The sequence below is a fragment of the Aquarana catesbeiana genome, linkage group LG09 (assembly GCF_042186555.1).
Source record: "Aquarana catesbeiana isolate 2022-GZ linkage group LG09, ASM4218655v1, whole genome shotgun sequence".
Taxonomy (NCBI): domain Eukaryota; kingdom Metazoa; phylum Chordata; class Amphibia; order Anura; family Ranidae; genus Aquarana; species Aquarana catesbeiana.
In genome coordinates, this window is record NC_133332.1 from 85692833 (window position 1) to 85764921 (window position 72089).

A 72089-nucleotide genomic window follows, 5' to 3' on the forward strand; every position below is an offset into this window, starting at 1 on the left:
ACACCTCACATAACTACATAGTAAAATGGTCTAAGATGTTAAATCTTCCAATCTCACTGTTATGCCCGTACACACGGTCGGATTTTCCGATGGAAAATGTCCGATCGGAGCGTGTTGTCGGAAATTCCGACCGTGTGTGGGCGCCATCGGACATTTTCCATCGGATTTTCCGACACACAAAGTTGGACAGCAGGAGATAAAATTTTCCGACAACAAAATCCGATCGCGTCAATTCCGACCGTGTGTGGCCTGTTCCGACGCACAAAGTGCCACGCATGCTCAGAAGAAATTCAGAGACGGGACAGCTCGTTCTGGTAAACTTAGCGTTCGCAATGGATACAGCACTTTCGTCACGCTGCAATGTTAAAAATGGTTTAATACAGCGCACTCTCTTCTTTTTTATAATGTGACAAGAATTAAGTAGTTTTGCTGCTCATATTCACACACACTTCTCATAAACTTATTTTGTTACTATTTATCTGGATTCCCTCAATATATTTTGATTTCTCACATCTGACAACATTTTTTTTATATTTTATTTTTTTTTTGTCTTTAATGTAGATTTTTTTTTTTTGTTTCTCTTTTTTTTTTTTTTGGTGATTTTGATTTGTACTCCCGAAAATGTTTGTGTGTGTTTTTTGTGACAAGTTCCCACAACACCATTGATATGTTGTTCTATTTAATCTGTAGGAGATTGTTTGGTGTTGTTGTCCCTTGTTAATTTCACATTGTACTTTAGAAATGTACCTGAATCGTCACCAACAAACTGTCCTTTTTGGATGAAAACACACACAGGAGAGTAGAATTTACCTAAAAAATTTTATTAAGGGCTCACAACTAAACAAAGAGGGAGGCAACGCTGGAGAAACTGTAGAAGTGGGTGAAGCCTTGGACCCCCAGGGCAGACATCAATTATTTAAAAGCAAAATTGGTGGCCTGAGGAGTCCTTATCTAAGGGAGGGCAGTGTGGTCCAGAAGTCCCAGAGATCCGGAAAGCAGCAGATGACATCTGTGTCCCCAGGCTGTGGTCATACGAGACACTGCAGCTTCTGTCAGACCAGACTGAACCCAGGGTCATCACTCTTTGGTCTTCTTTCCACGCTTCCTTCCACGCTGTGGCTGTGGTGGTGGAGTTGTGGCAGCAGGAAGAGGAGGAGGAGGAGGAGGATCGTCGATTTCAATAACATCCGTCTTGGGTGTTAGTTCCCCACTCAACCCCTTACGTAGGACTTTATAAATCAGGTCCTCAGAGAGCTTGCGTTGACCCTCCTGCATGCCCTGCAATTTTGTGGCAGCCATGCAGGCAAAGGCCTCTTCAGGACTGGGGAAGGCTCTGAGGGACGCAGAAGCCTCCTGGATCAGCCTGTACGCTGAATCCTGCACGGGACTCGGAGTCGTCTTCCTGGCTCGTTTATGTGGCAGGCGGAGGGGAGGAACCTGAGACTCAGTCAGGCTGCGACTGGTCCCAGGCTTCTCTTGGCTGACACCTAGCCCCGCCTCCTCCTGGCTGCCACTAATCCCCGCCTCCTCCTGACTGCCACATTCCACAACCTCCTCCTGGCTGAGGTCTTCCTGTGTATGAAAAAGGGACATTGTGTGTGATTGATGACTAAAAATCTCAAACTATTTTCACCTCCTGACTGCTGCAAATTCAATGTTAACAAATATAACAGACTATCCTTCTGAGCCCAGCAGTTTTCATTCTTGTCCCAATTTTGGGTGCCCACTACTGTCTATTGATATGTAAAACACTTTTTTTTATCAGCAATTAGTGATTAATAATAACATCTAGTAAACATCATTTATTTTTGACCAGAAATCTGTAGAAGAATGCTATACCTGACTCCAGCTGGGCTCCTCCACTTCTTCCTGGCTGGAAGGCCCATGTTGGACATCGGAAGCCTCAGCTGGTATGGAAGGAAGCGTGGAAGGAAGAGTGGAGAGGGATTCCCTGACTTCAGTTTGGTCTGACAGAAATCGCAGTCTCTCGTAGTACCACAGCCTGGGGACATAAATGTCATCTGCTGCAGCTCCTACTCTCTGGGAATCTGTGACCTTCTTGCGCTCCCTAAGATATGTGCTCCTCAGGCCACCAATTTTGGCTTTTAAATAGGGGATGGTTGCCGTGGGGACCACCGGCGTCACCAACTCCAGCAGTTTCTCCAGCGCTGCCTGCCTTTTCTGTTTGTGGCTATAATGGGGGTGTCTCACTTGCCACAGACAGGGCAGCTCCCTGTACTTGTCTATGAACAGGGGCAGGAAATTGTGGTCGTTGAACCCATCCATTTTCTCTGCAATACACAACACAATATAAACCCTAATGTCAGGCCAAACTCCCCTAATCTTGTTACAATATAGGCTTCCATTTCGAAGCAGTATAGGCCCAAGTTTAGATCCTACCTTCGTTAGCACGATCGGCGTCTCCGATGCTCCTTCCTCCGCTCACAGATCGTACGTAAGACAAATGTGTGTTACACTTTATACACACTGCGCATGCGTATAACTCCGCCCGCCCTTGACGTTCTTTCTAGTCTATTCCCCACCCCTTTTCGTTTGGCGCAGTGGGGGAAGAGCACATGGCGGATAGACAGCACGATCGTGATAATTGGAGCAACGAGGAGGAGGAGGAGGAGGAGGAAAGGCCGGAGCCTGAAACGTCCCGATCCAGAAGGAGATTAAAGGACTCAAATATGTCCTTTGGGGAGATGTTGGAGATGGTGGACATCCTGAAGAAGGCCGACTATGATGGAAAGTATGGGCCTTACCCCAACCCCAATGTCCGAAAGGCCAAGATCATGGCGAAAGTGGTCAGGAGTCTGCACCGGAAATTCGGGGTACGACGATCGAAAGATCAGCTCAGGAAGCGGTGGTCGGACCTGAAATTACGAGAACATGAGCAGTACAGAAAGATCCGGAGAGTGCTGCAAAAAAGTAAGTAGTTGTGCTGTGTTCCTATTCTTTATGTTTATTACGTTCGTGCTGCTCCATGTGCTTTTAGGAACTGTTGTACAGTTTAAAATGGCAACTTTCATGTTCATGGGCACATTATTCGTTCGGATCACACATTTTTCTTTCGGACTATAAAATACCATTGTTTAGCCCGTATGCATTTGGCCAGCATTTTGAGGCCCTATACTTGTCTTCAAAGAATTGGGTTGTGTAGATGGCTTTGTTACTAGAATGAAATGCAAACTAGATTGTGTGTAAGGAGAGGACAATGAGCAGCTGTTTTCACATCTGGACACTGGAGCACTAGTGTGGGACCCCAGAACACCATTTTTATTAGGGGGCCACACAGGTGCTCCAGTGTATACTATAGGGGGGCTACATCTGTGAAGCTTGTACCAAACAGGTAAAGTATTGCAGCTTGACAAAGGCCAATAAAAAATATACATCTTGGAACTCGGCTAAAATAGACAATTGTACCCCACTTCCAAGCAATGTTTCCTATTTCTAGTTCGGCCATCAAATATCTGTGTGCTAATTCTACCATTTTTGTTTTACATAGGGGAGAAAAGACTCGGAGGACACCCCTCATCCCAGGAGACCACAGACCCCCCACCTCGGGAAGAAGGGGTAATACCAACAACCCAAGAAGAAGAGCAGGAGGAAGAAGAAGATGTGGTGGAGATTGGCACCACAACAGGTGAGTGTCTGCGACCACAGGCTCAGGTAAACGAGATGGATGGTGGCAGATTTTTGAGACCTTTTTTTTTTTCTTTATCTCTTTTTAGGTGATCGTGATGTGAGGGATAGAAAATGCTTTACTTCTGAAAGTGCCCAGATCCTGATCGGGGAGATCATGGGGTGTAATGCCGAACTGCAAAACATCCAGCAAAAAATCCATGATGTTATTATAAAAAATAACATCATTGATGTTTTGGGGGGAATTTAAACCCCACAAAATCACTTGTTTTATTGTGGTCCAATCTTTTAAAATTTTTTGCAATGTTTTGAAAAGCCAAATTTGGAGGATGCACACAGTGTGCCAACATGTGCTATCTGCCATCACGGGAGATCAATGGACGCGTTTTGGGGGTGCAACCCCTTCCTCAATTATAAAGTAGCATTGAGGAAGGGCTTGCTCCCCCAAAACACGTCCCTTGATCCCCCCTGATGGCAGATAGCACATGTTGACATTCGTAAATTTGTGTGCATCTTCCAAATTTGGCTTTTCCAGGGGTGATTCCCCCCCATCTGAACGCTATATCAAACCCAGTTCCTAAATACTGATGTCTGATATAGCCTTCAGCTTTTACATAATGTGAATTTTGTAATTTCCAGTTTTTTGGCTTTCGTGTTGGTTTTACACAGGCCTGTTTTATCTGAAATGGATATTTCGATTTTTGATAATGCTACTGCAAAAATTGTTAAACAACAAACATGTTGGTTTGTTTTAAAAACCTTTGGTAAATGCACATGTGATTGTACAGGTATAAAAAAGTGGCTTACTCAAGAATGTGTGGATTATTGTCTCAACACTACAACACTTTTGGGGTGATGTAATAGATGCTTTATGCAAAAGTGGGGGTTATTTCCTAAGGGCAAATACACTTTGCACTACAAGTGCAGGTTCAGTGCAGTTGCAAGTGCACTTGGAGTGAAATGTGTTTTTGCATTTAGGAAATACCAGCCAACAGTGCTTTGTATAATAAGGTTACACAATCACGACATTTTCTGGACTCCACACATTTCTGTCAGGGTCAGCTAAAACAAACACAAGCAGTAAATGTCCACAAAGAATTTTTTTTTTTTTTTTTATTTGAAAAAGGCTTCACATATTGTATGGCATATTGATAGCCCCCCTACCCGCAAAGAACTCCAGGTATCGTAACCGGACATCACGGGCACTCAGGGAGGGCAAGCCAGGATGGCCACTTTCAAGCGCCGTCAGTGTTGTTGGATGTAGGATTCCGGCTTCAGGCCCAACTGAGCCAGCATAGTTGGCAGAATGTTTTCTTAAAAAATTATGGAGAACACAGCATGCCAGTATTATATGGTTCAGTTTATACTCCGCCATATGGATGGGTGTCAGAAATAGTCGGAACCGGCTGGCCAGGATTCCAAATGTGTTCTCCACCACTCTTCGGGCTCTGGCCAGCCGGTAATTAAAAACCCTCTGTTCCGGGGTGAGGGTCCTCATCGGGAATGGCCGCATCAGGTGGTCCCCCAGCGCAAACGCTTCATCAGCAACGAACACAAATGGGAGACCTTCCACATTGTCCTCTGGAGTTGGCAAGTCCAAGCTGCCATTCTGGAGACGCCTGTAGAACTCCGTCTGGGCGATCACTCCACCATCGGACATCCGGCCATTCTTCCCCACGTCCACATACAAGAAGTCGTAATTAGCCGACACCACCGCCAACATCACTATACTAAACCCCTTGTAATTATAATAGTATGACCCCGAGTTGGGTGGTGGGACGATGTGGACGTGTTTCCCATCAATTGCCCCTCCGCAGTTAGGAAAGTCCCACCGCTGGGCAAAGTGGGAGGCCACAGTCTGCCATTCCTGTGGCGTGGAAGGAAACTGTTGAGGAAAAAAACAATAAACATTACTATTTTTTCACAGAAACATGGCAAGCAGATTAGACACAAACATTATGGGGCAACCTCCAGATAGCATTTATTAAGGGGAATTTAACAACGCCAAAGTATAAGGTACACCTATCATATTCCCCCTCCACCCCTCTCATGGGCCATTTCTAACATTATAGGGGGGGGAACTCTTGGACAGGTAACCCTCTTCACTTCATTGAGAGATGAATGCCTAAATACAGGGTATTACTTGGAACAGCCCCTCCTTAGTTACACTATTGGCAGCCCACTGGACAGGTAAGAAGTGTCATAATACAAAGATATAAATACACACTGTACACATTTGAGGACATTTGAACATTCTGCTATTACAAAAACTTGAAACAGTACCATTTGAAAGTATACAGGCAGGCCCTTGCACTACATGCTTTGGGGAATTCATTCATAAATCAGAGCACTAAAGAGGTGGGTATAGTGTGTATGGGTTTGGCAAAGTCAGCAGATAGATGATTGAGGATAGAGAATTGGGATCAGCTGACTTAGCAGTTGGGGGAGGGAGGGTTACTAAAAATTATTTGGGGACACCACAAAAAAAAGCCTCTAGCACTCTGCCTGAATTTAAATAAAAAATAACATTACCAAACATTTTAGGGGGTGTTTGGGGTAAAGCACTACTATGGAGCAGATAAAATACATTGTTAAGTGACTACATGAGGTGAATATAGGGCCAAGAGACACCATGCTGGGGAGGTTATTGAAGGGCAAATATGTATGAAGGACTGAAAATAATAATTACATAAAAATCCAGCATGCATGAGGACAAAGGGGACATTCACAGCATATTACAATCATGGTAATTAGGGAATGAGGAAAGAAATACAATATATTATCAAACATTAAAGACAATAAAATGTGATATAAAAGGATAAAAATCTTACCTTCATATACTCCTTCTGCAGGACCTGTATGATGGCAGAACAGGTCTCTGGGATAATGATCCCCAGAGCCTGGGGGGAGATGCCTGTCGAGAACTTCAAGTCCTGCAGACTTCTCCCTGTGGCCAAATACCGCAAGGTAGCGACCAACCTCTGCTCCGGAGTGATGGCTTGCCTCATGCAGGTATCCTGCCTGCTAATATAAGGGGTCAGCGAAGCCAACAAACGGTGAAACACGGGGTCCGTCATCCTGAGAAAGTTCCTGAAATCATCAGGATTATTCTCACGGATCTCACGGAGCAAAGGCATATGACAGAACTGGTCACGCTGAAGCAACCAATTCTTGGTCCATGAACTCCTCCCCACCCTGTTCATGGACTGGACTTGTGTCAAGGTCAGGACCCCAACACCAAGCCCCCGCACAGCATGAACTCTACGAGGAGTACGCATACGAAACATGGCTAGAAAACGGTCGGCTGCTCAGAAAGAAGTAACAGAACGCACTGAAGAACAGCAAGGCCTGTGAAGAGCGACCTGAAAAACAGCAACGAGCAGGCAAGATCACACAGAAAACTCCGATACGAACTGACTGCACGCACTGAAGAGCAGATACAAACCCACAAACACAAACTGAATGGCAGAAAACAATCTGAAAGCCACGAGTCTGAGAAAGCGCGAATCGTCTCTCACCAAACTTTTACTAACACGAGATTAGCAAAAGGAGCCCAAAGGGTGCCGCGCTTGGTTCTGAACCAGCCTTTTCTAGTCTCGTCGTACGTGGTGTACGTCACCGCGTTCTTGGCGATCGGAAATTCCGACAACTTTGTGCGACCGTGTGTAGGCAAAACAAGTTTGAGCCAACATCCGTCGGAAAAAATCCTAGGATTTTGTTGTCGGAATGTCCGAACAAAATCCGACCGTGTGTACGCCCTATTAGACTGGGGGAAAATTTGGGAATCATCTTCAAAAGTCTCAAGATGTGTAGCACATAGGGAAACCGCTATCAAGATAATATTCTTGTGGTACAGAACTCCTGATTTGCTACATGCCCAGAATTCTACCCTTTCTAAACTGTGCTGGAGATGCGGTCAGTCTGTTGGAACCCTCCTCCACATCTTTTGGGAATGCCACATCCTAGGCCCATATTGGAGCGAGGTTCAAAGATTATTACAAACGATCCTTTCTGCAACCATTCCATTAAATCCCATACATTTTCTTCTGGGTCTTCCTTTCCCGGATATTCCCAAATCATCACAGAAACTTGCATCATTCATATTATTAGCAGCAAAAAGAGCCAATCCTAGGCTCTGGCTCTCTACCTCCACCCCCACTTTACATCATACCCTCTCCATAATAGCATATATACACAGGATGGAGCAAAAGACTGCTAAGAGTGAAGGTAACTCCCTCCTATTTGACAGAATATGGAAGGCTTGGTATATTTCAATATTCTCCTCAGAACCTGCAGTTGTCACACCTTTTTAAAAGTCTGCTAGAAATACCCTTTGACCAAACTTTATATCCGATTGTGCAGTTGACACATTTTATTTTATTTTATTTTGTTCTTGACCCAAATCTAGATACGGTATGGACATTTTTTTGTTGAGATGATCCATTGATGGAAGCCGTTGACACTTGACTATACTGGTATCCCCATCAAGATGTATTATATTATCTTATTTTGTCTATTGTTTTGATATTGATAACTACTTCTTTGATGCTAACTTGGCTTGATCTCTGTACCTTATGAAACAATGTTTTATAATTGTTAAAATTTTTTGAAAAATAAACAAAAAAAAAAAAAATAAAGGCTGAAGTATATTGCTGTGTTTGAAGGAGTTAGCAGGTGAGCTGGTTAGTAAACAGTCGTCTTCCTGATACTAGGAAAATAGATATACAGTATCTCACAAAAGTGAGTACACCCCTCATATTTTTGTAAATATTTTCTTATATCTTTTCATGTGACAACACTGAAGAAATTATACTTTGCTACAATGTAAAGTAGTGAGTGTACAGCTTGAATAACAGTATAAATTTTCTGTCCCCTCAAATTAACTCAACACACATCCATTAATGTCTAAACCACGGGCAACAAAAGTGAGTACACCCCTAAGTGAAAATGTCCAAATTGGGCCCAATTAGCCATTTTCCCTCCCCGGTGTTATGTGATTTGTTAGTGTTACAAGGTTTCAGTTGTGAATGGGGAGCAGGTGTGTTGAATTTGGTGTTATCACTCTCACTCTCTCATACTGGTCACTGGAAGTTCAACATTGAACCTCATGGCAAAGAACTCTCTGAGGATCTGAAAAAAGAATTGTTGCTCTACATAAAGATGGCCTAGGCTATAAGAAGATTGCCAAGACCCTGAAACTGAGCTGTAGCACGGTGGCAAGACCATACAGTGGTTTTAACAGGACAGGTTCCACTCAGAACAGGCTTCACCATGGTTGGCCAAAGAAGTTGAGTGCACGTGCTCAGCGTCATATCCAGAGGGTGTCTTTGGGAAATAGACGTATGAGTGCTGCCAGCATTGCTGCAGAGGTTGAAGGGGTGGGGGAGTCAGCCTGTCAGTGATCAGACCATACGTCGCACACTGCATCAAATTGGTCTGCATGGCTGTCGTCCCAGAAGGAAGCCTCGTCTAAAGATGATGCACAAGAAAGCCTGCAAACCGTTTTCTAAAGACAAGCAGGCTAAGGACATGGATTACTGGAACCATGTCCTGTGGTCTGATAAGACCAAGATTAACGTTTTTGGTTCAGATGGTGTCAAGCATGTGTGGTGGCAACCAGGTGAGGAGTACAAAGACAAGTGTGTCTTGCCTTCAATCAAGCATGGTGGTGGGAGTGTCGTGGTCTGGGGCTGCACGAGTGTTGCCGGCACTGGGGAGCTACAGTTCTTTGAGGGAACCATGAATGCCAACATGTACTGTGACATATTGAAGCAGAGCATGATCCCCTACCTTCGGAGACTGGGCCGCAGGGCAGTATTCCAACATAACGACCCCAAACACACCTCCAAGACGACCACTGCCTTGCTAAAGAAGCTGAGGGTAAAGGTGAAGGACTGGCCAAGCATGTCTATAGATCCTAAACCCTGTGGGGCATCCTCAAACGGAAGATGGAGGAGAACAAGGTCTCTAACATCCACCAGCTCTGTGACGTCGTCATGGAGGAGTGGAAGAGGACTCCAGTGGCAACCTGTGAAGCTCTGGTAAACTCAATGCCCAAGAGGGTTAAGGCAGTGCTGGGAAATAATGGTGGCCCAAAGTGTCAATATTTTGTGTGGACAAAATATTGACACTTTGGGCCCAATTTGGACATTTTCACTTAGGGGTGTACTCACTTTTGTTGCCAGCGGTTTAGACATTAATAGCTGTGTGAGTTTTATTTTGAGGGGACAGCAAATTTACACTGTTATACAAGCTGTACACTCGCTACTTTACATAATGAATGCCGTTGTAAGACTCATCCACCTTACCAACCATTCAATGTCCTCCACCCCTCTCTGCCAATCCCTCCACTGGCTTCCACTCACCCAACAAATAAAATTCAAAGTACTAACAATAATTTACAAAGTCATCCATAACTCTGCCCCCAGCTACATCCCTAACCTAGTACCAAAATACCAACCAAGCCGCTCTCTTCGGTCCTCCCAAAACCTCCTGCTCTCTAGCTCCCTTGTCACCTCCTCCCATGCTCGCCTCCAGGATTTCTCCAGCGCTTCTCCCACCTTTTGGAACTCCCTACCCCAATCTGTCCGACTGTCCCCTAATCTATCCATCTTTAGATGATCCCTGAAAACCCTTCTCTTTAAAGAAGCCTATCCTGCTTCTAACTAACACTGTTTTACTTCCTCCATCAGCTCATCCCCCACAATTATTACCTTTTGTATCAACTGACCCTTCCTTTTTAGATTGTAAGCTCTAATGAGCAGGGCCCTCTGATTCCTCTTGTGCCAAATTTTAATGTAACTGTAATGTCTGCCATTATTTTGTTAAGCGCTGTTGCAAACTGTTGGCGCTATATAAAACCTGTATAATAATTGTAGCAAAGTGTAATTTCTTCAGTGTTGTCACATGTAAAAATATAATAAAATATTTACAAAAATGTGAGAGGTGTACTCACTTTTGTGAGATACTGTATGTTAGCCAGTGTATGAGCATTGGAGACAGTATACTGTATAAACCCATGGAGCATCAAGCTCATAACCTGGCTGATGAATCCAGGGTTAGGGCAGGCATATGCAATTAGCGGACCTCCAGCTATTGCAAAATTACAAGTCCCATCATTCCTCTGCCTTTGGGTGTCATGCTTGTGTCTGTCAGAGTCTTGCTATGCCTCATGGGACTTGTAGTTCTGCAACAGCTGGAGGTCCGCTAATTGCATATCCCTGGGTTAGGGGATCACTCTGCTGGGAGCAAACGGCATACACAGTCACTCCGTTTAGAAACCATGTAAACACTTACCCTAGCTTCACACCTATGCATTTTTTAGTGCCTTTTGCAGTTTGCAGAAATGCACTACAGTCCATTCAACATGGTTTCCTATGGTACAGGTTCACATCTATGCTTTTTTCAGCTGGTGCATTTTTGGAAAGGGTCAGGGACTTTTTGCGTGTAATAGACTTCAATGAAATCACACCAGAAATGCAAGTGTTGTGTTTGTGATGCGATTTTTGATATGTTTTGCCGTTTTTATTTTTCAGTTTAAAACACTGTATATAGGTGGTTGCTAAGGAGGGGGCTGGGAAGCTGGCCGCCCCATCTTTAACAACCGATTAGTCATCAGCTGTCAGCGGGCTTCCCCGAGACCCCTTATACGAGTGAGTGCCCCCCCTCCCCCTTCTGAACCATACCAGGCCACATGCCTTTAAGATGGGGGGGGTGGGTCCTTTTGGGCAGGGGGAGCTCTGCACTCCCCTACCCCAAAGCACCTTGCCCCCCATGTTGATGAGGACAAAGGCCTCTTCCCGACAACCCTGGCCGGTGGTTGTCGGGGTCTGCAGGCGGGGGACTTATCGGAATCTGGAAGCCCCCTTTACAAGGGGGCGCCCAGATCCCAACCCCCCATGTGAATGGCTATCGGGTACATCGTGCCCCTACCCATTCATCAAAAAACTGTAAAATGTTAACAAAATACAAGAGCCGGTTTTTGACGTGTCCTTTATTAAATAAGAAGCTATCTTCTCCCAGTGTCTTCTTCCTCGCCACCACTGTCTTCTTCCTCGCCACCGATGTCTTCTTCCCCGCATCTGCTATCCTTTACATCACCGCCGGTTACCTGCTAAAAGACAAAAGCCAGTCTTGTCCTTAAACTATATTCTTCCAGTGTGATATCCCCCCCCCCCGTTGTCCGGCACCTCTTATATAGCCATGGGGTATGGGCATCCAATGGCATTGCCTGGAGAGCCCGCCCCTTGTGACGTCATGTGACAGCTGATGAAGGACACAGCGGCCAGCTTCCCGGCTCCCTCCTTAGCAAACAGCTATATACAGTGCGTTTACAGTGCATTTCAAAAGAGAGGGAAAAAACGTAAAAAGCAAAATGCATGAAAACTGCATTCAAAAACGCATAAATATGCAAAACGCATTGCAAAACATGTCTGAAAAACACATTAAGTGCAGCCGCATAGATATATTTTTATATATATATTTATATTGTGTGTCATCTCCAGCTCACCAGACCCAGTCCTTGTTTATCTTCTAGCGCTTATCCACTGCCACTCCTGATTTTCTCCTTCTTAACATCTCCTATATGTGTACATTCTGCTTCTCTCTGGTACCTCCACTTATTCTCCTGATGCCGCCCAATTTCAAAAGGACTATGATTAGCTTTCCATCAACCAGAGGCAGAAGGACGTAGTACAGGAGATGGTCAGAAACTACAGACATAGTACAGGAGATGGTCAGAGACTGCAGACCTACTACAGGAGATGGTCAAAAAATGCAGACCTACTACAGGAGATGGTCAGAGACTGCAGACCTACTACAGGAGATGGTCAAAAAATGCAGACCTACTACAGGAGATGGTCAGAGACTGCAGACCTACTACAGGAGATGGTCAAAAAATGCAGACCTACTACAGGAGATGGTCAGAGACTGCAGATCTACTACAGGAGATGGTCAGAGACTGCAGACATAGTACAGGAGACCATCAGAGACTGTGGAAATACTACATGAGATGGTAAGAGACTGCAGAAATACTACAGTAGATGGTTAGAGACCGCAGACATACTACAGGAGATAAGACATGGCAAACATATTACTGGAGATCAAGAGAGACAATGATTATGTATGCCACAAATAAAAGCATTAAGAGCGATCAAAATACTAATTGCGGCGCTCTGTCCAAAGTCTCAACAATTGGCCGGTAATCATATAAGTTATTAAAGTCCACCATGTGAATATGTGCAAAGAAAGTCTCTTGGTGTACAATATCCTTGTGTTGGTTAAGTGTTGTTACATGCACCAATCATCAGATTGTCACCACTTTGTTCACATCAACATCAGTAGTTTGATTACCGAACATTCAATATTGTTCCCGGGGCGAGCGGTACGTTCCCTGTACGAGTGATTGACGACATTTAAACAAAGGTGTGTTTAAAAGAGAAGTATGGGTTTCTTTTTTTTTCCATATTCATACTTACCTAGGTGGATGCTGCATCTGTCCCCTGGCACCTCTGCACTGAGAACCAAGCGATTGAACACAGCCGATCACTCGGTTTTCAGAGCTCCATGAGCAGAGAGTTGTAGACTGTCACAGCTCTCTGCTCATCTCCCTCCGTGCTCATTGGAGCGCTGAACTGTGGAGGGGGCGGAGCGGGCCGTCTCTAGCTCTCAGCGGCTCGCTGAGAGGCTGAGACATGTGCCAGTCACAGGCACCTGGTGGATCCAGACTTCCATTGTCGGCATGACGCAGTGCCCGGACTGATTTCTGTGATGTCATCAGAGAGCGGACTTCAGGTCCCAGGAGTGCAAAATGAATTTCACTACTGTGATCCATAGGAGAAGCCCAGCCAAACGAGCTTTGGCTGGAGTTCTCCTTTAATTGATATCTCTGGTGAGTGCAAACCCTGCACTGGTGATTGGTGCATGTAACAACGCATGACCAATACGGGGATACAAGGATATTGTACACCAAGAGACTTTCTTTGCATGTATTTACAGGGTGGACTTTAATAACTTTATGTAGTCAAGGCATGATTACCGGCCAATTGTTGAGAATACACCTCCAAGACGACCACTGCCTTGCTAAAGAAGCTGAGGGAAAAGGTGCTAGACTGGCCAAGCATGTCTCCAGACCTAAACCCTAGCATCTGTGGGGCATCCTCAAATGGAAGGTGGAAGAGCACAAATTCTCTAACATCCACCAACTCTGTGATGTCGTCATGGAGGAGTGGAAGAGGACTCCAGTGGTAACCTGTGAAGCTCTGGTGAACTCCATGCACAAGAGGGTGAAGACAGTGCTGGAAAATGATGGTGGCCACACAAAATATTGACACTTTTGGCCCAATTTGGACATTTTCACTTAGGGGTGTACTCACTTTTGCTGCCAGTGGTTTAGACATTCAGGCCCCTTGCACACTGGAGCGGTTATCAGGCGGTATTGCGCTAAAAATACCGCCTGAAAACCGCCCCTAAACAGCCTCCGCTGTTTATTCAGTGTGAAAGCCCGAGGGCTTTCACACTGAATCGGTGCGCAGGCAGGGCGGTGAAAAAAGTCCTGCAAACCGCTTTTTTGGAGCGGTGAAGGAGCGGTGTATTCACCGCTCCTAAACCGCTCCTGCCCATTGAAATCAATGGGACAGCGCGGCTATAGCCGCGCTGTACGAGCGGATTTAACCCTTTTTCGGCCGCCAGCGGGGGTTAAAACCGAACCGATAGCGGCCGAATACCGCTGCAAGAACGACAGTACAGCAGCGCTAAAAATAGCGCTGTTGTACCGCCGACACCCCCACCGCCCCAGTGTGAAAGAGGCCTAATGGCTGTGTGTTGAGTTATTTTGAGGGGGTAGCAAAGGTACATTGTTATACAAGCTGTACACTCATTACTTTACATTGTAGCAAAGTGTCATTTCTTCAGTGTTGTCACATGAAAAGATATAATAAAATATTTACAAAAATGTGAGGGGTGTACTCACTTTTGTGAGATACTGTATATGTCAGCCACTGTATGAGCATTGGAGAAAGTATACTGTATAAACCCATGGAGCATCAAGCGCATAACCTGGAAACCTGGCTGGTGAATCAAGGGTTAAAGGGATCCCTGTGCTGGGAGCAAACAATGGCTGGGTGAGCTGACATAACAAGAGTCAGGAGGCATACACAGTTACTCTGTTTAGAAACCATGTAAACACTTGATGTGTGTCATCTCCAGCTCACCAGACCCAGTTCTTTTCATCTTCTAGTGCTGGTCCACACTGACACTCCGGGTTTCCTCCTTCTTAACACCTCTATATGTGTACATTCTGCTTCTCCCGGGTACCTCCACTTATTCTCCTGATGCTGCCCAGTTTCAAAAAGCACAACCACAATTAGCTTTCCATCATCCAGTGGCAGGAGGCATGGCCGGGCCTGATCCTCAAAGGCTGGCCACACCTCTTTCCCTTATTCCTGCCCAATAACTGCCTTTCGCCTCACAGAATGCTACGCTTCAGGGGAGTTACATAGGAGTGAGTGACCAATAGCTAAGCTGCCCCAGTGATCACTGCTGGGTGGGGTGGAGGTAGAGATCTGTACTCACATGGATGTGTTTACAGATAACAATCCTGTCTAGCCCAGCGCCTAATTTAGCAGTGGGGGGGCAGACGGGAGGGCAAGGGATAACCTAGGAGGGGCAGTAGTGACACCACTGCTGATGAAGCTGATCTAAAAGCGATTCTATCTCCTCATTTCTAGTTTTTAAAATGGAGCTATCTAGTCTCTTTTTAGAAATGGCATCAGGTTGGCAAACTCATTGCACAGAAACCACAGAGTAGGCCATGACTCTAGAAGAAGAAGGGTATTCCCTTTATCGCAGGGATAGAGAGGGTAAGAAAGGGGGAGGGGTATGCCTATATATGAAGAATAATGTACATGTAAATGTGAGAGATGACATCAATAAGGGAGCTAGGGAGGAGGTAGAATCCTTATGGGTAGCGCTCCAAAGGGATGAAGCTAAGTGAAAAATAATACTGGGAGTATGCTATAGGTCCCCTAACCTGAGGGAGAAGGGGGAGACGGACCTCCTATCACAATTTGGATTAGCAGCAAAGATGGGAAGTGTTATCATGATGGGGGATTTTAATTATCCAGACAGACTGTTCAGAGGGAACCATGCATTCGTCTAAAACTCGCAAAAAACCTAAATGCCTTGTAGGAAACTTTCATGGTCAGATGGTAGAAGCACCAACTAGAAACAAGGCGTTACTGGATCTATTGATTACCAACAATACAGACCTGATCACGGATGTGGAAATACGGGGCAATTTAGGAAACAGCTATCGCGGGCTTCAGTATAAATCACACAAATAGGAAACACAAGGGGAACACAAAGACAATGAATTTCAAAAGAGCCAACTTCCCCCCTTTCTATTCGATTTGAACAGGGATGGAGATTTGATGACTGGGTTGGTAGTGTTCCCCTACTACCCCAGTGTGAGGTTTGTAAATTCCGGGTGGTTATGCCACCATACCCGGTTTTTACACACTCAGGGTACATTAATTTTGTATCCATGTAGTTCTACAGTGCCGTTGCGCCAGTTCATTTGGGGTATGTTGCGGTTGTGGTGATCTCCGGTTCCTTGTTGGTCCTCTACCCGGGAGCTGCAATGCTCTCTATGTGCCTCCCCCTCCCCCTCCCCCCTCTCCGCCCACCGGGGGGCGGGGAGTGTTACGGGGTAGCGGGCGGATGCCTACAGAGCATCGGCGCCACGCACCCTGCCCTGTGTATGTGGCGTCATGATAGGGGCCAACGCACAGGGCACGTGATTTCCATCCCAGCTGTTCTGGCAGTGAATATGGGCTTCTGTGGAGGGCGGTGCTTACCGCCCTCTCCGGAGCCCCTTCCTGCCTATCACATGCCAGCGTGACGCTGGTAAGAGCCGGCGTGCACGTGTGCGGGGTACATATTAGCTGCCTCCCCTGTCACACTCTTGCTGATACACCTCCGAGTCATCACATTGCATTCAACACTTCCCTTTGTTTTCAGCCCTGCTCCAACACGTAAGTCACTTCCTAGGTCATCCACAATTGTCTGTCACCATGTTTTATTTTATTTATTTTTGTTATCACTGTTGCCACCTTTCACCTTTTCACGCAACATCAATAATGCTCACATAGTTCATACACTTAGTCAACCTACACCCCCCTCTTTTATATCACATTCCATTTATTTCACTATTTGTATTCATTTTTTTATCTTTATATTTATTTATTCATAATTTTTAATATTTTTTTATTATATATTTTTTTTTTTTTTTTTTTTTTTCATTCTTTCACATTTTTACTCATTCTCACTTTCACATTCTTTTTTTTGACCTTCTCATATCACTTCAGGTTGCCCTCTCAGGCCACCGCAATATTTCACCTGCACCAGCAATTTGTGCCTTGGGTCATCGGGAGGTTTTGTTGCGTGTGCCCTACCGTGCGCGGCTGCAATTACCTCAGTTCCCGGGGGAGGCTTTATTGGGACGTTGATCACATTGCCGCAACATTTTACCGTTTTGGACCCTATGTGAGTATTTAGGACGAGATAATCTGCCCTATTGCTACATTATTAATTAGAATTAGACTAATGTCACCACTTTTTTCTTTACACTCTGCAGATATATTTTAGCATCTGCCCCTGAGGAGTGTCTCTACACGAAACGCGTCGGGCACAAGTGATGCTACTTGTGTCTGTAATGGACACATTGAAATTCAGTCTGCAGCAGATTAATAATTCTGACATTTATTTATTTATCCATTTTGGTTATACTTGCTACACCCATACTCCTGCCGCTGGTGCTGTTTTTATGTCATATGTAATAATATAAATTTACCCTATGTTATGTACCTTTGAACTGCTTTGACTATACCATACTCATGCAAAACTTTTTTCCATGCCACACTTGTATGTTATGTGTGGGTGGAGTCTATACTAATTACTGTATTGAATGTATATGTGGTTACTTTATTGCCATATTCTTTACAACGTTTGTCATTAATAAAACAATTTTGCATTTATTTCAATTTTGCCTCCACAAAGTCATCTATCTCAATCAAAGTCCCACTTTCCCTTCTCTTTTTGCACTTAGCATAGGGATGGAGGCACACCGCATATGTGCCTCAATTAAAGTCCCAATTTTTCCCCCTTTTTCCCCCCCTTTCTATTCGACTTCCCTAAACTACAAACCTTGCTAGAAGGCATAAATTGGGTTAAAATCTTAGAAACAAAGAACACGGAGGAGAGATGGGGTTTGCCTTAAGAGCATATTAAATAAGGGCATTAGCCAGTGCATCCCATTGGGAAATTTTAAAAGAGCGAACAAAAGTCCTGAATGGCTTAACTCTAATGTAAAAATGCATATAAAAGCAAAGGAGAAGGCCATCAAAAAATACAAGGCTGAGGAATCATCATCACCTTTACCCTCGGCTTCTTTAGCAAGGCAGTGGTCGTCTTGGAGGTGTGTTTGGGGTCGTTATCATGTTGGAATATGAAGGGAGGGGTTCATACTCTGCTTCAGTATGTCACAGTACATGTTAGCATTCATGGTTCCCTCAATGAACTGTAGCTCCCCAGTGCTGGCAGCACTTATGCAGCCCAGACCATGACACTCCCACCACCATGCTTGACTGTAGGCAAGACACCCTTGTCTTTGTACTCCTCACCTGTTTGCCACCACACACGCTTGACACTATCTGAACCAAATAAGTTTATCTTCGTCTCATCAGACCACAGGATGTGGTTCCATTAATCCATGTTCTTAGTCTGCTTGTCTTCAGCAAACAGTTTGCGGGTTTCTTTTGCATTATATTTAGAAGAGGCTTCCTTCTGGGATGACAGCCATGCAGACCAATTTGATTCAGTGTATGGCGTATGGTCTGAGCACTGACAGGCTGACCCCCCACCCCTTCAACCTCTGCAGCAATGCTGGCAGCACTCATATGTCTATTTCCCAAAGACAACCTCTGGATATGACGCTGAACATGTGCACTCAACTTCTTTGGTCGACCATGGCGAGGCCTGTTCTGAGTTGAACTTATCCTGTTAAACCGCTGTATGGTCTTGGCCACCATGCTGCAGCTCTGTTTCAGGATCTTGGCAATCTTATAGTCTAGGCCATCTTTATGTAGAGCAATAATTCTTTTTTTTCGGATTCTTTAGAGAGTTCTTTGCCATGAGGTGCAATGTTGAACTTCCAGTGACCAGTATGAGAGAGTGAGAGCTATAGCACCAAATTTAACACATCTGCTCCCCATTCACACCTGAGATCTTGTAACACTAACGAGTCACATGACACAGGAGAGGGAAAATGGCTAATTGGGCCCAATTTGGACATTTTCACTTAGGGGTGTACTCACTTTTTTTGCCAGCAGTTTAGACATCAATGGCTGTGTGTTGAGTTATTTTGAGGGGCCAGCAAATTTACATTGTTATACAAGCTGTACACTCACTACTTTACATTGTAGCAAAGTGTCATTTCTTCAGTGTTGTCACATGAAAAGGTATATACAAAATATTTACAAAAATGTGAGGGGTGTACTCACTTTTGTGAGATACTAACTATATATATATATATATATATATATATATATATATATATATATATATAATGTAATGCAGGGGGTTTACCAGAGTCATTGTACTGGGTGGTGTGTTATTCCTTAAATAAGGGAATGGTCCCCTCTAGTGGCCACTACAGCTTTGGCACGAACCTCTCTATATTTAGTAACAAACAACTATGCATGATGGACTGTGTAGTTTAATAAGGAAGTGACTTTGTTTAAACCAGTCAAGGAACTACCTATCCACAATGCCTCACTTACCTACCCACAATGCCAAGTACAGAACAGCCTGCTGGGTAAGGGAATAAAAGGGACAGGCGTGGTATGTTTCTGCCTTTTGGTGGGACGCCATTAAAGTTCTGCCTGCTGGGAGCTGTGGGTGTGCAATTGGAAGACTGCGGCCTGTTGGCGCGGAGCGGAATTGTGTGACCTCTAAGGAATTCCGGAACACAGTATGCTGGATCAGCGTGTGGACAGATTGGAGGGCTCAAGGTAACTCGAAAGTTTCCTGCATTGCAGTCCCCAACCATCGGAAGGAGCAGATTGGAGTGGCGGCGCCAGCTTGTAGCGAGACTAAGATATCAGAAGCGGAGCAGTACAAGCATCTGGGCCTTGTGTGGTGAGCGGGCACTTGCCCAGAGTGATGTAATAATTTGTTACTGTGCAAATAGGTCCCAGACGTCTGGTGAGACCTGTAGTCCCACAGAAGCGATTTCACTTATTCATAGACTGTGTGCAGCGAAACCTCAGAGTTCATTTTCTCTGTACTACAGAGCTAATTTTGAGTTGCATGTTTCAGTAAGGAAGAAGTTCTACAGGTGCTTTATATAAAACATGCATTTATTTATATCACTTTATATATTTGCAGAAAATATATTTAAAACTATTAACTGAAGATTTTAATATTTCAATTGAAATGGTAAGTAAATTAAAAAAAAAATATTTTACTTATTTATCTATATAATAAATAAATTTATTTATTTAAATTTTTATTTTACATATATTTTTAGGACAAAACTCCATTACCCACAGGATCGTTGTCCGAAAATTATAATTTGATGACTCAAGAGGAAAGAGTAATTAATATTGTATATTTTTTCTAAATTTCCACACTTCTTTTTTCTCTCTGTCTATATTGCAAAATATGTATATACATTTATATTCATATATTCTATTATTGTGTATGTGAGTTAGGATATATATATATATATATATATATATATATATATATATATATATATATATATATATATATATATATATATAGACTGACACACAGAGAGAGATCATTATTTAGATGTATGTATATATTTGTAGCCAATAATAAATAAATACATATAATAACAAAAATGTGTATTAATGTGCATAACGAAGCCAAGGAAAGATGGAAAAATCTCCAAATGGCATCAAATTACAGATTAGACATTCTTATAATATGTCAAAAAAATGGTAGATTTTATTTCCATCATTTACACTTTCAAAATTACAGAAAACAAAAAAATGGCATCAGCAAAACTTTGGCCACCCTGCAGAATTTATAGCATGCACTGCCCCCTTTGCAAAGCTGAGACCTGCCAGTGTCATGGATTATTCTCAATCATTGTCTGGGAAGACCAGGTGATGTCAATCACAAAGGTTTTAAATGGCCAGACTCATCTGACCTTGCCCCAACAATCAGCACTATGGGTTCTTCTAAGCAGTTGTTTAGAAAACTGAAACTGAAAATAGTTGACGCTCACAAAGCTGGAGAAGGCTATAAGAAGATAGCAAAGCGTTTTCAGATGTCAATATCCTCTGTTCGGAATGTAATTAAGAAATGGCAGTCATCAGGAACAGTGGAAGTTAAAGCAAGATCTGGAAGACCAAGAAAATTATCAGACAGAACAGCTCGCAGGATTGTGAGAAAAGCAATTCAAAACCCACGTTTGCACGATCCCTCCAGAAAGATCTGGCAGACCCTGGAGTTGTGGTACACTATTCCACTATAAAGAGATACTTGTACAAATATGGTCTTCATGGAAGAGTCATCAGAAGAAAACCTCTTCTACGTCCTCAACACAAAAATCAGCGTTTGAACTTTGCAAATGAACATATAGACAAGCCTGAGGCATTTTGGAAACAAGTTCTGTGGACCGATGAGGTTAAAATAGAACTTTTTGGCCGGAATGAGCAAAGGTTTGGAGAAGAAAGGGCACAGAATTTAATGAAAAGAACCTCTGTCCTACTGTTAAGCATGGGGGTGGATCAATCATGCTTTGGGGTTGTATTGCAGCCAGTGGCACGGAGAACATTTCACGAGTAGAAGGAAAAATGGATTCAATAAAATTTCAGCAAATTTTGGATGGTAACTTGATGCCATCTGTGAAAAAGCTGAAGTTAAAGAGAGGATGGTACCTACAAATGGATAATGATCCTAAACACACCTCAAAATCCACAGGGGATTAAGAGGATCAAGAGGCGTAAACTGAAGGTTTTGCCATAGCCTTCACAATCTCCTGACCTCAACATTATTGGATAGACCTTAAAAGAGCAGTGCGTGACAGACAGCCCAGAAATCTCAAAGAACTGGAAGACTTTTGTAAGGAAGAATGGGCAAAGATACCTCAAACAAGAATCGAAAGACTCTTGGCTGGCGTCAAAAAGCGTTTACAAGCTGTGATACTTGCCAAAGGGGGCAGTACAAGATATTAACTCTGCAGGGTGCCCAAACTTTTGCAGATGCCATTTTTTTGTTTTCTGTAATTTTGAAAGTGTAAATGATGGAAATAAAATCTAACTTTTTTTGACATATTATAAGAATGTCTAATCTGTAATTTGATGCCATTTGGAGATTTTTCCATCTTTCCTTGGCTTCGTTATGCACATTAATACACATTTTTACCTGGGGTGCCCAAACTTTCGATCCCCACTGTATATATATAAAAATATATAAAAAAAAAAAAATATATATATATATATATATATATATATAAAATCGATATGTCATCTTTTTTATCTTTATTTTTTAAATTATTTATTTATTTTTATTTTTTTAATATATATATAAAAAATATATAAATTAATGTATATATATATATATATATATATATATATATATATATATATATATATATATATATATATATATATATATATATATATATATTATTTAATTTTATTTATTTTTGTATGTTTTTATATTTAGAGAAATATTATAATAAAGCAACTTTTGGCGAGGTATCCTGCGCCTGAAACAGATCGTGCCTTTCCAAGGAATCTGACCATGCCCTCTTCAAGTATTGGTTCTTCGGACTCACAATCGCAAGATACACCTGATGACAGAATAGGCAAAATACACTGGTGTATGTGTCAGTGCTGTATAAAAATGCCAACCCAAGTAGAATCCATGTGTTGTCAAGAGGTCGAAGAGGTCAAAGGCTGTATCCCTGAGGGAAAAAAATGCATAACGGAAGCAGATATGTTCTGTTCTCAAATTTCGACTGAGCAACATGTAATGCCCCGTACACACGGTCGGACTTTGTTCGGACATTCCGACAACAAAATCCTAGGATTTTTTCCGACGAATGTTGGCTCAAACTTGTCTTGCATACACACGGTCACACAAAGTTATCGGAAAATCCGATCGTTCTGAACGCGGTGACATAAAACACATACGTTGGGACTATAAACGGGGCAGTGGCCAATAGCTTTCATCTCTTTATTTATTCTGAGCATGCGTGGCACTTTGTCCGTCGGATTTGTGTACACACAATCGGAATTTCCGACAACGGATTTTGTTGTCGGAAAATTTTATATCCTGTTCTCAAACTTTGTGTGTCGGAAAATCCGATGGAAAATGTGTGATGGAGCCTACACACAGTCGGAATTTCCGACAACAAGGTCCTATCACACATTTTCCGTCGGAAAATCCGACCGTGTGTACAGGGCATTAGACTGATGTTTACAATGATGCATCTCGAGGGCCTACCTGTTGGAGATGCAGACAATAACTGGTAATATCATTATTTTAACAATTATTTAGAGTTGTCATTGAAGAAAAAAAATTATCCTTGTGATTATAATAATTTTAGATAGATATGTAGTTATTTTAATATATATATTTTTTTTAAACAGGCGATTGAGGAAAACTGTGTACCGTGCTTTCATAGCTTGGATCTTTGGATTTTTAGGGAGGGGGAACAGAAGGGTGATACCATCATGTGCAGTGAAAATAGTCAGAGAAGTTTTTCCTGATCCTAATGGCTGATATGTAGGTTTCCTTTATTCTGACGACTATGATGCATCAGAGATGACATTTCATTAAAGCTGTACTTGAAATTATTATTATCCCAAGAAATTGTTTTTTTTTATATTGTAGATTTTGGTTTATTATTATTTTTTTTAATTATAGTTGAATAAAAATTTAATTCATAATAAAAACACAAATGTTAGTCCTTTTTTTAATGTACTTTAATATAGTTAAAAGAAAAAAAAATAATATATTAAACATTATATCATAAAAACAAAGTTACCAAAAATTACAATAGATTTTTTTCAATATTTTAGATAATTATAGAATTTAAAGAGATTTTATACATACGACCATTTATGGTTTATTTATCAACTGTTGGAAAGCGTGTCATATGTTCTTTCACTGCAATCCTTGTTTCTGGTCTTTTCAAGTGGAGCTATATTTTTGGGCATTTTCAGGTTTTTTGGTTTCCACAAATTAGTTATGGTGCCTTCTACCATGGAAATCACGTTAGAAAGCATTATTTTTGCATGTTCATTATCCATTTTCTGGAAAACATTTCGCACAATCCATTTTTTTCTGCCTCTTGGAAACTCCAAGTTTTTACGTTCTACCAAAACTTCCTCACCGCTAGCATCTTTTTTTTTTTTTGTCAGAGCAGGTTTACATATCACAATATGATTGTGGCTTAATGCCACCAATTTTGTTCTGGCATCCATTGAATCAAATCGATAATTAATTTGTTTAGGACGATATTTTAGAATCATACTGTGATACGTTTCTATAGCACCAGTCTGACCAAAAAAAGTAAGATGTTTCATGTCCTTTTCCAATTTGGGATCCAAAACAATTGTGGACAATGCATGAAATGCAGGTGTCTGTTGGATTAACCAGGGAACATTCGGAGCATCCACATCAATCTCATCATGCAAGCATTTGTGCTCTATATCGACAATTTTCAATACATGAATATTTACTATATGATGTAGTACAGATTGCCAAAGTTCTTTAAAAACGTCCTTGTTTCCTTGGCAAGCTCTACTACACCAATAGAAATGGTTTAGTATGGATCCAATCCATGGCAAAATTAGACTATACAATTTTTTTTTTTTTACATTTGCACCAATTTTCTTTTTAAATTTTTCACATAATGCCAAATGTCAAATTCATGATTTATATTTTCATATTTTTCAGTTGTTAATAATTTTCATATGCCAGTGTGTCGATCTGTTCCCACAAATTGAATATCTAATTTTTGGTCAATTAATCTATCTAAACTTTTGGTAAATCCTAATTTCTCCATTGTGACAGATGAGGTTGTTTGTGACACCTGCACCGACTCAAAATCCGCAATTATTTTGGAAAAAAGATCCATGAAAGTGTAATGTCCTGTACACACGGTCGGATTTTCTGAAGGAAAAAGTGCGATCGGATTGTGTTGTCGGAAATTCCGATCGTGTGTGGGCTCCATCTGACTTTTTCCGTCGGAATTTCCGACACACAAAGTTTGAGAGCAGGCTATAAAATTTTCTGACAACAAAATCCAATCAGTTAAATTCCGATCGTGTGTACACAAATCCGACGCACAAAGTGCCACGCATGCTCAGAATAAATTAAGAAATGAAAACTATTGGCTACTGCCCCATTTATAGTCCTGATGTACGTGTTTTATGTCACCGCGTTCAGAACGATCGGATTTTCCGACAACTTTGTGCGACCGTGTGTATGCAAGACAAGTTTGAGCCAACATCCGTCAGAAAAAATCCATGGATTTTGTTGTCGGAATGTCCAATCAATGTCCGATCGTGTGTACAGGGCATTAGTGGAGTATTTGGCAGAAAAGCCAGGGCTGTCACATTGGCCATCCCCTACAAGAAACAATGGTTTTCCTGAGAATTCTTTTATCACGTTGCCATTGTTTTCTTGCCAACTATAGTCAATAGCTTTAAAAATGTATCGGTTTTGTGCTCTATTGTATGATGTTTGTCCAAATATCTCGATTCCGCATAGTTCGAACATTTCTCTAACTTTTGTATAGCTACCTCCACTTACACAAATGGCCCAAGACAGCAAAATGTTACCAGCTGGATAGTTTTTGATTTTTGGCTGGCTTTCCCATAGCTTCATATGATGTGCAGCAGAGAACGTCGAATAGACAGAAACCATAGTTCCAATTATTTGTTTGTTGATTTTTTTATTTTTGAAATACAGTCTGGATCTGGACACCGCATTTGAAACAGCAATTGGTCCAGGCTGCTTTAGAAAATAATACATTTTTTTTTCTTTTGCTAAATTTAGGGGACATGTCAGTGTTTCTTCTGTTTCTCTGTCTTTGACACTTTCGCAAATACTAATGTCATCTTTTTGTGGTGTATCACAATCAGACACATGGAAAATTGGGTCCTCATAATAGGCCAATTTTCTTTTTGGTCTGATTTCAGGACTGTCAACCTCTGACTGAAAAGGTGAATTGATCATTGTAGTTGTTTGCAAATTTGGTGTCAAGACAACTGAGGCTGATAGTGGCACCAGAGGAGTGTCATTAAACCTGCCCCGGAACTGCAGTATGAATAATCTAAAGTTATTGATCTTCCACTTGCTATTTTACAATAACTTTCTTGTGATTCCGGGAGAGTGACATCAAAAAGGGCTGTTTGTGTTTCTGCATCTTTCTTTATCACTTTAGTACATTGGTATGTACATGTTGTGCTGCAAACAGAAGATTTAGATGTTCCTGCCATCATGTAATTCAATTGTCGAATTTGGTTCAGTCTCGTGTTCCATTTATTTTCGGATGGTGTCTTTGTAGATGTTTCATTAAAAATTGTCGGGACTGCTTCGGCTTTTAATTTTCTTTTTTTTCCTTGCCCAATAAAACAATCACTGTTGAAGTGTGCAGAACACATTCGATACAAGTTCCCACGCAAGTCTTCTTTAATTAATTGAATGTATTCCTCAATCATTCCTGGCTCCATACCTGAAGTTTGAAGCCAAATTTTAATCGCTTGACTGTCCTTAGGAAATGTATAGTAATTGGTATTGGGAACCACTGTGGCTGCAAAATTGAGCAAAGCAGCTAGGCATTTCTATAGATTAAATAAGAGTAACATTAGTGGATGTAAAATAGATTATAACATTTATTCATTATTGATGATACTACAATGTATTAAATTTGTCCAAAAATATAAAAGAAAAAAAAAAAAAATTTATGGTAAAAATATATGTATTTGTAAATTTTTTAAATTATAAATAAATATAGATAAAATTGGAATAATAACAAATATTTTTCATACTACTTACATACATTTAGAATTTATATCTAATTAGGGAATAAAAAATAATTAAAGCTATCTAATTACATAATTAAAATATACAAGCTCAATAATGAAATAAAAACAATGACAAATTTTAATTTTAATTTTTATATATTTATTTAAATTTATAACATGAAAATTTTTATATTGAAAATAAGTCTATTTACAAATTAAAATTTAGATTAATTAGATTTTAACTTTAATATAAAATTCGAACATAATAAATTACTAAACAAACTTTATTGACAAATCCAATTTTTTTAGGGATAGAGAGTAGAGAGACATAAAAAGTGAAAATATAGATAGAGAGAATGAGAAAGGGAAATAATGAGAGAATGAGCCAGTGTGAGAGAGAACGAATGAGCGAGAGAGAGAGAAATAGACAGAATGAGAGAGAGACACACAGAATGAGAGAGAGACGCAAAGAGAGATAATTATATAGAGACACAATGAGGGAGAAAGAGACAGAATGAGAGAAAGAGAGGGGGAGAGAAAGAGGGAGAGAAAGCGAGAGAGAGGGGAAGAGAAGGAGGGAGAGAAAGAGAGAGAGGGGCAGAGAGAAAGAGGGAGAGAAAGAAGGAGAGAAAGAGAGAGAGAAAGAAGGAGAGAAAGAGAGAGAGGGGGAGAGAAAGAAGGAGAGAAAGAGAGAGAGGGGGAGAGAAAGAGGGAGAGAAAGAGAGAGGGGTAGAGAAAGAGGGAAAGAAAGAGAGAGGGAGAAAGAGCGTGAAAGAGAGAGGGAGAGAGAGGGATAGAGAAAGAGAGAGTAGGAGAGAGAAGGGGAGAGGAAGAGAGAGAAAGAGGGAGAGAGAGGGATAGAAAGAGAGAAAGAAAGGGGGAAATGAGAGAGGGGAATGAGAGAGAGGGAGAGAAAAAGATAGAGGGAGACAAAGAGAGAGAGGGGGAGAAAGTTAATGAGACAGAGGAGAGAGAGACAGAAAGAGAAAAAGAGAGACACACAGAAAGAGAGAGAGACAGAAAGAGAGAGAGAGAGGGAGAAAAAGAGAGAGAGAGTGAGAGAAAGAGAGAAAGGTAGAGAAAGATAGAGAGGTAGAGAAAGAGAGAGAGGGAGAGAAAGAGAGAGAGGGAGACAAAGAGAGAGGGATAGAAAGAGAAAGAGAGTGGAATGAGAGAGAGAGGGGGGGAGAGAAAGAGAGAGAGGGGGAGAGAAAGAGAGAGGGAGAGAGAGAGGGGTAGAGAAAGAAAGAGAGCGAGAGAAAGAGACGGAGAGAGAGGGATAGAAAGAAAGTGGAATGAGAGCGAGAGAGAGAAAGAGAGAGAGGGAGAGAACGAATGAGAGGGAGAGAAAGAGGGAGTGAGAGAAGGAGAGAAAGACGGAGGGAGACGGAGAGAGAGGGATAGAAAGAGAAAGACAGTGGAGGGAGTAAGAGAGAGAGGGAGAGAAAGAGAGAGGAAGAGAAAGAGAGATAGAAAGAGAGGGAGAGAAAGAGACGGAGAGAGAGAGGGAGAGAGAGGGATAGAAAGAGAGGAGAATGAGAGAGGGAGAGAGAGGGATAGAAAGAGAGGGGAATGAGAGAGGGAGAGAGAGGGATAGAAAGAGAGAAAGAGAGGGGAATGAGAGAGAGGGAGACACACACATTACAGCAAAAAATATATAAAAAAAACATACAACTTTTAACTAACAATATATTTTGAATTTGAAAAGAACAAATCCAATTGTCAAAGAGAGAGAGGGGGGATAAGAGAAAGGAATTAGAGACAGAGAGAATGCGAGAAAGAGAGAGAGGGAGAGAAGGAGAGAGAGGGAGAGAAAGAGAGAGAGAAAGAGGGAGACGGAGAGAGAGAGGGATAGAAAGAGAAAGAAAGGATACTGAGAGAGAAAGAGAGAGAGAGAGAGGGATAGAAAGAGAGGGGAATGAGAGAGGGAGAGAGAGGGAGAGCGAGGGAAAGAAAAACAGAAATAGAGGGGAATGAGAGAGGAATGAGAGAGATGGAGAGAAATAGAGAGAGGTAGAGAAAGAGAGAGAAAGAGAGAGAGAGGGGAATGAGAGAGATAGAGACATTACAACAACAAATGTATACAAAAACATAAAAACATTTTTACTAACAATATATTTTGAATTTGAAAAGAACAAATCCAATTGTCAGAGAGAGAGAGAGAGAGGGGGGGGGGGGGCAAGGAGAAGGGAATGAGAAAGAGACAGATAGAATGAGAGTCAGAGAGAAAGAGAGAGACAGAGAGAAATAGAGAGATGGAGAGAAAGAGAGAGAGAAAGAGAGAGAGGGAGAGAGAAAGAGAATGAGAGAGAGAGAAAATGAGAGAGAGGGAATGATAGAGAGAGGGAATGATAGAGAGAGGAATGATAGAGAGAGAGAGAGAGAGAGAGACACACACACATTTTACAGAAAAAAAAACATATAAAAATTAACAAAAGCAATATATTTTATTATGGTTTTGAAATGCTCAAATCCAATTGTTTGAGAAAGAAAAACGAGAGAGAGGGGAATGAGAGAAAGAGGGGAATGAGAGAAAGAGGGGAACAAGAGAGGGGGGTATAAAGGAGGAGGGAGGGGGGGGTAGTAAGGATGAGGGGGGGTAGTAAGGATGAGGGAGGGGAGGTATTAAGGATGAGGGAGTAGTAAGGATGAGGGAGGGGGGAGTAAGGATGAGGGAGGGGGGAGTTGGAGTAAGGATGAGGTAGGGGGGATGTGTTGTAAGGGGGAGGGGGGTTTAAGGATGGAGGGAGGGGGTTGTAAGGATGGGGGGGTAGGATGGAGAAGGGAGGGGGGTAGTAAGTAGGAGGGAAAAGAAGTGTATTACATAAATTTAACACATTTAAAAATTAATTAATACATGTTAATAGGATCATATTTTGGCATGGTTTTGAAAAATCAATTCCACTTGTTTTTTCAATCTATGGGACCTTAAAAAATTAATCAAAATAAAAAACAAATACATTTTACCATATACATGATGATGAAAGTGTATGGTCATACATGTGTGTGTATATATATATATATATATATACACACACATTATATATATATTACCCTCAAGTTGTAAAGCGCTACGTAAACTGTTGGCTCTATATAAATACTGTATAATAATAATATATATATATATATATTTATATATTATTTTACATTTAATGTATTACCTGAATTGGAAGCTGTAGATCAAAAAGATAAGCAGACCGAGAAGTCTGAAGACATTATGTGGGATTAAACGCTATAATCGAAGGAGCACGGTGATGTTAGAGGGACTGACAGACATAGGTGTCCGGGTCATTGTGTGCCCGGGATATTAAAAGTATATGGCATGTGTATAGATGGACACTGATACTGTTACAGACTGACACTGACACACTGATGGCAAAGAAGGTTTTGGTGATTGTCTAATGGTTTCATTTAGCTACCTCTGCCACGAACGGAGTGAGAATTATACTGTGTTGGGAAAGCCGGGAAAAAATAAAAAAGCAGAGAAAAGGTCTCCGGGTTTTTGCAGTAATACAGAGACTCATTTACACTTGAAAATACAGAGACTTGAGTACACTTGAAAATACTGAGACTCACTTACATTTGAAAACCTGTCTGTGTGCTGTGGGGTATTGAGATACGAAATAATGATGAACGCTTAGACTCGCCTGCATAGGTGGATGCGTATAGGCCTGCAATACTTACCCTGAGTCTAAAATGAAACACTGTGATAGTATGGTGTACTGATCGGGAAGTGGAGATTAAATTAGAGGTCACCTGTCCAAATCGCCCAAATTAAAACACCCGTGTTAACAAGAAATGAGAGGTAAATCAGTAAAAGGGCCCACAGCGAACCCTCCCAGGTTAAGTGCAAGCCCAGGAACCATTTAAAAATATTTGGTGCAAGACAAGTAAAGAAAGCCTGGGTAAACAAGTGGCGGCTAAAAATAAAACATCAGAAGGCAGCCAAACGACTGGATTGAGAAAACAGTTTGAAGATGCAGAGACCAGCTTAGCAGCTACCAACTAAGAGTGAAATGGCAGAAATGTTCGCAAGATTGGAAACATTTATAAAAGGAGGGATAGCAACCCTCCACGATGCTATGAATCATATAGTAAAAAGGGTGGAAGACACGGAAGTAAGGCTGGACATGCATGGAGAGGAGATTAAAAAACTCAAGGCACAATTAAATGAAATGCAGAAAGACCAGAGGAACATATTATACAAAATCGAAGACCAAGAGAACCGGAACAGAAGGAAGAACCTCAGGATTAGAGGTCTCCCGGAGATACAAAGGAGAAAAGGAGGAATTGCAAGAAAAAATAGACAAAATCTTTGGGCATATGATAAAGACATCGAGTGCAAGTAGTAAAATTAAGTTTGAAAGAATACATCAGATCAGAAAACCTGCAGAGATAGCAGGGGATGTCCCAAGAGATGTCATCGCTACATTTCACAACTTTCAAGATAAAGAACAGATTAGGGCATGTCTGAAAAACAACCAACCAGGGAAATATGGAGAGACAATCCTGCAGATCTTCCCAGACCTGGCAGCAGAGACCCTGGCCAGGAGAAGAACCCTGCAACCCCTGCTTGTCCAGCTTAACCAGTTGCCGACCGCCTAATGCAGATATACTGCGGCAGAATGGCACGGGCAGGCAAAATCACGTACCTGGTACGTGATTGCCTTGCCGCGGGCGGGGGGTCCTATCGGACCCCCCCCGGTGCCCATGGTGGTCGGCTTCTGACTGGGAGCATTCAGAGATGAGGGGGAGGCCATCCATTCGTGGCCCCCCCCTTGCGATCGCTCCCAGCCAATGAGATTCTTCCCCTGCCTCTGTATAGTACACAGAGGCAGAGGAAATGATGTCATCTCTCCTCGGCTTGGTATTTTCCGTTCCGGCGCCGAGGAGAGAAGACATCCGAGTGAGTGCACAACACACACTCACACAGTAGAACATGCCAGGCATACTTTACACCCCCCTTTAACCCCGATCCCCCCCTAATCACCCCTCCCCCCCCTGTCACACTGACACCAAGCAGTTTTTTTTTTTTTTCTGATTACTGCATGGTGTCAGTTTGTGACAGTTAGTGTGGTAGGGCAGTTAGTGTTAGCCCCTTTAGGTCTAGGGTACCCCCCTAACCCCCCCTAATAAAGTTTTAACCCCTTGATCACCCCCCGTCGCCAGTGTCACTAAGCGATCATTTTTCTGATCGCTGATCACTGGTGACACTAGTTAGGGAAGTAAATATTTAGGTTCACGTCAGCGTTTTATAGCGTCAGGGACCCCCATATACTACCTAATAAGTGTTTTAACCCCTTGATTGCCCCCTAGTTAACCCTTTCACCAGTGATCACTGTATAACTGTTATGGGTGACGCTGGTTAGTTAGTTTATTTTTTATAGTGTCAGGGCACCTGCCGTTTATTACCTAATAAGGTTTAGCCCCCTGATCGCCCGGCGGTGATATGCGTCGCCCCAGGCAGCGTCAGATTAGCGCCAGTACCGCTAACACCCACGCACGCAGCATACACCTCCCTTAGTGGTATAGTATCTGAACGGATCAATATCTGATCCGATCAGATCTATGCTAGCGTCCCCAGCAGTTTAGGGTTCCCAAAAATGCAGTGTAAGCGGGATCAGCCCAGATACCTGCTAGCACCTGCGTTTTGCACCTCCGCCCGGCCCAGCCCAGCCCACCCAAGTGCAGTATCGATCGATCACTGTCACTTACAAAACACTAAATGCATAACTGCAACATTCGCATAGTCAGGCCTGATCCCTGCGATCGCTAACAGTTTTTCTGGTAGCGTTTTGGTGAACTGGCAAGCACCAGCGGCCTAGTACACCCCGGTCGTAGTCAAACCAGCACTGCAGTAACACTTGGTGACGTGGCGAGTCCCATAAATGCAGTTCAAGCTGGTGAGGTGGCAAGCACAAGTAGTGTCCCGCTGTCACCAAGAAGAAGACAAACACAGACCCGTCGTGCCCATAGTGCCCTTCCTGCTGCATTCGCCAATCCTAATTGGGAACCCACCGCTTCTGCAGCACCTGTACTTCCCCCATTTATATCCCCAACCAAATGCAGTCGGCTGCATGAGAGGCATTTTCTTTATGTCCTCCCGAGTACCCCTACCCAACAAACCCCCCCAAAAAAGATGTTGTATCTGCAGCAAGCGCGGATATAGGCGTGACACCCGTTATTATTGTCCCTCCTGTCCTGTTAACCATGGTCTTTACATTGATGAATGTTTTAAACGCTACCATTCACTAGTTGAGTATTAGCGTAGGGTACAGCATTGCACAGACTAGGCACACTTTCACAGGGTCTCCCAAGATGCCATCGCATTTTGAGAGACCCGAACCTGGAACCGGTTACCGTTATAAAAGTTACAGTTACAAAAAAAAGTGTAAAAAAAAAAAAACACAAAAAAAATATATATAAAAAAAAAAAAATAGTTGTTTCATTGTTCTCTCTCTCTCTATTCTCTCTCTATTGTTCTGCTCTTTTTTACTGTATTCTATTCTGCAATATTTTATTGTTATTATGTTTTATCATGTTTGCTTTTCAGGTATGCAATTTTTTATACTTTACCGTTTACTGTGTTTTATTGTTAACCATTTTTTTGTCTTCAGGTACGCAATTCACGACTTTGAGTGGTTATACCAGAATGATGCCTGCAGGTTTAGGTATCATCTTGGTATCATTCTTTTCAGCCAGCAGTCGGCTTTCATGTAAAAGCAATCCTAGCGGCTAATTAGCCTCTAGACTGCTTTTACAAGCAGTGGGAGGGAATACCCCCCCCCCCACTGTCTTCCGTGTTTTTCTCCGGCTCTCCTGTCTCAACAGGGAACCTGAGAATGCAGCCGGTGATTCAGCCAGCTGACCATAGAGCTGATTAGAGACCAGAGTGGCTCCAAACATCTCTATGGCCTAAGAAACCGGAAGCTACGAGCATTTCATGACTTAGATTTCGCCGGATGTAAACAGCGCCATTGGGAAATTGGGAAAGCATTTTATCACACCGATCTTGGTGTGGTCAGATGCTTTGAGGGCAGAGGAGAGATCTAGGGTCTAAAAGACCCCAATTTTTTCAAAAAAGAGTACCTGTCACTACCTATTGTTTTAATAGGGGATATTTACATTCCCTGAGATATCAATAAAAATGATTAAAAAAAAATGAAAGGAACAGTTTAAAAATAAGATAAAAAAGCAAAAAAATAATAAAGGAAAAAAAAAAAGCACCCCTGTCCCCCCCCTGCTCTCATGCTAAGGCGAACGCAAGCGTCGGTCTGTCGTCAAACGTAAACAGCAATTGCACCATGCATGTGAGGTATCACCGCGAAGGTCAGATCGAGGGTAGTAATTTTAGCAGTAGACCTCCTCTGTAAATCTAAAGTGGTAACCTGTAAAGGCTTTTAAAGGCTTTTAAAAATGTATTTATTTTGTTGCCACTGCACGTTTGTGAGCAATTTTAAAGCCATGTCATGTTTGGTATCCATGTACTTGGCCTAAGATCATCTTTTTTATTTCATCAAACATTTGGGCAAAATAGTGTGTTTTAGTGCATTAAAATTTAAAAAAGTGTGTTTTTTCCCCAAAAAATGCATTTGAAAAATTGCTGCGCAAATACTGTGTGAAAAAAAAAAATGAAATACCCACCATTTTAATCTGTAGGGCATTTGCTTTAAAAAAATATATAATGTTTGGGGGTTCAAAGTAATTTTCTTGCAAAAAAATAATTTTTTCATGTAAACAAAAAGTGTCAGAAAGGGCTTTGTCTTCAAGTGGTTAGAAGAGTGGGTAATGTGTGACATAAGCTTCTAAATGTTGTGCATAAAATGCCAGGACAGGACAGCAATATATCATTTAGTGACAACTTTGTGCAAAAAAAAAAAAAATTTGTCTTTTTCCCGCAACTTGTGTCACAATATGAAATATTCCATGGACTCGACATGCCTCTCAGCAAATAGCTTGGGGTGTCTACTTTCCAAAATGGGGTCATTTGGGGGGGTTTGTACTGCCCTGCCATTTTAGCACCTCAAGAAATGACATAGGCAGTCATAAACTAAAAGCTGTGTAAATTACAGAAAATGTACCCTAGTTTGTAGACGCTATAACTTTTGCGCAAACCAATAAATATACGCTTATTGACATTTTTTTTACCAAAGACATGTGGCCGAATACATTTTGGCCTAAATGTATGAATAAAATTGAGTTTATTGGATTTTTTTTATAACAAAAAGTGGAAAATGTCATTTTTTTTTTTTAATTTTCGGTCTTTTTCCATTTATAGTGCAAAAAATAAAAACCGCAGAGGTAATCAAATAACATCAAAAGAAAGCTCTATTTGTGGGAAGAAATGGACGCAAATTTCGTTTGGGTACAGCATTGCATGACCGCGCAATTAGCAGTTAAAGCGACGCAGTGCCAAATTGGAAAAAGTGCTCTGGTCAGAAAGGGGATAAGTCCTTCCGGGGCTGAAGTGGTTAAAGCATTGGAAAAGATACTCAAGTGTCTGCTGCCTACACTGTCTGGTATTAAGCTCAATGGGACCCTAGACCCGGTTCTAGTGAAATTGAGGTAACAAAGGTGACGGTAACAGCCCGCTTTAAACCAGCAGCTCCATCGTGAGTTATTGCTACAACAGTATCTCACAAAAGTGAGTACACCCCTCACATTTTTGTTTAAATATTTTAAATATATAAATATTTTATTATATCTTTTCATGTGACAACACTGAAGAAATTGTATGGTCTTATGGCTGCACCAGCTTTAATGAGAAAGTGTGCCCCCCAAATATTTTTTTTGTGTATTGTATGGATTCTGACCAAATCCTTTTGGGATAGGAGCACCCTGCTCCCTCATTAAGTACCTCTCATTAGTGTCCACTTGTGTCATAGGTGGAGACCTCAGTATTCTCCCATTTAGAAGAGTGTAGCTCTCATGGTTCAGAGAAGCAGGATCTCTCAAATCTATAGATAGTGTAGGACCCCCTAATCATGGGGTACTTTGTCGCAGTAAGTGGGCTTAGCACCATATAGCAATATGGTGTGACCAAATCCCCATATTTTTGAAAATGTTTTTTTGAGACTGTTTAGGTGTTTTTAAACTAGTCTTGCTGGAGGTGAATGTCTTTTTGCATGTGTGCGCTGTAATATTTTTCTTCTATTGTATGGTCTTATGGCTGCACCAGCTTTAATGAGAAGTTGTGCCCCCCAAATATTTTGTTTGTGTATTGTATGGATTCTGACCAAATCCTTTTGAGATAGGAGCACCCTGCTCCTTCATTAAGTACCTCTCATTAGTGTCCACTTGTGTCATAGGTGGAGACCTCAATATTCTCCCATTTAGAAGAGTGTAGCTCTCATGGTTCAGAGAAGCAGGATCTCCCAAATCTATGGATAGTGTAGGACCCACTAATCATGGGGTACTTTGTCGCAGTAAGTGGGCTTAGCACCATATCGCAATATGGTGTGACCAAATCCCCATATTTTTGAAAATGTTTTTTTGAAACTGTTTTGGTGTTTTTAAACTAGCCTTGCTGGAGGTGAATGTCTTTTTGCATGTTTGCGCTGTAATATTTTTCTTCTAACACTGAAGAAATTACACTTTACTACAATGTTAAGTAATGAGTGTACAGCTTGTATAACAGTGTAAATTTGCTGTCCCCTCAAAATATCTCAATACACAGTCATTAATGTCTAAACCACTGGCAATAAAAGTGACTACAGCAAAAGTGAAAATATCCAAATTGGGCCCAAAGTGTCAATATTTTGTGTGGCCACCATTATTTTCCAGCACTACCTTAACACTCTTGGGCATGGAGTTCACCAGAGCTTCACAGGTTGGCACTGGAGTCCTCTTCCAGTCCTCCATGACGACATCATGGAGCTGGTGGATGTTAAAGACCTTGCATTCCTCCATCTTCCATTTGAGGATGTCCCAGAGATGCTCAATAGGGTTTAGGTCTGGAGACATGCTTGGCCAGTCCATCACCTTTACTCTCAGCTTCTTTAGCAAGGCAGTGGTCGTCTTGGAGGTGTGTTTGGGGTTGTTATTTTGTAATACTGCCCTGCCGCCCAATTTTTGAAGGGAGGGATCGTGCTCTGCTTCAGTATGTCACAGTACATGTTGGCATTCATGGTTCCGTCAATGAACTGTAGCTCCCAGTGCTGACAGCACTCATGCAGCCCCAGACTATGACACTTCCACACCATGCTTGACTGTAAGCAAGACACACTTGTCTTTGTACTCCTCACCTAGTTGCCACCACACACGCTTGACACCAACTGAACCAAATACGTTTATCTTGGTCTCATCTGACCACAGGACATGGTTCCAGTAATCCATGTCCTTAGTCTGCTTGTCTTCAGCAAACTGTTTGCAGGCTTTCTTGTGCATCATCTAAGAAAAGGCTTCCTTCTGGGATGACAGCCATGCAGACCAATTTGATGCAGTGTGCGGTGTATGGTCTGAGCACTGACAGCCTGACCCCACCACCCCTTCAACCTATGCAGCAATGCTGGCAGCACTCATACATCTATTTCCCAAAGACAACCTCTGGACATGACGGCGCTGAGCATGTGTACTCAACTTCTTTGGTTGACCATGGCAAGCTCTGTTCTGAGTGGCACCCGTCCTGTTAAACCGCTGTATGGTCTTGGCCACTGTGTTTCAGGGTCTTGGCAACCTTGTTATAGCCTAGGCCATCTTTATGTAGAGCAACAATTCTTTTTTTCAGATCCTTAGAGAGTTCTTTGCCATGAGGTGCCATGTTGAACTTCCAGTGACCAGTATGAGAGAGTGAGAGCAATAACATCAAATTTAACACACCTGCTCCCCATTCACACCTGAGACCTTGTAACACTAACGAGTCACATGACACCGGGGAGGGAAAATTGCTATTTGGGCCCAATTTGAACATTTTTACTTAGGGGTGTACTCACTTTTGTTGTCAGCGGTTTAAACATTAATGACTGTGTGTTGAGTTATTTTGAGAGAACATCAAATTTACATTGTTATACAAGCTGTACACTCACTACTTTACATTGTAGCAAAGTGTCATTTCTTTAGTGTTGTCACATGAAAAGATAGAATAAAATATTTACAAAAAAAGTGTACTCACTTTTGTGAGATACTGTATATTTGTTTAATTTTCTAATCAACTATTTTAAGTTCTTTGGTATAGTATTCGTTTAACAGTTCCATCATCTTTCTGGAACATTCTTGAAGATTTAGCTCCCAGCAGCTCTTAAGATCCATGTCAAGTGCCCAGATATTAGGAAATACCTGTACCCTCGAGCCTTTGGGATTCAGATCCTCTGCTATGTACCGCTCAAAATACTTAACATTCCAAAAAAGGCTGGCCTTACACTCAAATACCTGTAACAACTTCTGATAAACAATCTCCATTCCCACATCTGACCCCTTGGACAGAGAACATGCTTGTTTAATCCCCAACATAAAGCCCTCCCATTTGTTGCCTGCAAAGTCCGCCATTGTCTATAAATGTATATAAATAAAACATATGTTTTGTGAGACAATCATATGTCTATAATACCTAGTAGTAATATAGGTGAAAAAGGTGCACAACAACACATCATACAAGACGATAAGAAAGCTTTTAATTTCTGGGATAACAACAACGGCAACACAGTGTTCGAGGTAACCACTAAAGATAATGAGTTGGCTACCATGGAAGACAAAGAATTCTTGAAAACCATGAGTAAAGAGTTCTACCAAGATGATTCCAACAGTTCGATAGCACCTCTACCATTTTGTACCCCAAGAAAGAGACTAACAAACAAAAGAGAACACGCAGAATCATGGTTTGTTTCTTTAACCGGTTCAATACAGGGCATTTTCACCCCCTTCCTTCCCAGGACAATTTTTAGTTTTCAGCGCTGTCGCATTTTTAACGACAATTGCGCGGTCGTGCGATGGTGTACCCAGAAAAAATTGACGTCCTTTTGGTGGTATCTGATCACCTCTGCGGTTTTTATTTTTTGCGCTATAAACAAAAGAAGAGCGACAATTTTGAAAAAAACACAATATTTTTTACTTTTTGCTATAATAAATATCCCAATTTAAAAAAAAAAAAAAAATTTTTTTCCTCAGTTTCGGCCGATACGTATTTCTTCTACATATTTTTGGTAAAAAAAAAATCGCAATAAGCGTATATTGATTGGTTTGCGCAAAAGTTATAGTGTCTACAAAATACGGGATAGATTTATAGCATTTTAAAAAAATATATATTTATTTATTTTTTTTACTAGTAATAGCGGTGATCACGATTTTTTTTCATGACTGCGACATTATGGCGGACACATCGGACACTTTTGACACATTTTTGGGACCATTCACATTTATACAGCGATCAATGCTATAAAGTTGCATTGATTACTGTGTAAATGTGACAGGCAGGGAAGGGGTTAACCACTAGGGGGACACAAGGGGTTAAATATGTTTCCTAAGGGAGTGCTTCTAACTGTAGGGGGCGGGAACGTACAAGGGGAGGAGACCGATCAGTGTTCCGCTGTACTGGGAACACAGATCGGTCTCCTCTCAACTGACAGGACGTGGATCTGTGTGTTTACACACACAGATCCACGGTCCGGCCCGGTTAACGGGCAATCGCGGGTGCCCGGCAGTCATCACAGCCGCCGGGCACACGCAACGGGTCCCGAGCAACGCGGCGGGCGCGCGTGCGCCCCCTAGGCGGCCGGGCAGCCCAGGCCGTCATATGACATCCACCCAGGATGGGAGATCCCATCTGTGGACGTCATTTGTCTATGGCCGGATAGCGAAGTGGTTAAAGTGCAGTTTGAACCGGAAGCCTGAGATGAAAAAGCACTTTGTAGACTTTATGCAGAAGGCGTTTGAGAGAGATCATGATGAGCCTGCAACTCTTAAGGAAGGAGAAGATTGTTAATACCTACCATGCTTTGGTGTCTACCATCCTTGCAAGCCTGATTAGATTAGGGTGTAGACATGTGCAGGATGGAAAAATTTGTTTAGTTTTGTTTTGTTTCGTTATTTAACTAAATTAGTTTAGTTAAATTTGTTGCATTCGTTTTCGGGATTCATTTAGTTTCATATTCGAACTCGAAAAAAAATTTGACCGAATTTGAAAAAGTAAACTATATATAACCATTTTGCGAAACTCGAAATGTGTATAGAATGGAATCGAATTCCAATAGAAAAGATTAGAATAGAAAATAATATAAAAGAATAGCATAGAAAAACAATAGAACAGAATAGAAAAAAATATAATATATTCTATTCTAATCTTTTGGAATTTTGTATAGAATGAATTTGAATTTGAATAGAAAAGATTAGAATAAAATGGAAAGAATAGAAAAGAATAGCAAAGAAAAACAATAGAACAGAAAAAAATATTATATATATATATATATATATATATATATATATATATATATATATATATATATATTTTTTTTTTTTTTTTTTTTTATAAATATATATATACTCTATTCTATTCAAATTCATTCTATACGAAATTCAAAATTCGAATCTCGGAAGATGGTTATATATATATATATATATATATATATATATATAAAACCATCTTCCGAAATTCGAATTTCATATAAAATGAATTCGAATAGAATAGAGTAGAAAAGAATAGGCTAGAAAAACAATAGAATAGAATAAAAGATAATATATATATATTATCTTTTATTCTATTCTGTTCTATTGTTTTTCTAGTCTATTCTTTTCTATTTTCTATTCTAATCTTTTCTATTCAAATTCATTCTTTACGAAATTCGAATTTCAGAAACCATCTTCCGAAATTTGAATTTCGTATAGAATGAATTCAAATTGGAATAGAAAAGTTTAGAATAGAATAGAAAAGAATAGCATAGAAAGACAGTGGAACAGAATAGAAAAAAATATTATATATATAAATATATAAAACATCTTCCAAAATTCGAATTTCATATAGACTGAAATCAAATTTGAATGGAAAAGATTAGAATAGAAAATAATAGAAATGAATAGCATAGAAAAACAATACAACAGAATAGAAAAAAATATTATATATATAAAATATATATTATTCTATTGTTTTTCTAGATCATTCTTTTTTATTATTTTCTATTCTACTCTAATTCGATTTCATTCTATATGAAATTAGAATTTCGGAAAATGGTTTTATATATATATATATATATATATATATATATATATATATATATATATATATATATATAGCCATTTTCCGAAATTCTAATTTCGTATAGAACGATTTTGGATTTGAATAGAAAAGATTAGAATAGAATAGAAAATAATAGAAAAGAATAGAATAGGAAAACAATAGAACAGAACAGAATAAAATACAATATATGTTTTTCTAGTTTATTCTTTTCTATTATTTTCTATTCTATTCTAATCTTTTCTATTCAAATTCATTCTGTACAATATATATACATATACAATATATATACATATACAGTGGGGATGGAAAGTATTCAGACCCCCTTAAATTTTTCACTCTTTGTTATATTGCAGCCATTTGCTAAAATCATTTAAGTTCATTTTTTTCTCATTAATGTACACACAGTACCCCATATTGACAGAAAAACACAGAATTGTTGACATTTTTGCAGATTTATTAAAAAAGAAAAACTGAAATATCACATGGTCCTAAGTATTCAGACCCTTTGCTCAGTATTTAGTAGAAGCACCCTTTTGATCTAATACAGCCATGAGTCTTTTTGGGAAAGATTCAACAAGTTTTTCACACCTGGATTTGGGGATCCTCTGCCATTCCTCCTTGCAGATCCTCTCCAGTTCTTTCAGGTTGGATGGTAAATGTTGGTGGACAGCCATTTCTAGGTCTCTCCAGAGATGCTTAATTGGGTTTAAGTCAGGGCTCTGGCTGGGCCATTCAAGAACAGTCACGGAGTTGTTGTGAAGCCACTCCTTCGTTATTTTAGCTGTGTGCTTAGGGTCATTGTCTTGTTGGAAGGTAAACCTTCGGCCCAGTCTGAGGTCCTAGGCACTCTGGAGAAGGTTTTCATCCAGGATATCCCTGTACTTGGCTGCATTCATCTTTCGCTCGATTGCAACCAGTCGTCCTGTCCCTGCAGCTGAAAAACACCCCCACAGCATGATGGTGCCACCACCATGCTTCACTGTTGGGACTGTATTGGACAGGTGATGAGCAGTGCCTGGTTTTCTCCACATATACCGCTTAGTATTAAGGCCAAAAAGTTCTATCTTGGTCTCATCAGACCAGACAATCTTATTTCTCACCATTTTGGAGTCCTTCAGATGTTTTTTAGCAAAATCCATGCGGGCTTTCATTTGTCTTGCACTGAGGAGAGGCTTCCGTCAGGCCACTCTGCCATAAAGCCCCGACTGGTGGAGGGCTGCAGTGATGGTTGACTTTCTACAACTTTCTCCCATCTCCCGACTGCATCTCTGGAGCTCAGCCACAGTGATCTTTGGGTTCTTCTTTACCTCTCTCACCAAGGCTCTTTTCCCTCGATAGCTCAATTTGGCCAGACGGCCAGCTCTAGGAAGGGTTCTGGTTGTCCCAAACGTCTTCCATTTAAGGATTATGGAGGCCATTGTGCTCTTAGGAACCTTAAGTGCAGCAGACTTTTTTTGTAACCTTGGCCAGCCTTGCCACAATTCTGTCTCTGAGCTCTTCAGGCAGTTCCTTTGACCTCATGATTCTCATTTGCTCTGACATGCACTGTGAGCTGTAAGGTCTTATATAGACAGGTGTGTGGCTTTCCTAATTAAGTCCAATCAGTATAATCAAACACAGCTGGACTCAAATGAAGGTGTATAACCATCTCAAGGATGATCAGAAGAAATGGACAGCACCTGAGTTAAATATATGAGTGTCACAGCAAAGGGTCTGAATACTTAGGACCATGTGATATTTCAGTTTTTTTTTTTTTAATAAATCTGCAAAACTGTCAACAATTCTGTGTTTTTCTGTCAATATGGGGTGCTGTGTGTACATTAATGAGGAAAAAAATGAATTTAAATGATTTAGCAAATGGCTGCAATATAACAAAGAGTGAACAATTTAAGGGGGTCTGAATACTTCCGTCCCCACTGTATATAATATTTTTTTTCTGTTCTGTTTTATTGTTTTTTTATGCTATTCTTTTCTATTCGATTCTAATCTTTTCTATTCAAACTCGATTTCATTCTAAACGAAATTCAAATTTCAGAAGTTGTTATTTATATATATATATAAAAAAAAAAAAAAAAAATATATATATATATATATATATATATATATATATATATATACAGTGGAACCTCGGATTGCGAGTAACGCAGATAATGAGTGTTTTGCAATATGAGCACCGTATTTTTGAAAATCGTAACTCGGTTTATGAGCACGATTCAGGGCAAAGTGGTGTGCAGTACCACTTTTGGCCTGAGGTGGGGGGGCGCCGGAGCCGAGCAGAACGTTGCCGATCAACGTCGTTCGGAAATGCACGGAAAGACCCGAGGACACTTCAGCTGACCTCAGCAAATCTCGGGTAGGAAGTCTTTCCGAGGTTTGCCGCATGCAGCCCCCCCGCCTCTGGCTGCATGCGGTATTGCATCTCATTGAAGTCAATGCGGAACGAATTATTTTCGTTTCCATTGACTTCAATGGGAAAAGCCGCTTTGATATGCGAGTACTTTGTAATTCGAGGTTCCACTATATATATATATATATATATATATATATATATATATATATATATATATATATATAATATTTTTTTTTATTCTGTTCTATAGTTTTCTATGCTATTCTTTTCTATTCTTTTCTATTCTAATCTTTTCTATTCAAATTCATTCTATACAAAATTCGAATTTCAGAAAATGGTTATATAGAAATAGAATAAAATAGAATAAAATCGAACTCTAATAGAAAAGACTAGAACAGAAAAAGCAATAGAACAGAATAGAAAAAATATTATATATATATATATATATATATATATATATATATATATATATATATATATATATATATATAATATTTTTATAATATTATTATAATATTATAATATTTTTAATATATATATATATATATATATATATATATATATATATATATATATATTCTATTGCTTTATTATTTTATATTCTATATTGTTGTATTTTTTAGAAAATCGATTTCTATTTTTTTCGAATTCAATTTTGTTTTCAAATTCGTACGCTTTTTTTTCGGATTTGTTTAAATTCATTACTTTTGTAATTCGGAAATTCGGATGCATCCGAATTTCTGAATAATGAAAAATTTGTCCAACTTTCTATTGTCTATTAATGTCTATTAGGGTGGTCCTCGACTCAAGTGCTCATCATGAAGGTGTCTCCCTCAATGACAATCTTCTCACTGAGCCTAATCTGAACAACAATCTTATAGGAGTTTTACTTCGCTTCAGACAAGAGCCAATTGCTGTTATGACTGGCATTCAGCAAATGTTCCACTGTTTCATCGCCCGTGAAGACTGCTGAAATTTCCTCAGGTTCTGATGGTACCGCAATAATGATGTAAATGATGAAATTATAGACTACCAGATGAAGGTACATGTTTTCAGTAACAGTCCTTCTCCTGCATTAGCAATTTATGGACTGAGGAAAACAGCTCAGGAGGGTGAGAAAGAATTTGGATCTGATGCACAGCTGTTCGTGGAAAGGAATTTCTATGTAGACGATGGACTCAAATCTCTGCCTACGGAAGAAGCTATTGACCTTCTTACTAGAACCCAGAACATGCTTGCCACTGCAAACCTAAGACTTCACAAAATCATCAACAACAGCGAAAAGGTCGCAGACCAATCTGTGTCTTATTGGCTGCAATGGAGGCCACAGGAGAGATCTGGGGTCTAATAGACCATTACTAGGACCTGTCACGGCCCATGCTGTCACAAGGGATGTTGTTCAGCAATAAAGTGAAAGTGACAGCAAAAAATTAATTAAAAAAATGAAAGTGACAGTGTAAAAAATATGTATTCAAATAAAATAAATAATAACATTTTAAAAACATTTTTAAAGTGCCCCCGTCTGCCCATTCACAAAAAAAAAGCACACGTCAGTCCGACATGCATATGTAAACAGTGATTGCATCATACATGTGAGATATTGCCACAAATGCCAGAGCGAGAGCACTAATTCTAGCACCAGACCTCTTGTGTTATCCTAAACTGGTAACTTGTAAAGGCTTTTAAAGTGTCACCTATGGAGATTTTTATGTCCCAAAGTTTGGAGCAGTTCCATACGCGGACACAATTTTAAAAGGTGACATGTTTGGTATCTATTTACTCAGCATAACATCATCTTTTACTGTATATTGGATAGACAGTAGCATAATAGCCTCCAGGCACTATAAATTGATGTGGCGTGATGTTGTCTTCTGCCCACTCCCCCTGATGATGTCTACTAGAATGAAAAGCATTGGGAAGGGCTATCGGATATGACGTCATCACGCACTTGCATTCTTGACAAAAGTTGAGCTTGTTGGGACTCATTGCTGATCAGATGCTTGCTTTTCATTACTATGTAACTAAATACAGGTGGCGCCAATCCTACATATATTTATCTATCTAACCTTATAAACTACAAAATTTAGTGACAGCTGCCCCTTAAAAGTGTAAAATATACTACAAAATACAAACAAACATTCAAGGTAGGCGCTATTTCTCTATAAATGTTTCCGTGATAAACTATAACCAACATGTACATGCACTTAATATGAAATGCTTAGTGCAAAAAAAGTGAACATTTGTGTCTCCACAAAATTGTGACCATGTGTAAAAACATATAATATGCAAATGTTGTGAAAGAAAAACCAAAAATTAAAATGTAAAACAGTCCTTTGTTGTAAGACAGTTCAATATTCTAAATAGCGTTCATCCATCCACTGTGCTCCTGTGTAGGTGTTGCTGAAACAATGTATTCCAGTGCTCCACCACTAATGCTGATTAATTTCACACTCACCAGATCCCTAAGGTCACCAGGACCAATCAAGCCTGTAGTGTTATTATGGCCCACAGAGCCCAAACTTCAATCTGTTCCTTCTTTAGATACTCCTCATGACCTCCGTCAGATGACGGGTATATTCAGAAATGGGTAGACATCAAGCTCCAGAAAGGAAGATAACACAATAATCATGCAACACAGTTTATTTTAAAATCCCCTTAAAACTCTCATTCCATCCTTTATGCTCTTACATTAAAAGGTTTCCAGACCGGCACCAGATCGATTCGTATATCTGGGTATGTGAAAAAATCCACCATCAGCTAATTCAGTTAGCTCCGCCGTTTCTATCACCCAAATCCGGCGTGTGTTCTACTAGCAGTCGGATGTGACGTCACTTTGCGGTCAATGCTTTTCATTACTGCCTATGCTATTTCCTACTATGTGGGTGCACAATTTGTTTTAATAAATATTACCTTATGTGAGCTGTTTTTCTCTTTTTTACTGCTGGGACATTATAGCATAAGAGTCATTTATTTCCGGTAAGAGTCTTGTGCATGTACAGTGTCAAGCACTGATCACTGGAAGGTTTTTTGTGATCAAGAGCCACGGCATAAAGTTAATGGTGTACAGTCTCTTTAACCACCTTAGTTTCAGAAGGTTTTACCCCCTTCATAAGCAGGAATTTTTTTTTGCTATTCAGCACTGTGCTTCTTTTAACTGGCAATTGCGTTGTCATGCAACATTGTACACAAATTACATTTATATATTTTTTTTACACAAACAGAGCTTTCTTTTGTTGGTATTTGATCACCACAGTTTTTTTCATATTTTGCTATAGAAATATAAAAGGACCTGAAATTTTGAAAAATAAAACCCCAATAATTTCTACTTTCTGTTATAAAACATATCCAATAAAACTGGATTTCTTGAGGGGGGGCCAGTCAGTTGTTGATGGGTTGATGGGAGAGATCTGCTGTTAAGGAAGGTTCTATTGATGCTGGCTTCTGGGAGATTGGTTGTTGCTGTTGGAGTCTATTGTTGCTATGGTGGATGTACAGTATTGTCGCTTGTTTTTTTTTTTTTTTTGTGGGAGTCTATTGTTACTGGGAGTTTCTATTGCTGCTGGGGTTATCTATTGTTGCTGGGGTCTATTGTTGTTGGGGGAAATATATTTTTGCTGGGGTGGATCTATTTTTGCTGGGGTGGATCTCTTGTTGCTGGGATTAGTCTTTTGTAGCTAGGGGGGATCTATTGTTGTTGGGATTGGTCTATTGTTGCTGGACGGGTCTATTGTTGCTGGCTGCAGAAGACCTATTTTACTGCCTTTCATTAGAAAATTCCATACAAACAATTTAGCACCAAAAAATAATACTTGGTTCTGTATTCTCTAAAAGAGGCAGTACTGGGAGGAGGGTAGGGGGTGGAACCAAGGGATGTTGCTAGGAGGTGGGCAGGGAAGTGGGCGGAGACAAGGGGTGTCCCAGCAGGGGGAGGGGAGTGCCTGCACCTATTCTCTGAGAAAAAAAAGCCCTGGTAAGAACAATGTTCTTTTTTTTAAATACTTTTTATTCTATAAGTCTGCATTAACAAAAATGATAATATCACATTTCATCTTTTCTCAAATCATTTGTTTCTTCATATAGATCAATGCAAACTAAAAAAAAAAATATATATATACACATTATATTTCCACCCTCAATATAAATTAAAAATTCAAAAAGAGTAGAGACAGCTAAATACCCTGGAAGCAATGTTCTGAACTGTCATGAATAGGTTAAATTCATAGAAAACTGTGATTACTAGTGATCTGTGATGGGTTACAGCTAATCACATGGTACAGGATGCTGGGATTGGCCCAGGTACCATGTGATAGCTGTGGGCCAATCACAACATCACTCAAACACAGCTGTTATGAATGAAATGTATTCATATCAGCTTTGTTGACATTGGGATCATGTGATTGCATAGCGAAGGCGGCCGGGTACCCGGGATACACAATCTGCTGTGTCCGGTGGCGCAGCGCATCCCTAACCCAGAGCAGGCTGGATGACATAAATGTATGTCATCCAGCCTGCCCGTGCTGGCTGCCCTCAGTAAATGTACTGTGGGCTGTCAGCAAGTGGTTAAACCTTTTATTTGAATTCAGTCACTGGATCATTCCTGCCATTTTTGGACTGTTTATAGACACTATGATATGGTGATTGGAACTTCTTTTGTGGATTACACTCTATCATTACTTTGGAGTTTACAATATAAATATTTGTTTTTAAATATATATATATAGATATATATCTATATCTATATATATATCTATATATATAGATATTGTTGCCTTATGAGGAGATGTGAAGTTCATTCATGTACCTGTGGTACTTAATTTGTCCCAGTGGAACATGGCTGAATTCGGCTCATGTGCCCGGACAAATGTGTCTTTGTTTTATTCTTCCTTGCTGGTAGATTTGATTGCCTCCCATGCAAGCCGAACTCATGATCCATTTGCAGAACCAAACCTCACTCCGCACAGGGGCATTTTCAGATCCAGAAAGTTAAAGGGCTTGGACAACATACTTGGGTCCATCCCAGGACTTTTTGGATCTGGCATGTCAATTTGGAACCGAGCCGATTTGTCAGCGATTCGCAGGCATATCGGAAATTTTGAACAGAAAGAGGGTCGGCAAGTGCTGAAACCGGTTCTGCAGGGTGTTGAGGGGCTTGCAGAGGAGGAAAGGTTTACGGTCTATAACATGAAAGACATTGCCCAGTTGTTTGAAAAAACACAACAGAAAATAAACAAAATCATAAATATAAATAATAAGAAAGCTAGAGAGGATGGTATGGGCAAAGAGGTGATATGCACGGCATATGGGAATTTTGTTTTAACCAAAGTCACTAATGTTATCAGAGATATTCAAGCAGGTAAAATCCCTGATATATTAAAAGATACAGACCTTACCCAATGGTATTGTACTCACACTAATATGAGTGGTGGAATGAATGTACATTCTGGAGACAAGTGCAAACCTTTGCCGGTTTCCACAATTCGAAACATAGGGATAGTGACACCACACCCCAATAGAGGGCCATTTGCTTGCAAGAAGAGCCAGTCGCTATGCGCCTACCGTGACCTAATGTATGTGTCCTTCACCATGTCACTGCCAGTGTTCCATCCCCAAGACGACTACTTTAACACGATGGCGTCCATACACTCCCTCGGGTACCTCGAAAACGACGTGTACAAGGAAAGGTTGCACCTCCCCGAAATGCTCATTCAAGTTCAAGGGCGATGGAAAGCACCACACACTGCCTGCTGCACTGTCAAAGACAATAGGTACTTATGCCGTTGTGATGTGTTCGAAATTGACACTCCAGTCTGTGGTCTAAGCAATGACCCGGATCCCACAGCCAAAGTAGCAAGGGACCCCCAACTGGAAAGTCCACGCCAACCACCTCAAGAAACTAGTCCAAGTGAGATGGAAGCTAACTGCCCCGTGAAGTTGTCAAAATGGAGAACACCCAGCACAAGGGTCACCTACCACATGGATGGACTGTACTGTGTCGTTACCAACCACCAGACATTTCTCTATGGGGGTCAGTCATGTCCGATACCCTATCCAAATTTCTGCTTCATTCCACATGAGTACACTATTATTGGGGAAACGGTAGTAACCCCCATACCAGTGCTAACAGAAGACTATATCATTGAGAGTCCCCCTGATGTCCCAGATCCTAGAAACTACATACCCCATTTTGATATAAAAATTGATACTCTGTCAGTAAACCTTCACAATCTGCTTGCAAGGAAGGATACACATATAATTCAAATCAGTAATGATATGGTGAAAACAGGGAAAAGGTTAAATGAACTTTTACATGATGGGGATTTCAGCTTAGTCACCACTAGGACCTGGGTGGAAATGGGGATAAAAGGTCTTCTCATATTGCAGTGTGGGATACTGTTATTTATGACGGGCATGGTAATATATCTGGGCCGACTTCTAAAATGGCAGAGGGAGAAACTCAACTCACTAATGGAGATTAGACATAAACAATTACTCAGTTAAGTGTGGCCTCGTCTCATCTGTCTCAACTTGCCACAAGGGGTCATCTGTTGCCTTATGAGGAGTTTATGAGTAATCTCCATTAGCAACTGAGAATATCTGTATATAGATGTGTATATATATATATATATATATATATATATATATATATATGTTTTGGGATAAGAAATAATAGTTGTGTGTATGTGACAGGGTTTCAGTAAAGGGGTAATTTAGCTAGATGTAAATATGCGCCAGGATTTTGCTGAAAAGAGCTAATGCATTTAACAGCTACTTGTAGTATGCGAGAAGGATGTGCTGGGAAGACAATCAGCTGATTACGTATATTTGATGTTCAAAGGGTCAAGGACAGATACCATCTGAAGTGTAGTTGTTATAGGGCCAAATTCATTAGGTCAATAAAGGCCTTTGTATTCCTCCATGCTAATCAACCATTTGTCCATTTCAAAGGGGTGTTTGAGAGGATGACAAATATTTCTTTCATCTGTTCAGGAAAGGAGGTTTTGCCCTGGCTAAGGCCATGCATAAGTTAAGTACCCCTTTCAAGAGAAGGTGATGACTCTCACCTTAATCCCTCTTCAAACAACTTATCCCCAGCTCGTTACCACAACAGGAGGAAGTTGCCCAAATTAGGAGATATGCCTGGTGGGAATAGAGGGCTAACAGAATAAACCAATCATATTGGCCCTATTCAATTCAATGAGAGATGGGCCTATAAGAAGGTATTCCAAAGAGAGTAGTGGAGGAGATGAAAGCTGACCTGGGCCCAGGAACATTCATAATATAGGTAATTATCAGAACATCTTCCAGCACTTAAAGGTATACCTGCTTGTCATGCTTGTTTGTTTACCCTTTGTATTGTAATGATTATACTTTGTCTTCTTGTACTATAACCTAATATTTTCTCCCTTAAAACTATAGATATTGCCTGTGTATTAGGTAGACTTTTAACGCTTCTTTAATAAATGTTATTATATTTAAGCTTTCACTTCTGGCTATGAGAATCCTTATTTAACCAACCTCATATCTTATGGTTAATAATTCATAAATGTACGTTTAGAACGTCAAGAATATAGATATATATATATAGAGATAGATATATATCTATATATATATATATCTATATATATATAATACAGTGCCATGCAAAAGTATTCACCCCCTTGGCTTTTTAGCTATTTTGTTATATTACAGCCTTTAGTTCAATGTTTTTTTAATCTCAATTATATGTGATGGATCAGAACACAATAGTCTAATGATGGCCATACACTATACAGAAAATCGGCCAAAAAATCGTTCATATAGACACTTCGTTCGTTTTTCGGCAAGTTAATGGGCACAAATCGATAATCGTTTGTGACGTTTTTGTGGAAAAAAGTTTGGAAAATTTTTGCCGAACGTACGATAAATTGCAAGTTTAATGCATTCTTCGTCTGTGAAAAAACGAATGGTTGCTACTGCGCATGGTTGAAAATCATTTAACCCGGAAGGGAAATATTCGTGCCAAATACGTTCGCGTCAAAACGTCATGACAAATCGTCAACACCAACTATATAAAGGCCCGCACACACGATCGGACTTTTTGACAACAAACATGCAAATTAGCAGTTCTGGAGCAACTTCTGACCGGGTGTCTGCTCCATCGGACAAATGTTTTCTGTTTTTATCGGACTTTTGTTGGCTACGAACGGACAAACTTTCTGGCAACAAAACTCCGATCGTGTGTGCACAAAATACCATCGGACTTTAGTCCAAAGTACAAACACGCATGCTCAGAAGCAAGGACCAGCACGAATTTTTAATGGCTTAATAATAAACCTGCTTTGCTGGTGATACTGACAGAGTACAGACAAACATATTTTAGTTTGGATTTGTGTTCTAGTGATATCAATCCCAAAATGTTGTGTTTTTTAGGCCATTTTGGTTATTGTGCATTCACAACATAAATAAAATTACTAAATTATTAGACATGTTCTCTGTCATCACAATTAAAAATTAGAAACAAAAAGAGCAAACGATACACAGAAAAAGAAAAAATATAGCTTATTAAATCATACTCAAATCAAAAAATACAACCTGCTAAATTATTAGCCCCTAAACTCCCCAGACCACTGGCCTTGTTGTGGATCCTTGGGGCTGATTTTGCCACTGACCACCATGCTGCTCAGGTGGGTGGGCTTGCTGGGGTGGGTAGGTTTGTTGTGGAGGAGTGTTGTTCAAATCACACACATGATATTTAGTGGTTAGCTCTTGTTTCCTGGCCTTGCTGAAGAGCTGGATGATTAGACCCTCACATAGCTCCCTTTGATCTGCGTCAAGCTCACGGAGCTTACTAGCAGTAAAACAGCCAAACCCTTCAGCACTATCGGGTGCTGTGGTGATCACAGAAGTAGCCCTAGTTAAGAACTCAGCTGTGGCCTCATCCAGATGTTGGCTCTTCCTGGCCCTTTTTTTGTGAGGATGCAGGGGAGGGATTCTGCACTCAATTGTCGTCTGGCTGCTAGGCCCAGGCTCTTCTTGGCTCTAAAGTTCCTGTGTGTGTAAAACCAACATCATTTTAATTTTTGGACATCAATCATGAACAATTTTCAGGTCATGACTTTTTAATTTGGAATGTGTCCAAATAGTAAAGACTATCATTCTGACTCCAGCATTTCTCATTCTTGTCCTAATCCTTTTTGGCCACTACTGTCTATTGATATGGGACTCACTTTTTTAACACAACAAATTACTATGCATTCAGGGGCGTAACTACCACCATATTGACCCATGCGGGCGCTATGGGGCCCGCAGCCGAGTGGGGCCCAGTGAGGATAAGAGCACCGCCGGCACAGTCTCCCAGCCAGGGGAAGAGAGAGGAGAGGAAGATGCAAGCTGTCCGTATCAGCAGAGAGCTGAATTGCCCGATGTAAGAGCTTTCATTAGAACTTCCAGTGTTCCTGGGGCTCACGTCACATAGCTCCACCTTTTGGCCCGGTGCATTTGATAGAACGCCGATCCAATGAGGGACATGTGACGTCATCAAAGGCGTCGGGCCAAGAGGTGGGGCTATGTGATGAGCCCCGGGAAGACGGGAAATTCAAATGAAAGCTAGTACAGCGGGCAATCCCGCTCTCTGCTGATCCTAGTAGCTTGCCTCTTCCTCTGCATAGGTGGGGCTGTATGGTGCACAGGCAGACCAGGCTGTATTGGGCACAGGTCATGCTGTATGGGGCACAGGTCACGCTGCATTGACACTAGGGCAGCTGTGGGGGGGGCTGTTTGCAGGGAGCCCTATACAACATTTTCAAATTTGAAAACCTATAAAAGTCTATGGTAGAATTCAAAAGTGATAATTTTAATAGATAATATGCAAGCTAATTGCCATTAGGGATGAGCCGAACACCCCCCTGTTCGTTTCGCAACAGAACATTTGAACAGGCAAAAAATTGGTTTGAACACGTGAACACTGTTAAAGTCTATGGGACTTGAACATGAATAATCAAAAGTGCTAATTTTAAAGGCTTATATTCATGGTATTGTCATAAAAAGTGTTTGGTGACCCGGGTCCTGCCCCAGGGGACATGTATCAATGCACAAAAAAGTTTACAAAATGGCCATTTTTTCCTGAACAGTGATTTTAATAATGAATAAAGGCAAACACTAAAAGTGTAATATTCCTTTAAATTTCGTACCTGGGGGGGTGTCTATAGTATGCCTGTAAAGGGGCGCATGTTTTCCCTGTTTTAAACAGTCCGACAGCAAAATGACATTTAAAATGCAAAAAATGTCATTAAAAATTACGAACGGTAGTGACAGAATTTAGAAACAGCTTCTTTTCGCGGGTACTCTCGGATTGCCTTTGTCTCGCACCCAAACAGAATGCAATCTTACATCACACGCTCGTTCAATTGATATACACTACCTATGCGTGAAAACTCCGCTCTCCGAACGGCATGGCGCATTCGTTCGTACCGCGTGTTAACTTGACATAGACGGCGCATGCCTGAAACTCCGCCCCTGACGTTCTTTTTCTATAATATTCCCCGCCCCTTTTCTCTTCGGTGCGCAGTGAGGAGCAACATGGCGGAGACACATGTGTCAGGATCCAGGAGGAGATGTAAGGCCACCAACATGTCATTTGCAGAAATGGTGGAGATGGTGGAGATTTTAAAACGTGAGGATTATGATGGGAAACATGGCCCATATGCCCATCCAAATTTTGTTAAAGACAAAATTTTAACTCATGTGGTGAAGGCTCTAGAGCGGAAGTTTGGGGTACACAGAAAGAAGGACCAACTGAGGAAGCGCTGGTCTGACCTGAAGAACAGGGAGCCAGATCAGTACCTCAAAATAAAGAAGGAACTTCGAAAAAGTTAGTACTTGTCGTGTGTCCCATTTATGATTCTTCACTTGCCTGCTGCTCCATGTGCTTTTCTTGACTGTAATGCCCGTACACACGGTCGGACTTTGTTCGGACATTCAGAAAACAAAAGGATTTTTTCCGACGGATGTTGGCTCAAACTTGTCTTGCATACACACGGTCACACAAAGTTGTCGGAAAATCCGATCATTCTGAACGTGGTGATGTAAAACACGTACGTCGGGACTATAAACGGGGCAGTGGCCAATAGCTTTCATATCTTTATTTATTCTGAGCATGCGTGGCACTTTGTCCGTCCGATTTGTGTACACACGATCGGAATTTCCGACAACGGATTTTGTTGTCGGAAAATTTTATATCCTGCTCTCAAACTTTGTGTGACGGAAAATCCGATGGAAAATGTGTGATGGAGCCTACACACGGTCGGAATTTCCGACAACAAGGTCCTATCACACATTTTCCGTCGGAAAATCCGACCGTGTGTACGGGGCATTATACTGAATGTTCGTAGGTGGGAAATAACGTTCGTGGGTAGGAAATAACGTTCGCAAGGACCAACAGTGATCGTTTGCCAATAAATACGTTCTTTTTAGCTGATATAGGCTTATGACTGTTTTGGTCATGATCATTTATGTGATTGAACGAATTTTAAAGACATTGTTGTCTAGATGTCTTTGAAATTTTAATTATTTGCTAAATAGATTCAGTGGAATGTAAGGAGAGGACACTCAGCAGCTGGTTACACATCTGGACTCAGGAGCACTAGTGTGGGACACCAGAAAAACTTGGCCAAAAAAGGTAAGTATTACATTTTGGGTAAAAGGTATTTTTAATCATGTCTTCAACTTGGTTCTCTTCCTAAACAGACAATTGTACACCACTTGAAAGCAATGTTTCATATTCCTATTTCTGGCCATAAATATCTGTGTGCTAAGTATACCTTTTTTTAATTTCTCATAGGGAATCAAAGACGCAGACAACAGGGTCAACAGGACCCCCAACCTCGCCGGGACCCCCAACCTGAACCCAGCACCAACGTCACAGAAGATGTTGAGGAAAGAGAGGTGGGGGAAGTGGGAGTGTGTACCTCACCAGGTGAGTGTCTGACACCCCAGCTTCAGGTGATCTATGTATGCCTGCATATTTCTAAATACATGTTTTTTATCACATTTTTAGGTAATGTTCTGGTATGGAAGACCAAGCCGACCATTTCATGACGGACAGCGCCCAAAGGCTCATTGGGCAGATCATGCTATGGAACGGCGAAACTAATGCCATGAGCAATCGTCTCGACAGAATGCAGCAGGAAATGAAGGACATGATAGATGTTTTGGGTAGAATCTAAACCCTTTTGACGTCCATAAACATTTATCATGTTCTTCATTTCCTGCTGCATGCTTATGTCCACATTAAAATTTGGATACGTTTGTTATGTTTGTAAACATGTTTGTTTATTTTTTGTAATAAAAAACCCAAAAATTACAGATAGATTATCTTAGTAAAAAAAAATATTTAAAAAAAAAATAATGAAAAAAAACATTACAAAAAAATAATGAAAAAAAATTTACAAAAAAATTATGAAATAAAAATTACAAAAAAATAATGAAAACAAATTTTTAAAAAGATAATGAAAAAAATAATGAAAAAAAAATTTTTATAAAAAAATATTTAAAAAAAATTATTTAACAAAACGAAAAAATTATATATATATATTTGATTAAAAAAAAAACATATATATTTAATTTTAAAAATTTAAAATTTTACTAAAAATGTCTAATTATATATATTGCTTAAAAAACAAAAAAAAATATTTATAATAACCAAAAAAATTTTATATTTGCATATTTAGTACAAGTTGAACTTTGTAAGTTCCAGTTCGTTAGACAAGTTCTGTTTTCGAACATGCCTGTTTGTGAAACTAAAAAAACGCACATGAATGTGCACAGATAAAAACATTTTGGAACAAAAACAATGTGTGGTTTCTTATTTCAATGCTCAATACCAGTATATTTGTTAAGTTGCTGTGGTTACATTGACAGTGTACTCTAAAATGTGTGTAGCCTAGACACAGCACAATATAATAGTTAGCTCAAAGTGAGATTGTCACCTCATGTTGCTCATCAGGTTGGTTTGCACTAGTGGCAAAAATGACAAAGATCAAGGCTATTTGCAAAGCTAGTAAACAGACAACAGTAGATCAAAGAAAATATCATTTTATTAAGAAGTCAAATAATTAATCAGCAAGTAAAAAAGTAGTCCATATATTGTTCACGGACAAGACGGGCATTCTGGGAGCCCAAACTTTTTGTATACGATCCTAAAATTCGGTACGCATCATCACACCTCCGTCAGAGTGGCGTCCATTCATCCCAACATCCAAAAAAGGATAAATTGTAATTATATGCTCCCTCACCCCCTCTGGTGGCACATTCAAAAACTTTAAGGGGGGGGGAGTTGAATGGGTAGCTGGTTTTGACAAGTAAACCTCTACACGTCCATGAGAGCTAAATGCATAAAAAATTAAGTTTTATTTTGCCTGACCATCCATCTTTAGAACATTGTCAGGCCAGTGGCCAGGTAAGAAGTGGCCAAATCCGCAAATAAGAATGCACATTGCTCAAATCTATACACATTTTGACATACATCGGACAAAATAATGACAATGTTCGTTAATTAGGATTATTCGTTATGATAAAGTTATAAACCCAGGAAGTCAGCACAGCACAGGGATGGTGGGAGCCCCTCATAATGAACACAGCACAGGGATGGTGGGAGCCCCTCATAATGCTAAATTCATCATAACAAACGTATCATTTGGACCTTTTGAAGGTAATCTTGCAGGCCCTTGCACTACATGCTTTTGAGAATTTATGCAGCAATCTTAACTAAAAAAATAAGGTATACTATGTATGTGTTTAGCAAAATCAGCAGATAGAGTAGTTATATCGGTTGACACTGTTTTTTTTTTTTTTTTTTTGGTGGGGGGGAAATAAGTGTTTGCACAACCAAAAAGGGACTCTTGCACTCTGCATGAATTTAAAGGACAGGAAAAAGATTGGGACACATTTTAGGGGGTGTTTGTGGTAAACCTAAAAATGAAGCATAAAAAAATACAGTGTTAAGTTACTAGGCTAGGTGTGTATGGGCCCAGGCATGCTGGGGAGGTTAGTGAAGGAAAATATGCATGTAGGCCACCAAAAAGGTTACAGCATGCATGAGGACAAAGAGGACATTCATTCACAGCATATTACAAAAATGGGAAGGATGGAATACTAAATTTAGAAAATACTTTATAAAAACATGAGGGTGATATTAAATACAAAAAATTACACGAATATAGTCCTTCTGCAGGACTTGGATAACAGCACTACATGTCTCAGGAATAATCACTCCCAGAGCCTGGGGAGAGATACAAGTGGTAAACTTGATATCCTGGGGACTCCTCCCTGTCGCCAAATAACGTAAGTTAGCTATGAGCTTTTGCTCTGCTGGAATAGCAGCCCTCATGCAGGTGTCCTGCTTCATGATATAGGGGGACAGCAAGGACAATAGTTGCTGAAAGCAGGAGTCCGTCATCCGGAGATAATTCCAATAATCATTTGGATTATTCTCCTGCAGCTCACGCAGCAAGGGCATATGGCTAAATTGGTCACGATTAAGTAGCCAAGTTTTGGCCCAAATAATCCTCATCCTACTACTCTGACTATTCCTGGACCGGGCTAGAGTCACAGCAAGAACTCCAAGCCCATAAACAATACGCTCTCTCCTAGGATTGCGTAACATGGCTGGTTGTCCTACAAAGGGTCGGAAACGCAAAGTTATGCACGGAAATGGAAACCACGAATCTGCACTGAGCCAACGTCTACTAATTAGAAATTAGCAGAGGGAGCCTGAAGCGTGACGCCGAAGAATTTAACGTCTTCTTTGGAAGTGTCATCCGTACGTTGTAACGTCACTACATTCATGTTTGTTGCCTAAACGTCAGACCGTCTGTATGCAATAAAAGTTCATAGACAAGGCCCTTTTTCCAAAAAAGCCACGGGAAAGTTTGTACAAGGTCCGATCGTGTGTATGGTGCTTAACACACACTGAACAGAACGTTGTCTTGCCACTGACCAGACAAAGGATTACACCGGCCAATACACAGAAGATTTGTAAGAACTGAAGGTAAGCAGACCAGTACAATGGTTCTAGGGTATTAATTGTTAGGTGTAGTTTGGCAACTGAACAATGATGCATTTTTTATTATTACAGGAGCAATGGTGGACAAATTTACGTCACCACATTTCCTGCCACAATTCATTGAAATGTACCGAGACCTTACATGTCTATGGAAAGTGCGCTCCAAAGACTACTCAGATCGTCAAAAACGTAAAGAAGCGTATACTAAATTAGTGGAAATATGCACTGTTGTGTATGCAAAAGCAGATATATCCTATGTGACCAAAAAAATAGCCAATCTGCGTACGATCTTCAAAAAAGAATTAAATAAAATTAATGAATCAAAAAGATCTGGTGCAGGTGCAGATGAAATATATGTGCCACGCCTGTGGTATTTTGAGAGTCTACGTTTTCTGACTGACCAGGAGGAAGCACGACCCTCTGTGTCAAGTTTAGACAGTATCAGTGGGAATATTTCAGAAGATGAAGAAGATGGAACATTTGAGGAAATGGCAGACAGTCAGGTAAAGTCATCATATTATGTTTTGTTTTATTATACACTTTTATATGTACATATCAGAAAATAAAAATTGAAGAGAATACATACAAAATTCAAAGCACATGTACCTTGGTACATTTTTTTATTTAAACAAAAATATTACATGACACCTGTATTTAGTAATGAAATAAGAGATAAATGCAGCCACTCAAATTTACATAGCATTTAGATATTGTTTTGCCAATCTACTGCTCCAGGACCCAGAAAATATTGCATATAATCCATGCGATTCTGACGAGAGACTTGACTGGAGAGACGTGGTGGGGCACGGCCTAGGTTTAATAACCCTTCTGTATCATTACGCCACTCACCAGGCGTGACATCCCCAGACAGAGTATCTTCCCGGTCCAACAGGGATTGTGGCATGTAGGTGGAGCTAGTACGCCTTAAGAAATTGTGCAACACACAGCAACAATGGACTATTGTGTCAATTTTTGGGGGGGCTACATTTATTGCTGTATGGAAAATCCTAAAGCGGTTGGCCATAATACCAAATGCATTTTCAACAACTCGTCTAGCACGAGATAACCTGTAATTAAAAATTTTTTGCTCAGGTGTCAGGTTTTTAAGGGCAAAATGTTTCAAAACATGCTCAGATAACACAAACGCGTCATCTGCAACAAATGAGAAGTTTAGGCCTTCCACTGTGTCCTCTTGGGATGGTAGATGTAGAAGTCCATTTTTTAACTGATGGAAAAAAGTGGTTTTCTCTATTATTCCCCCATCCGCATTTCTTCCATTTTTCCCAATGTCCACAAATATATATTCATACTTGGCATTCACAATTGCCATTAGGACAATGCTAAAGTAGCCTTTATAATTATAGTAGAAGGAGCCAGATTTTGCTGGGGGCATTATCCGAACATGCTTGCCGTCTATGGCACCACCACAGTTTGGAAAATTCCAATAGTCTTGAAATTGTTTGGCAGTTGCTTTCCATTCCTCCACAGATGCCGGCAGCTGTGCAAAGGTAAAAATATATGTTGAAAAAATATTTAAGGCTTAATTGTCAAAAAATTATAACAATTGGCTTTATTATACAGGATCTATTTGGCAGTGAAACACAAACTGTCACATCACCACCAGTAAGCATTACCAAAAAGAGAAAGACAAAGCAAGATGCAACAGGCAACTTTCTACTACAAGCATCTGCAGCGTTAAATCAGAAGAGGGATGAATGTGATGACCTGGGTGCATTTGCAGCAAAGAAAATGCGCAGGATGCCAGAAGACCAAAAACAATTACTGGAACCATTACTCATTCAACTTCTTAATAAAGGGTTAAGGGGGAGCTGACCACAAATACACACTTAGCTGAGCACAAAACCACACACCCACAATCATTGCAAGTACCTCAACAAATGCATCAGTGGCACGTACCATTCACACAGCAGGATCGTCAACAAAGCAACTGGGGACATGATTATCAGTACACATCTTTGTGAATCACATACATTTGGGTTAAAATATGTTATGTTTGTCAGTTTGACATGTTATGAACTAGTTTGAGTTTACTGATATGTTTAGAGCTTCTAAAATCAAAGTTAAACAAAGCAAGCTGTACAGTGTTTGAGAGTTAAAAATAAAAGCACTGTGTCATTACCTTTAGGTATTCGTCTTGCATGATCCTTATGATGGCTTGGCAGGTCTCAGGTATGATGCGGCCAAGTGACTGGGCAGAGATTCCAGTAGTGAATTTTAAGTCTTCATAACTTCTGCCAGTTGCCAGAAAGCGAAGTGTTGCTACCAGTCTCTGCTCTGCTGGGATGCTTGGTCTTAAGACTGTGTCCTTTTTGGTTATAAGGGGTGACACTTTACTCAGTAAGAGCTGAAAGGACTCATCAGGCATCCTCAGATAGTTCCGATCGTCATCTGGATTGTTTTACTATTAACTGATTTTTGCAGCCAGACTTTTTTTTTAAGCTGTTGCATTTTATATTATTTATAGTTTTTATGTGATATTACATATTATTAGGGACAATTAAAGCTCATCTCTGACCAAACATTATTACCCTTATCATCATTTATTTGGTAGGGAGTGTTAAATTCTTGTGCAATACGTTTTTTTGTTTAATTTTTAGGTTTTACCTGCTAGCTAGTCACTGTATCCCGTGTCGGATGCTGCTGCCATCCAGTGGTCATCAATGGTACATCTTTTTAAAATTGCTGAACGTGGTTTGAAATTTTTGCAATTTAACCATTTTCCTGCCATGTGTTCCATTGTAGTTTTATGCAACTTTTTAGTCCAAACCACCAAAATTATTTTTTTTCAAATGTGTATGAATAAGAAGACTAGCTTGACCAGCTAAACATTGGCACCTGTGGTCTAACAGGCATCTTTCTGTTGACTGTCATCCTTGGACTGCTATTTTAACAGCTGTATTTCCTTCATCTAGAGAATCGTGAGACATTATTCCTATATTATGTTATAATAGCCATTGGCAGTATGAATCCCAAGCTTTTAATCAGTTATCTATTAACTTAGGTCAACATTTGAATACCTGTCCAGTTAGAGTGCCCTGAGCAATATTGTATAAACATAGGTTTATCATTAATTTTTGTTGGTATTTATAGAACTATGTTAGATTTAATAACACAGTTTTAAAGGCACCTGCAAACATTAGATGATTATTGCCTGATCCTGCCAATTTAAAGTAGAACTAGGCGCAAAGCAAAAATGACATACAGTATATGCTGCAGCCAGTCATTACCATTACACGGCACATCAATGATCCACATAGGACGAAGTAGACCCACTACACAGTTTATGGTATATCTCTATATTGACTGTGAATTTAGAGGAGAAATATAATACCTGTTCCACCTGGCAGACACAGACAGCCACACTATTCCATCCCAGCCATAAGATCAATAAGGCCCCATCCAGCTATCAGGTTGACTTGTATAACCATTTTTAACCTATGATGATCTGGATGGTTGGATCCAAGGCCCAGACTCTACTCCCTATCAACCAGATGCATGTTTAGGGTGGAGAAGTATTATTTTTCTCCTCTAAATTCATGGTCAATATAGAGATATATCATAAACTGTGTAGTGGGACTACTTCATCTATGTGGATCATTGGCTGTCGTCATCTTCCTGGTCTGATGCCTGTGCCCTGCTCTGACTGACATAGCTCTCTTTTTATTTTTGAGTTATGATTTCTTTCTGTACTGGTGGAGCATTAACATATAAGCTACAGATTTGGAACCCGCAAGCCCTCTGTCCCTGAAGAAGATCTGCATCTTGCAGTTCCAGGGTGTTCCAGTGAAAAAAAGTAGAAAATACTGCATTTTTCCTGCACTGGACTGTACTGGAATGCTGGAAAATGCATAAAAATGCACCTAAATGCACAGGAACACATGTCTTTACTTTAATTTAGGACAAAAGGGGAGAAAAAATGCACTGGACTCAAAACGTGTCAAAAAGGCGCATGCAGAAGAGCATCTGGAAGGAATCCAGACTGTGTTTCTATGGTGTGAGCTGGCTCTAAACAATAAAGCACAAAAGTGAGTGTACAATCTTGATAGTTAACATAAACAACTTAAATAGGAAAAACACTTAAATTGCACTTACATAGAGTAGAATTGTGTTGAGCATATCAACGACTTTGCTGATCATGGGAACAGTAGACACTGGGGCCAACTGTACCACTAATTCAAAGTCCCCAGCATGTCTGTCCACCTGGACCTGGGAAAAGGTGAGGTGAGGTCTTGCATTACACTTGCAAAAATCTTGAAATAATCTGTCACCTTAGGCTGGTCTATGTGGACAGACTTTTAGCATTACCACTCCACCTAGACCACAGGACAACTGACAGTACAACCGGTTTCAGTGCCTGGAGTGCAATTATTAACAAGGTCATTGTTATGCTCAAATTATTCCCACTCCACTTACATAGTTACATAGTCGGTAAGGCTGAAAAAAGACAATAGTCCATCCAGTTCAACCTGTGTAGATGCATGCATCAGTGTCTATACCGATTTCCCATTTTCCTGTATGTTGTGTCCTTTAAGATGTATATATCTAAGAGTCTTTTAAAGATATCCATAATCCCTGCATCCACCACCAATTGTGGGAGAGAGTTCCACATCCTTATTGCCCCAGCAGTGAAGAACCTCCTAAGCAGTTTAAGGTTAAACCGCTTCTCCACCAGTCTCATTGTGTGGCCCCATGTCCTTTTACACTTCCAAGGATTGCATAGTTTATTTCCTATGCTGGGATCCCATTGAGATATTTGTAGATCGCTATCATGTCCCCTCTCAAGCGTCTTTTCTCCAGCGAGAAGAAGTTTAGTGTTTGCAGCCATTCCTCATAATTGAGGTCCTCTAGTCCCCTTACAAGTTTTGTTGCCCTTCTTTGGACTCTATCTAGCTCCAGTACATCCCTTCGGAGGACTGGTGACCAGAACTGAACAGAAAACTCCAGAGTGGCAGAATTATAGTTTTGTCCTTGGAGTATATCTCCTTTTTTATGCATGCTAATAATCTGCTTGCTTTGGTAGCTGCAGCTTGGCACTGCATGCTATTGCTCAATCTCATCTATTAGCACCCCTAGATCCTTCTTCATCCTTGACTCTCCCAGCTGTTCTCCACCTAGTGAATATTTTTCATGAATGTTTTTTGACCCCAAGTGCGTTACTTTACATTTCTCCACATTAAGCCTAATTTGCCATTTGTCTGCCCACTCTTTTATTATGTTCAGGTCTTTCTGCAAAATTGCTATGTCCTGATGCAAGTTTATTACTCTGCTTATCTTTGTGTCATCCACAAAGACTGAGACTGAACTAGTTATCCCATACTCTATATCATTTATGAATATGTTCAATAGAATTGATCCCAAGACAGAACCTTGGGATAACCCACTCACCACTCCAGATCAGTCTAAGTACATGTTATTTATCACTACCTTTTGGAACCGTCCCTGTAACCAGTTTTTTACCCAAGCACAAACCCTATGGTCCAAGCATGCGGACCTCAGCTTGTAAATTAAGCGTTTATGTGGGACTGTATCAAATGATTTTGCAAAGTCCAGATGCACCACATCCACAGGCCTCCCTCTATCTAGATGGCTGCTTACTTACTCGTAGACTGTTAGCAGATTGGTCTGGCAGGAACGTCCTCTCATAAACTCATGCTGATTACCACTAATGATGTTCTTCTCCTCAGTAAAGCTTTGGATATAATCCCTAATCATCCGCTCCGATAATTTACCCACTATTGATGTTAGGCTGACTGGACTAGAATTCCCAAGAACATGACTCTGCCCTTTTTTGAATATTGGTACCACAATGGCTTTTCTCCAATCAGCTGGAACAATCCTGTCAGTATGCTGTCCACAAAGATTAGGAACAATGGCCTGGCTATAACTTGACTGAGTTCTCTGAGGACTCGTGGGTGTAAGCCATCTGGTCCTGGTGATTTATTTGTGTTAAGTTTATTGAGTCTTTCGTTGACTCTGGCCTCTGTTAGCCACGTGGGTATGTCACGTGTTGTGTCACTAACACTACAGGCGCTGTTTTTACTATCAAAGTTGTTTTGCTTTTTTCACAAGATTGATGCACTTTCTTCTGTGTTATATTGTTCTGCCTTTTACTGTAGCCACCAATGCAGCACCATGGAACACTGTAAGTGGTACAATTTCTTTAGTCCACAGAAAGCTATCCCTAACGTGAAAGGGTTAGTTGCCCTAAGGCCAAAAGTCCCCAGTCCTTCCCAGTTATCTTAGCTCTCTGACTGGCACCCAATAAAAAAAAAATACCCTTATTAGATCCTTATTATTGATTAGATGTTGTGCTTGGTATATTTGAAGGCTCTACAATATGGGCAACATTTTAGGGAGAAATTATAAGGGTCTTCCAGGACCCCCTGCTTACCAAAGTTTCACCTCCTAAATCCAGAACTATGTTGACAGTTCCAGTGATATGAAGAATTTAATTGGCACTATTCATATGAAAGGTAAAAAAGGATCCTTAAAGCGGTAGAAAATCCGCAGCTGCTACATCAAAAAATCTGTATTTTTTTGCTAGAAAATTACTTAGAACCCCCAAACACTATATATATATATATATATATATATATATATATATATATATATATATATATATATATATATACACATATATACATACACACACACAGGGGCAGACTGACCATCGGGCAGTTCGGACCGTGGCCAGTAGGGGGCCCCATGAAAGCTTCCACTTCGGGACCCGATCTACCCATCAGCTAGCTGTGATTGACAGGCAGATCAGGTCCCTACTCACTGCTAAGAGACGTGTAAACAGACCTCTCGTGATGCGCTTCTCCCCGCCGGCCCATCCTTCCCTCCCGTCCACCCCAGGTGCTTGTATCTGTCATCACCTCGGACGGACAGTAGAGAGGAGGGGCCGGCGAGGAGAAGCACATCACGAGAGGTAGGAAGGAAAGTGCAGCAGCTTGTACCACGTGCTGCTATTAGAAAGTTGCTGCACAACTTCCCACCCACAGTGTCCCCCTGTGCCACTTCCCCACAGTGTCCCCCTGTGCCCCTCACCTCCCCACAGTGTCCCCTTGTGCCCTCCACCCCCTACAGTTTCCCCCTGTGCTCCCCACCTCCCCACAGTGTCCCCCTGTGCCCTCCACCCCCTCCAGTTTCTTTCCCCCTGTGCCCCCCACCTCCCCACAGTGTCCCCCTGTGCCCCCCACCTCCCCACAGTGTCCCCTGTGCCCCCCACCTCCCCACAGTGTTCCCCTGTTCCCCCCACCTCCCCACAGTGCCCCCCTGTGCCCTCCACCTCCCCACAGTGACCCCCTGTAACACCCACCCACAGTGTCCCCCTGTGCTACCTCCCCACAGTGTCCCCCTGTGCCCTCCACCCTCCCCCCACAGTGTCCCCCTGTGCCCCCCAACTCCCCACAGTGTCCCCCTGTGCCCTCCACCTCCCCACAGTGACCCCCTGTAACACCCACCCACAGTGTCCACCTGTGCCACCTCCCCACAGTGTCCCCCACCTACCCACAGTGTCCCCCTGTGCCCTCCAACTCATCACAGTGACCCCCTGTAACACACACCCACAGTGTCCCCCTGTGCTACCTCCCCACAGTGTCCCCCTGTGCCCTCCACCCCCCCAGTGTCCCCTTGTGCCCCCCACAGTGTCCCCCTGTGCCCTCCACCCCCCACAGTGTCCCCCTGTACCCTCCACCCCCCACAGTGTCCCCCTGTGCCCCCACCTCCCCACAGTGTCCCCTTGTGCCCTCCACCTCCCCACAGTGACCCCCTGTAACACCCACCAACAGTGTCCCCCTGTGCCACCTCCCCAGTGTCCCCTGTGCCCTCCAACCCCCCCCACAGTGTCCCCCTGTGCCCCCAGTGCCCTCCACCTCCCCACAGAGTCCCCCTGTGCCCCCCCACAGTGTCCCCCTGTACCCCCCACCTCCCCACAGTGTCCCCCTGTGCCCTCCACCTCCCCACAGTGTCTTCCTGTGCCCTCCACCCCCCCACAGTGTCCCCCTGTACCCTCCACCCCCCCACAGTGTCCCCCTGTGCCCCCCACCTCCCCACAGTGCCCCCCTGTGCCCTCCACCTCCCCACAGTGACCCCTTGTAACACCCACCCACAGTGTCCCCCTGTGCCACCTCCCCACAGTGTCCCCCTGTGCCCTCCACCCCCACAGTGTAACCCTGTGCCCCCCATCTCCCCACAGTGTCCCCCTGTGCCCCCCACCTCCCCACAGTGTCCCCCTGTGCCCTCCACCCCCCCCACAGTGTCGCCCTGTGCCCCCCACCTCCCCACAGTGTCCCCCTGTGCCCTCCACCCACCTACAGTGTCCCCCTGTGCCACCCCCCCACAGTGTCCCCCTGTGCCCCCCACCTCCCCACAGTGCCCCCCTGTGCCCTCCACCTCCCCACAGTGACCCCTTGTAACACCCACCCACAGTGTCTCCCTGTGCCACCTCCCCACAGTGTCCCCCTGTGCCCTCCACCCCCACAGTGTAACCCTGTGCCCCCCATCTCCCCACAGTGTCCCCCACCTCCCCACAGTGTCCCCCTGTGCCCTCCACCCCCCCCACAGTGTCGCCCTGTGCCCCCACCTCCCCACAGTGTCCCCCTGTGCCCTCCACCCACCTACAGTGTCCCCCTGTGCCACCCCCCCACAGTGTCCCCCTGTGCCCCCCACCTCCCCACAGTGTCCCCTGTGCCCCCCACCCCCCCACAGTGTTCCCCTGTTCCCCCCACCTCCCCACAGTGCCCCCCTGTGCCCTCCACCTCCCCACAGTGTCCCCCTGTGCCCTCCACCCTCCCCCACACAGTGTCCCCCTGTGCCCCCCAACTCCCCACAGTGTCCCCCTGTGCCCTCCACCTCCCCACAGTGACCCCCTGTAACACCCACCCACAGTGTCCACCTGTGCCACCTCCCCACAGTGTCCCCCACCTCCCCACATTGTCCCCCTGTGCCCTCCAACTCATCACAGTGACCCCCTGTAACACACACCCACAGTGTCCCCCTGTGCCCTCCACCCCCCCCAGTGTCCCCTTGTGCCCCCCACAGTGTCCCCCTGTGCCCTCCACCCCCCCACAGTGTCCCCCTGTACCCTCCACCCCCACAGTGTCCCCCTGTGCCCCCACCTCCCCACAGTGTCCCCTTGTGCCCTCCACCTCCCCACAGTGACCCCCTGTAACACCCACCAACAGTGTCCCCCTGTGCCACCTCCCCAGTGTCCCCTGTGCCCTCCAACCCCCCCCACAGTGTCCCCCTGTGCCCCCAGTGCCCTCCACCTCCCCACAGAGTCCCCCTGTGCCCTCCACCTCCCCACAGTGTCTTCCTGTGCCCTCCACCCCCCCACAGTGTCCCCCTGTACCCTCCACTCCCCCACAGTGTCCCCCTGTGCCCCCCACCTCCCCACAGTGCCCCCCTGTGCCCTCCACCTCCCCACAGTGACCCCTTGTAACACCCACCCACAGTGTCCCCCTGTGCCACCTCCCCACAGTGTCCCCCTGTGCCCTCCACCCCCCACAGTGTAACCCTGTGCCCCCCATCTCCCCACAGTGTCCCCCTGTGCCCCCCACCTCCCCACAGTGTCCCTCTGTGCCCTCCACCCCCCCCACAGTGTCGCCCTGTGCCCCCCACCTCCCCACAGTGTCCCCCTGTGCCCTCCACCCACCTACAGTGTCCCCCTGTGCCACCCCCCCACAGTGTCCCCCTGTGCCCTCCACCCCCCCACAGTGTCCCCCTGTGCCCCCCACCTCCCCACAGTGTCCCCCTGTGCCCTCCACTCCCACACAGTGTTCCCCTGTGCCCTCCACCTCCCCACAGTGTCCCCTTGTGCCCTCCACCCCCCCACAGTGTTCCCCTGTGTCGCCTACCCACAGTGTGCCCTGAACCCCCCCACAGTGTCCCCCTGTGCCCTCCACCTCCCCACAGTGTGCCGTTCATCTCCCCCCCCACAGTGACCCCTGTAACACCCACCCACAGTGTCCCCCTGTGCCACCTCCCCACAGTGACCCCCTGTGCCCTCCACCCCCCCACAGCGATCCCCCTGTGCCACCCAACCACAGTGTCCCCCTGTGCCCTTCACCCCTCAGTGTCCCCCTGTGCCTTCCAACCCCCCCCCCATGGTGTCTCCCTGTGCCACCCACAGTGTCTCCCTGTGCCCTCCACCCACCTACAGTGTCTCCCTGTGCCCTCCAACCCCCCCCACGGTGTCTCCCTGTGCCCTCAAACCCCCCCATGGTGTCCCCCTGTGTCTTCTCCCCCAACAGTGTCCCCCTGTGTCCCCCCCCCACTGTGTCACCTTCCCCCCTGATGGCTACCCTGAGCGCCTGTTGTGCCCTACTGTGTGCCCTGTAATGTGCTCTACTGTGTGCCTCATGCCCTGGGATGTGTGCCTCATGCCCTGTGATGTGCCCTGATGTGTACCGCCTAATGTGTCCTGTTCCCAAGGATGTGCCCTACTGTGTGCCCTTTGCTCTGCTGTGTGCCCTACTATGTGCCACATGCCCTGTGATGTGCGGCACGCCCTGCTGTGTATCTCCTGATGTGCTCTGTGATGTGCCCCGCTGTGTACCCACTGATCTGCCCTGTACCCCCTGTGATGCACCATGCTGTGCTCAATAATGTGCCCTGCTGTGTACAGCATTATAAACCCTGCTGTGTGCCCCTTGATGTGCCCTACTGTGTGCCCTGTGATGTGCTCAGTGCCCTGCTGGGTGCCCCATTATGTGTCCTGTGTGCCCTGTGATGTGCCCTACTGTGTGCCCCATGCCCTGTGCCCCATGCTCTGCTGTGTGCCATGTGATGTGCCTTACTGTGTGCCCCATGATTTATGTAAGTGGGTCTTTGTGTAGGTGTGGCTTGCATGTGGGCGGAGACACAGGGGGCCCCATGATCTTCTATTGCCCGGGGGCCCCATGAGTTGTCAGTCTGCCCTGTGTATATATATATATATATATATATATATATATATATATATATATACACACACACACACTGTATATACATACATACACACACTATGTTGGCAGTTCCAATGATGTAATAAATTGAAATGCCACTATTCATATGAAAGGTAACAAAGGATGCTTCACTAATACAGTATGTCCTTTACATGCAGCAAAAGGTGCAAGGATGCAGCAAGCAATTGTTGATATGTTGCCCATAGGAAGGGGCTACTTTTCTGACCCAACTACCTACCTGTGTTAGATTTGGAGAGTACAAATAAAATATTGTGAAAGGTCAATTTTCATTTTGGTTATGTGTTTCTACAAGCTTTTCCACTAGTCATACCGGTAATCCTAATATGGGCAGCACCATGGTGTAGTGGATAGCACTTTTGCCTAGCAGTAAGAAGGGTTGCTGGTTTGAATCCCAACCATGACACCACCTGCCTGGTGTTTGCATGTTCTCCCTGTGCCTGCGTGGGTAACTAAAATAAATAATCCTAATAATGTCTCAGTTTATGAGATTGAATTTATCATATTGGATTTACCAGGGGGTAAAAGGCTTAATAAAATTTGCACTCAAACTTTTTTGCTATTTGCTCTCGATCTTTATGCCAGTGAGAGTTTAATTGGAAGAAGGGCGTTCGTGCTATTAACTGATTTTTGCATCCAGCCTCTTTTTTAGCTGTTGCATTATATATCTATATTTTTATGTAACGTTACTTATTATTAGTGGAACTTAATGCACATATCCGAGCAAACATTTTTTCCCCTACCATTACCCATTTGGTAAAGAGTGCTACATTTCTTTGCATAAGTTTTTTTTGTTCTTTTATTTTTAGGTCTTATCCACTAGTTAGTCTCTCTATCCCATGTTAGTTGAGGCTGCCATCCAGTGGTCATGAATGATACATCTTTTCAGCATTTTTGAACGTGGCTTGAAATTTCTGTTATTTTTCAATTTTTTTTAAATAAATATTTTCCATATTGTTTTCTTACACAAATGACTCTTTTTTCTACTATTCTTCCTGTCACGTGTCCCATTGTAGTTTTATGCAACTTTTTAGTTCAAATCACCAAAGTTTGCTTGGTGAAGCTATTGTTTTCATATGGGTATGAATAGGAGGGTTAGCTTGACCAACTGAACATTGGCACTTGTGGCCTTGCAGTCATAAACATACACCTTTCTTCTGACTGTCATCACAGCTGGATTTTCTTCAGCCAGAGAATCATGAGACACTAGACATGAGACAGTAGTACCCACTCTGTTTCACATAGTGGAGTTGATTTACTAAAGACAAATAGACTGTTCACTTTGAAAGGGAATTTTCCCAAAGCTTGTGGAATGTGATGAAATGTCACTTTGCAAAGAATACCAAATCATGTGCAAGGAAAAGATAAAAAGAGAATTTTTGCTTGCACATGGCAAGATGATGGAAGACACAAGTTTTGACCTAATTCACTAAGCTCTGGAGAAGATTCTCACGCAAAGCACAACTTCTACCTCACAGCATACCCATGTAAGGTGTCAAAAAAATGGGAGCCAAATGTAGGTGACCTATCTGGCAAGCAATGGGAAATGTCGCTGGAGGCGGTTTACTCTAGCTCCTTGAATAATCCCTATCTGTCTCAGCTATACAATTTGCTTAGAGTACATTATAGTACACCAAAAATAGAGTACATTATACCGCAATTAGATTATTTAAAATGGGCCTCCTCACGGAACCGATTTGTCCAAAATGTAGTAGGGATCATGGTACTTTGATCCATACAGTGGGGAATATAATTTTTTTGTTCCCCTGAAGATTTTGTAAGTTTGCCAACTTACAAAGAAATTAAGGGTCTATCATTTTTTATCATAGGTGTATTTTAACCGAACGCATATATGCATCCTCGGCTTTCCGGGGTTATACCGGGATGATGCCCGCAGCTGCAGGCATCATCCCGGTACCGTTGTTTTCAGCGGGCGATCGGCTACCCGAATATAACAACCGATGCGGCTAAAAGCCGCTCGGTTGTTATACCGTAGGAGCGGGAGGGGACATCCCCCCCCTCCCGCCGCTGTTACCGGGCCTCCCGTGCGATCGGGAGGCCCGGTGTCCGGTCCGCTGCCTTCGGCGGCTGGGGGCGGACTGGAACGAAGCTTCGAGCGGCTTCGTTCCAGCCTTCTTCTTGTAAATGCGGAAGCGACGTCATGACGTCACTTCCCGTTTACTCGGCTGCCAATGGCGCCGAATTTAAAAAAGTACACAGTATTCAGAATCGCCGTTTTCGGCGATCTGAATACTTTGAAGTGTAAAGGAGGGATGGGGGGTCTTTTAGACCCCCCATCCCTCCATAAAGAGTACCTGTCACCACATATTACTGTCACAAGGGATGTTTACATTGCTTGTGACAGCAATAAAAGTAAAAAAAAAAAAAAAAAAATTTAAACACAATTTATAAAGTACAAAAATAAATAAATTAAATAAAAAAAAAAAAAAATTTTTTTAAAGTGCCCCTGTCCCTGCGAGCTCGCGCAGCGAAGAAAACGCATACGGAAGTCGCGCCCGCATATGTAAACGGTGTTCAAACCACACATGTGAGGTATCGCCGCGATCGTCAGAGCGAGAGCAATAATTCTAGCCCTAGACCTCCTCTGTAGCTCAAACCTGGTAACCGTAAAAATTTTTTAAAGCGTCGCCTATGGAAATTCAAAGGTACCGTAGTTCGTCGCCATTCCACGAGTGCGTGCAATTATAAAGGGTGACATGTTTGGTATCTATTTACTCGGCGTAACATCATCTTTCACATTATACAAAAAAATTGGGGTAACTTTACTGTTTGGATTTTTTAAAATTCATGAAAGTGTCACTTTTCC